Here is a 72,089-nt window from a genome sequence, read left to right as displayed (position 1 = left end):
CTCTGTCTCTGCATTTCTCTCTGACATTTGCTCTTCTTTGGTTTTTCATCCTCTCTCCTTTTCTTCTTCACACAAGCTCTCTGTTTGTTTTTTCTGCTCTCCATCTCTCACCTCTGTTCTCTCTCTCTCTCTCTCTCTCGACCGGTGGGTCAGTCTAATATATCAAAGATCTGCAGGCCACAAGAGTCTAATATTTATGATCTGGACCCTGACAATGAAAGCCCTATCACAGACGAGAGAGAGAGAGAGAGAGAGAGAGAGAGAGAGAGAGAGATATTCCCATCATTGACTCAAGAAAATGAAGCCATTTTTAAAGACTAAAGCATCGTTGAACACTTTTTTAAGACTGACTGTTTGTTAGATGCAAAAACTGCAAACAACCTTTAAGACTGAACATTTGGAGGTGTTGTAAAGGACGCCTGTAGATTTATTTGAGAGAACTCTGATGTCCACTGAGACAAGCACCTTAGTGACAGGGAATGAAATTAATGAGGAGTGGTCTCTGACTTTTGCAGAGTGCTGTATATATTTCAGAACTCAACATGGTCTGTTCAGGAAATGAAACAGGAGTTTAATTGGCAGACCACTGAGTTTTACATAATACCACAGTTTGAAAGGATTTTTAATCTTAAATTTAAAATAATAATAATACAACCCAAAAGCTATAAAACCCTTTCAGTTTAACCTTGGAGAAGCATGGGGATTTTTGCATTCACAGTTGGTGTAGTGCTGAAGTGCCTCCTGTATAAAAGCCCAAATAAATGCAGTGTTAAAGAGCCAATCAGCTGGGCGCTCACCTTGAAGGTGGCGGTGAATTGATGGAAAGCGTCTAATTTCCTCCGCTCCCTCGCTCTGCCTTAATTAACTGCGATCTTGGAGAAGTTTTGCCGGAGAGCTTCCAGGAGTCAACCGCTTCTATTCATCCACTAAGAGTCTCTCAGGCTTCACTTTCTAAAGACACAGAGCAGTTCTGCCTCAGCTTTCACTCAGCAGGAGGTCTCTCTCTCTCTCTCTCTCCCTCTCTCTCTATCTCTATCTCTCTCTCTGACTGTGTCTTTTTCTGCATTTCTCTCGCTCTCCCTCTCGCAGCTGCAACTGTTAACTCATCCTGTTGACACACACTCACACACTCACTCACACAAATGCGTCAGGAGCGGAGAACAGCAGGAGAACGCTGGTGCTGGAGAGTGGGTGGTAGGAGGAACTCAGGGGAGCGTTTTATGAAAAGGCCCCAACAAAAAACCTGCATCGCGGTCGATACGTACAGATGCACTCGACACACAGCTGCCCTCATTCACCGCCGATACAATACCTTCCGAATAAAAAAAAAAAAGGAGGATTATATAATATGCACTCTTACCAATGACATTTGCCATTTTGCAATGAGTAAAGTTCAACTCGCAAAACTCTTCTCCAACAAAACCTAGAAAAGTTCTGTGCCACAAACATGGCCCAATGTACCAAACCTTTTAGAGTCCATTTTGGATGCACCCTGCCGGTGATTTGTACAAAAACCAGAGGCAAAATATGTTGTTTATTTACTGTGAATGTGAAAAACACAAGATGCATTTATTGGAGGATTGTGCAAAATGTTGAAAGATTATAAAATTAGGGTTAAGACCGGGTTTAAGGGGTGTGGCCTGTGGTGAGAAGGGTGTGGCCTGGGTATAGATATTTGGGGGTTGGGGCAGGGAGGCGGGAGAGGCTGTGGGTTTTGCCTACTGTCAGTATGAACTCATACATATCCCCAGCTTTTGCACAATGCATACAAATTATTATATTATTTTTGTGGATATACTTCTGAGGCCACCACAATGTGACATATCAGCCTTATTCCTGCTGCTAACCCTAATTTTAATTCTAGTCCTGTCCCTAACCCTAACAATAAATGTAACCAGAATCCTAACCATGACCTTAACTCTTGAAGATTTTGTCAGTCTCCTGTGTAAGGTTCTCCTGTAAAGCAACTTACGGTATTGAGCAGGCTTAGTATGTATAAAGTAACTATGATCCATAACCTGTCATAATGTAGAAGTGTTATAAATATCTAGGGGGCCTCATTTTTTGCTCATATTTACTCATATCTCAAGATCTTGTCGAAATGCTAGGCCTAAAATTGAACCGGACTCTCCACTGAACATACCATATCTGACAGGAATAAACTTTATTATATGGTATCAGATTCTGTGTAGCATATGGTCAAGTTCAGGGTTTAAGGTGGCGACTACTAATATTTTTTTACATAAAGGAATTAGATATGGGACATGCATTTTAGACAATTCAGATTTTATGCTGAACTGTTAGAACATCTGGTTCTTCAGCTGGTGGCCAACTGGGGCCCATGTAGAACTAGTGTAGAGTATTGTGCCAGGTCAAATGTACAGTTATGTTCTAATTGCAGTATAATTATAATATAAACCAGCTGAAACTTATTGTGCACCTCATTGACACAACACTTTAACACCCCCAGCCCCCCTCACCTGAGGTATGTAGCATATTGACCAATCCTACATCTGCCAATCTATTGTGCTTTTTGTAGTCATTTTAAACAAAATGAATGTTATAACACAACATTATTATATCTATATTTTCTATTCCAAGACAAGACAAATCTACCAAAACAAACAAAATAAAATTGGTCTGTTCAACCCTCAACTCAAATGTATAAATCATTTTGACTACCCGTCTTGTCAAAATGAATGCCAACTGAAAACAGTGATTTTTAATTGACCACAACAATTAAAAAAATTCTAATTGACCACAACACTTATCCAAGGAATGCAGTGGTTCAGATGAAATATCAGAGTTCCTTAGACTTTAGACCATTGCTGTGTACAGTTAATATACCAGCGTTTTATTCTTTTTGGAGCAGCAGGTGATTCTGTTTAGGAATTTGAATTGGTTTTGTTTTAATTCAGCAACACAATACAGGCAAGGCCACAAATGATAGGGGAAGATAGACTTTAACTGATAAAAAATGCAGCCCATGAGAGAGTGAGAGGGAAAGAGAGAGAGTGTGAGAGAGAGAGATTGGCGATTGTTTGATAATGAGGCATGGGAAATGATCTGGATGGACTGGACATCGCACTCCGCCAACTCTCTCGCTTTCTTCATTTGTAATCTCTTTCTCTCTCTCTCTCTCTCTCTCTCTCACTCTCTCTGCTACACTCTGCCACTCTCTCATGTCTAATTGAATACCTCTCCTGATAAATGGGTTGTTGAAGCTACACCTGCAATGCACCATTATGCTCTCTCAGCCCACATCCTCCAACTGTTTGTGTGTGTGTGTGTAAGTGCATGTAAGAGTGTGATGGGGTGTGGAGAATGTGGGGAAGTGTGCTTTCTGTGTGTTGTGTTGCCTACAGTGCCAATATGTTATTAATCACAGACCCATTACACTTCCTGTAACAGCTTACTCAAGATCAGGTGGGTCCAGAGCCCACCCAGAACCACTGACTACAAGCCGGAACATGCAAAAATACAAATTTGTTCTTTTTTCTTTTGTTTTCTTCAATAAAGCTAGCATTAAACATATCTAACTTACCTCTGTGTTATGTTTACAAACATTTTGAGATGACAAAACATTGTAATTGATGATAAATATTACCAGGAAACTGCAGGTTCAAATCCAGATGATGCTTTATCCATCTAAGGCAGGGAGTCCTAGAGCACAACTGGCCTCACTCGCTGGATGGATAAAGCAGCCCTCTCCCTTACGCTAGTTCTGGCATTCCTCAGCTGCTGTTACAGGTCTGAACAGTTTGCTACATTGTTTAGTAGTGTTGCATCAGTGAGTGTTTACTAAAAAAAAAAAAAATGGGAAAATCCCATAAAAAAATATATAATAATTTGCATGCACAATTTGAATGAGAATAAAACCCCTGCTTTTTTTTTGTTTTTTTTTTAAACAAAGACAAATATAGCTTTGACCCAGAACTCATCCAGTCACTCCTGACGACCTGATCTTATAGGTCCGTATTTAATTCAGTTAATTTGGCGACTGACTGAGGAAATACTGAACATTACATGAAAATGGTAACTGGGAGTTTCTAACCATTTTACAGTAATCTCACTGGCCATTAAAGTAAATTTTAATCAACCTGGTTGGCAGCAGCCACGGCTACACTGCTGATTAAAAATGGAAGACTTTTAAACGTACTAATCATTCATTTACGAGTTAAAGATTTCTATACTGACTGATCTCTCTCTCTCTCTCTTTCTCTCTCCTTTGCACCCAGATGATCTATCACTTAAATCACCTCTGACCATCCTGTGGTGAGAAGCATCGCCGCTTGAACATACCGCTCCTGTGATCCCTGACATGGCGAGGAATTTTCAGAAACACACCATGGCTTGATTTAACACAGCTTTCCGAGCCACACGACACCCGGTCTCCGGCCAAAAAAACACCAGAGCCAGGACTGGGCTGAAATGGAGACATATTATCCATAATTGGGAGCACATATTGAGCATATTCACTGGCAAACTTTCTCTAATTAGATCTGGCTCTGGGCCCCGGCAAAAGGTTACTGAAGTGAAGTCAGTGTGTTTTCTTAAGAGGCTTAGGCTGTGCGAGTGGGATATTTAATTCCCCGATTATTTATCCTCCCTGTTATTTAATTGGCCCGCGGCGACAGGAGCCTGGTGTGGTGATCCTGACCGGACCGCTGTGCAGATGTGTTGACATTTCTTTCCTATGACGAGTGTGAAAGGAACGGAATGGAGTTAGCAAAGAAAGTAAACACAAAGAAACCCAAAACAGCTCCAGGAGAGATGTAGCGTTGCCTGTGTGTGTGTGTGTGTGTTGGACGAAGCGGTTTGTGATTGAAACAGTGCTACAAACAGATGTTGATCCTTCAATTTTCCAGCCTGTTGGATAGCTCTGGGGTCGCTTACCTACATTGTATACAGAAGTGGCAAACATTAAGTGGGCTGAGGAATTCCAGGGCTGTAAGTCATATCTCCTTTATGAAAGCTGATGTGGATGTCTGGTTCGTGGGCCTTGTTAACCTGAGCTTTGTGGTAAGAGTAATGTAAGACTATAGGTGGCTAGGCTGTGTTTATTGGCAGGGCTATAGGTAGACTAGCAGGCCTAATTACATCTGTCTCTCAGCACCTGCAGAATGAGGTGTGACTGTGGGACAGTTTTAATGGCAATGAATTGTATATTTTCTGGAGTTGGGGCTCCAGAAGGATTGTTGACAGTGATTTTGACCGTGGTAGTAAGGTAAAATATGTGTAAAACTTGAAGCTAGCTTGTGTTTGAAGGCAGCAGATCTGTGGCTCACCTATGGCAGAGTATGCTAATTGTGGTTACAATGTCTATGAGGCTGTATTTGATGGCAGTAAATACATGTTTAGATCTAGACTAGCGAGACTTGGTGGTGTGATATAGCTTATTTGTATGATTATGTCTTCATTTCTGTACCTAGATTAATACCAAAATAAATGTAAAAGCTAGCCCATGTTTGGTGGTTTTGTTTGCTAGCCTGGGTATAGTATGCTATGTTTAGCAGTAGAGAAGTCCTGTAACATTTTGGCTAAACATTTTAACTAACTTAGCTTGTGTTAGTTGTAAGATGTCTAAACTATCGTATGATTTGTAGCAGTACAGAAAAGGATGTCTCCGGCCTGTGGTACCTGGTTGTGCTAAGGTCCTTTTCAAACAGCAGTAAGGCAGAACAAAAGGTGCAGGTGTGAAAGAGGCATCTGAGTTGAGTGGATGGATGTGTTTTTCATGTTCGCCTCTGAGTCACGTGACTCAGGAGTCACGACCCATGAGTCTCTTTCTGCTGTACGATATGCAAATGCAATTATGGTGTCTTTATCTCTTCAAAGAGCTGAGGATGAGAGGGAGAGAGTGAGAGACAGAGAGAGAGAGAGAGAGTGAGAGACTGAGAGACTGAGAGAAAAGAGAGACTGGCTTGACCTGCAGCAGATCCTCATCGTCTGCTCGAGGCTCGGGAGGAGAATACAAATGTTACTATATTAACCCACTCCCACGGAGAAGTGACAGAGGAGAGAGGAGAAGAAAGGGTCTAGAAGAAAGAGAAGCAGAATGAGGGAGAAACTGCTTGTCTTTGTAGTAAATCATATCGCCAATGAATGCTAATTTGGAGGAGGCGATAGAAGTGGTAATTGTTCTTTTCAGCTGTGGGGCTCCGGCTCTTTCTGCAGCCGTGCCTTTGATGGACTGCAGTGTCAGCGGTGCATTGTGGGAGCCAAATAACCCTCACACACTGTTCTGTGGATGTTTTTTTTTTAAATATATTATTTATTTATTTTTTAGTTTGTGTGCACATGTAGGTGTGTTTTTATCCAACACCTGTAGGAGACACTCTGGTAATTAGCTTCATACATCAAATTTTGTCCACCTCTTTCTCCTTAGCTCGCTTTGGCCGCAAGATGTCATGCAGTTATAAATGAAAATATTTTTTTTCAGCTTTTTCTTTCAGTGTTTTGTTGGTGTAACAACAAGATAATACTTTGTGCTGTGGTTATCCAAAGTCTGTATGAGTAGAGCCTAGTGATTAATATGGTCAGTGACCATGCAGAGATATGGACTCCATCATGATATTTCAACATTAATAAACCCTGCTGCATATAGCAGTAACAGTATTTACAGCAAGAGTTCAGAGGTCAATAATTATGTTACTTAACACACTTTCAATGCATATTTCCACTTCGAAAGCATATATTCATTCATTCCCTGTAACCATTTCATCTTGTACAGTGTCACAAGATGAATTACACCTGGAATCACTGGCCACAAGGCAGGAGCACACTTTGACAGGGTGCATCACTTTAAATATACACACACAAATATGAACAGTGGGTGGGAGGACACTTCAAACTGTATAGACACATCACATATCATCAACATGACATTTTTACCTGAGATTTTAACCTGGAAAACCTATTCTAAATATACTGCCAAAGTAAAAGAAAAAAATAATTATACTGTGTGCTAGCATGGACTAGCCAGCCAGCCACCCATCTATTTATCTATCTATATATTAGCTGTAGCATGTCATGCCTTAATTTTTCAGGTTTCCAACCTTAATAATCACAAACACAATAACTAAAAAGGCATAATATGCTACATGTGTACATTTGAATACATGTTGACCCTCACTGAATACACTGACCCTCACTCTTTGTCGTCAAAGCTCAAAAATACAATTTTGTGTAGGCGTACATGTGTGGATGTGCCTTGACAGAAGGGAAGCACATCTTTCCGCAGGGTCAGTGTGATGATAAAGGGCCTGACTATTGCAACAATGTCCTTCACAAGATTTGATGTGACATCTCAAACAAATAACTGGCACATTTGGTGGCACCTTCACAAATATTGCCTGTACGCATTCACAGTTATTCACAGTATATTCCCTTGTACAGTATGTGTCCAAAAGTAATTCAACGTGTCTTTTTGTTAGTGAATTATGGTCACTTCAAAGGGACACAGGGGTTCAGTTTTGTGTACCTTTGCAAAACGGCATTGAAAATGGTATAGCTGGCCATATAGGAGCCTAAGATAGGTGTCAACTAGAGAAGTATAAAGCCCTCCAGCAATGGAACTGTATTCTCCAGAGTGATTCAGCTCCATCCAATATTTCTGGGATGAGTTGGAATGGCATTTTAGATCTACAAATCACCCAGTATCTGTACCCTACTTCACTGCTTTCTTATCTGGATGCAATCAGATCCTCACTGTTCCAGCTTCTGCTTTCTTCCAGAAAGTACAGGCTGTTATTGCTGAAAAATGGGGACAGACTCTGCACTAATGTAGTTGATTTATGGGTGACCACATGTTAATAAATGTTTGGATACTGTATTGGACACCAAACATGTTTTGGCTGAACTTTGAGTGAGTGATATAAGGGGGCAGTTGTGAGATTAAATTAAATCATTCCCAATAAAAGCTGCTTATTTTGGAATAAAGCATTAGTTTTTTTTTTTCTTTATAAAGAATAGTACGACCATCAAAATGGTCTTCTTGTTTTTCATCTTGGAATTCCCATAATGTGCCAAATGCACATATCTGAATGTGCCAAACCATAATCCAGATACACAAAAGTCTTTCCAAAAGAGCATAATCTGTTACTGGAGCAAATATGAGACAAGCTCCCATCTAATATTTTGGATTTCAGAAAAAAATATCCACAAAATCAGTGCCAACAAACATTTGGCTGAATACTGTACCTGCAGACACTGTGTCTGCACATTTCTAATCGTGTATTTCACCATGTTTCTCTAAAGGTCTTCTGTGGTTGTAGTTCTAGCAGTGCATCCCAAATTGTTTATAAGGTTGTTCCATTTTACAGAGCTGGTCCGAGTTATGGAACATGAACCAAATAGAAGTTTTTGTCAGTGGTGACTCACGTCTAAAAGCAGTAGTTCTTTATGGCATTTGAACACACACTGTGGATACAGACATCATAGGAGGTGAGGTAGAAGGCTTTCCATTCTCTTCTCTCTCTCTGTTCTGAAAATGATAACAGTCTTTATTACTCACTTACTGCATGAGTCAATGCCTGTTTCCTGAACCACTTTGTATGGGCAAAATGCTGCCATTGGAGGCAGCTCCTGGCCAGACTTTTTAGATTTTTAGATTTTTAGGCTTGTGACACTTCATTTTATATATATATTTGAATTTTTATTTGAATATATATTTTTTATATATGTTCCAAAATGAGAAAAGCCATATATTTGCAGATGGGTCAGTGAAATAATAATCCGTGAAATATGCTGATTAAAATATGACAAGGATCAAACACCACAACAGCATTTTCCCTTGTCAATAAAACCCTGTTCAGAATGGCCTGTTCCTTTACATGAGAATGAGCCACTGTATACATAGAGACAAGTGCACAGCTATGAGGAGTGGGTCCAGCACTGTGATTGGAGATATTTGGAAAAGGGAGTGGTGCAATTCTAGCGTCCCTATATCTGAGGGCAGTTTTGGAGCAATATCAGAAGGACTTGTTTTATCCAATTTCCTGACTTAGGCAGCATACAGAACCCTGACTGGGTGTTGTTGCTTTACAGTTTGTGGGTTAGTGGGCTCCAAATCCCCAAATTAACAAGCACATGCACTGAACATGTGATTTTTTCCAAAGTTATGGGGCAATTCCCCCACTATACCAATACAGTTGACAAGACTCCTAACACTACCTCAATCATACATCTCTTACTTTATTTAACCGGAATGAAACATGAGCAGATATTGTTATTAAATTCCAGCAAGGCAAAACTGAATGTACATGTTCCCATACTAAAAGCACATATATATATATATATATTTTTTTTTTTTTTTTTTTCCAGACATGTCCTCTTTTTTAGACTTAAAAAAATATCTGGGCCGAATTTCACAAACATCCGGGATTTTGTTTTTCTAGAGCGTACATAGAACTGTAAGAAGCGTTTCATTCACACACTAGCCCCGCCCTCCCCTACTCCGATTGGTTCGTTTCAGTGAGAAGGGGGCATGGTGAAGTAGCCTAAAATCTTCTGATTGGACGGTCTGACTGTAGAGCTACCGTTATTGGTCGATAACTTTCTCTGTAAACATTTAATTGGTCAGTCTGCACGTCAGTAGTCCTTGTTTACGTCAGGTAAAGCTCATGTACCCACCCTCAGCTCGAGCAGCTATGCCGAAACCTAAATGTAAGTTCTCGGATGAATTAAAAAAGAAATTCTCATATTTTCCCATGTGTAGCAAATAAAGGCATAAAGGACCTAAAAGCACACATAGGTTCAGCTATGCAAACAACGGCAGCGAGGGGCAAGAGCTCATCACCCCCCACCCCCCTGAGGCATGTCCTCTTTTTCACCATCTCAGATCTGGTCACCCTAATATATATATATTCTAAACTCTGGATTTACACTATGCTTTATAATACAATAAACTATAGCAACTATATATTTGTCAGATTTTAGATTTTGATTTATGACTTGTTCAAAATGCAAATTCATCAAGGGATACCACATAAACAAATTAGAACATTCAAAACAACACACTCAAACTGACTCCACTTTATTGGAAATAAGATTCAGGGAAACTTGAAAGCATCTGTCTAGAGTGGACATTGATGTGTGATGACATCCCCCTACAGTGCACTCCAGAGTGTGCTTGGAGATGGATTATGGCACCACTGGAGGGTAAACTGCTCCATCTGTCCTGAGGTGTTGGAGAGTGCCGTTGGGCTGGAATTCAGAGGTGCTTGAAATTTCTTCCGATATCTGTGGGAATGAAACCTGCTAATGGTGTAGGAGGCATCCGTGAGGCCAGCGGTCAGAACTGTTGTTGTCTCACACTCGTCTGAGTAAGAGCTGAAGGGTCGTTGAGGTCAGGGAGGCTCTGAGAATGGCCTGGTGTAAAGTCAGGAAAGAATCCGCCATCAATCCAGCAGTACTCCCCCGGGCTCTGCTTGCTGTCACAATGACACTGAGAACGCAGCCCCAGAAACCTTCGGACAAGCCTCAAACGCGCCTCGGCTCAAAGCAACCCACTCGTTACCCTGGGTTCACCCAGGGAGGCTCACAAGAACCATTTTTTATTGCTCAGCTTAATCCTCCCAGTTTGTTTTCTTTGAAACCAGGCTATGAGAAGACTGATCTGTGCTAGCAAAGCCTCCCTTCTGCTAACAGTCAAACCAGCCCAACATTTGATTCAGCAGACGACCTGCCAAAAACATGACCCACAATCCCATCATGCAACTCACTCACACAGATGGGCTTTTTTAACCAAAGGAATGTTGATGCTGCCATGGGAAAGATATGAAGGCTAGCTCAACTCTTGCCAAATGTTAGCGGCTAAATTGCCCAGGACGTTGTTTTTCAGATGCTCTTCACATTTGTACACCCACATATACATTTGCGCACATACACATACACACACACACACACACGCACACACCTCTCAAGCTCTCTCTTTCCCCCCAAAAAGTCCCTTTCAATTGGAACAGAATTGAGAATGGTTGCTAGGAGACCCCTCGATGAATGGCGTTTAGCTTTAGCGTGGTAGCGGATGTGGCCATAGCCGCTAGGTAGTGAGGGGATTTGAAGAGATTTAAGAGAGAGAGAGAGAGAGAGAGAGAGAGAGAGAGAGAGAGAGAGGCTGCAGGAGTGATAGTGAAAGAGGAAAATGATAAAAAAAAAAACTTGTTTTTTTCACACAGAGAAGAACAAGGAGTGAGCTAAAGCTAAAGCTTGTCTACCCAATTCATCCCCACAAACTAGCACAGACATGTTTGCTTTACACTCAGCGCGCGCGCGTGTGTGTGTGTGTGTGTTTGTGTAGGGCTTGGCCACCTCTTTATTCAAGGCGCATACATCAAACTCTAAAGTCATAAAATAATTAGAGGCAAGCAGGTGGGGGTTTGAGAACCCTTACAGTGGAGCTGACGGAAACTGACCTCTGTTAGTCCACGTTGTAGCTTAGTGACTAATTCATTCGTACCTACAGAGATACAAGGAGGGAAAGCAGCAAAAACAGAGAGAATGGAGAAGAGAGGGAGTTAAGTACAAAGCCAAATCACCTTAATATGCTCCCATTAAACGTACACGGCACTGGCAAGAGCTTTGAATGCCACTTTGTTCTTCTGGCGTGCGATATGAAAGCCCTGTGAAATCACTGTCGATCTAATCACCCTGCAGATTACATTAACATTTGTCCGCTCGTAATTACAGGCAAATTTTATCGCATGAATCAGCAGGTCCATTTGTGCAAAAAGGGAGAGTTTTTTTTTTATTAATATACATCGGAGCCGTGAATGATTGCTGCAGTGCTGATGGTGCATTATGGGACGGATCGGGGAAGAAGTCAGGCACTTATGGATGTTGAGATAAGGCTGGAAATGCCAATGAGTTGCTGAACATGCTTAAAAACCTTTCAAATATACAAAATGGTGAAAATTGAGAATATTGCTGCAAATATCTTTCTCCATTGTTTTATGTTATCTGTATTACATTTTATGTAATGTATGGTCAGTCTAAAGCCTTAATATACAACTGACCACACAATCTCAAGCCTCTCCAGATTTGAAGTGTTGAAAATAAAGTTAAAATTAAGAATCAGGCCTAAAAACACCCTGTAACTGTGGTAAAATGACTGTAATGCATTTATTATTATTATTATTATTATTATTATTATTGTTTTTCATGCAAACAATACTTCATTGACCTTCATTGATTTCAACATGACCTTCATTTCAGTAGCATTGTGATTACTGGCAATGATCAGTTAGCCATCAATCAGTGCATCTTTCAAATTTTATGACCCATAATATACAATGTTTGGCGTAATACTATTCAAAGTAGTGGCATATTTTGGCTTTACATGAGATAATAACAGAGGCCCATTGCAGATATTACCCATATAGTGTGTGTGTGTGTGTGTGTGTGTCCAGTTGTCCAGCTGTGCTCAGTTACTACTTAATGCTGTAATGGTAATGTAGCATTATTTAAGTCTGCCCATCCCCACTTCCTCTTCCTTTCAGTGTGGCATATGACCCCGGAAGATTCCAGTGACAATAGGCTCCTATACTCTGCAACAGACAGTAGACACTACTGAATTTAAAGCAAGTAAAGACTCAGTTACATCATCATGATACAATAAGGAAGCTGTGATGTGGTTTATATATATATATTACTTATTACAATGTACTTCAGTAACAGAGCGAATACTGGGAACGTATTCAACGCAGCATTGCATCATATTACAAGCTCTATGACCCTGAGACACTACTGTTTGGGAAAACAGTGTTTTTGCTAATGAATACACATGGCACATTGTATTTGAACCTGCATGAGGAAATAATGAAGGTCTATTGCAGTCATTATCCAGCTGCGTGAGTGTGTCTGCATGTCCAGCAGCGCTTGTTCAGTCCAGTTAATGTGGACTCGCTCTTAAAGAGGCTGATCCCTTTCCCCAGGTGTTCCAAAGCTCTGACTAATTTGTCAGATGATGAAATACACGTTGCATTAAATATCACTTCAGCCCAATCAATTATGCTTTGATATGTGGGGAGAACAACAGTCTCCTGCTCCGTGTAGCAGCTAATTCCTTATCCAGCCCTAATTGTTTTTACAGAGCCAATCACAGAGGAGCGTGTCACTCACTCCCCGCGCTCAGCTTCTGCAGACGGCTAGACAGATTACTTCATTTACGTCAAATTAACATTTCCCCGCTTAAAATACTTGTTTGGAAGAAAAGTCAGTTTGTAGAGGAAGCACTCGTACATGCTACCAGTTACTAGGACACACACACACACACACACACACAGAGTAATACACAGGAGTAATTAAACAACTTATAACTATGTACGTATTTTTAATTAGAAAATTAAAGTTATAAAGAAGCCTCAACAACTTAGTTTTGGGTGTTTCAATCATCTTTCTGTGGTGTCCTGACAGTTACACATCCTTCCCATCCTCTCACACCCTTAGTGTTGAGTATATAAAATGTAAAATAAAGTTTATTGATTTATTACCAAAATTAATAATGTTTGTCACAATTTGGAACCTATGGTAAGCCATATATTTGTACATGTAGACCGGTGTGTAGGCATGCATTTCTGGGTCTGTATGATTGTGTGTGTGTGTGTGTGAGTGTGTGTGTGTGAGATATCCTGACTTGGGCTGTATGAATGTGCTCATTCTCTCTGTCAGATAATGGGATCCGGGCTGACATGGCGATTGGATCTGCAGCAGTGGGCTCTGCCTGGCCCTTTCAGTTCCACACACACATATCTGCTGTCAGCCTGTCAATCAAACCACCTCCAACCCCACACACAAACACACACACACACTAGTCAGGTCAATTTCCTCCCTCAAAGTTGGAAACCAGCTACTTGTGACAGTATTTCAGCATTCGAGCACATTTGAGTATAAATAAACCAGAGTAATACACTGTTGGTTCTTTTATGTTTTCCAACACCATCAAAACAATATTTATCTCTAGCGTTATGTTCTCATCTCACAGATGGCAGCTGACAGCTACAAGTTAAAAGTGAAAAGTTTAAAATGCGTCAAAGAAGATGATTAACATAGAAGATCACTCTGCAAATATAACTATGGTTTTGATTTAATCAGCTTGTGGAATTAGAGCTTTCTATGTGCTAGCGTGTTGTCTATCACTTTAAAAATAAAGCTTCATGGAGCATTTACTGTTGTCTGTATGCGCACACTTTCATAAAGTGTACAGCTTTGAAAGAGCATGTGATCTACATGTCACAGTAAATGGCATTGAGAAAAGGAGATCAAACTGCAAGTCAGTTATCATTACAGTAGAGCACTGTTGAATCTCCAGCACAGTTCCCACACCTGCAAACATTTTCTCCTTAGCCCAGCGGGAGTTTCTTTTCTCTTCTATAACTCTAACCTGTCTCTGCTGAGCCTGTCCTGTTCCTTTGCTTTTTTTTTTTTTTTTACCTCCATGATGGGAGGAAGCACACAGATATCGAGCGCTGGACCAGCTGACCCTGGCTTCGGCCTCTAAGACTTGCAAATAAAGCTCAGTCGAGGATCGAGGCCATTTGCATTTAGATTTATCTTTCATTTTCATTGATCAACATTTTTTCTCTCTCCTCTGTTTCCTTGACTCTGAGGCGAGACGGTGGGAATCGATGCATGTTAGCTGCCGGTCTCCGTGGAGAGGCAGCTGTGTTTTAGATGTTTTACTGTGGAAAGCTCGGCATGAAGTGCGCCGGTAAATCTGTCGATACGGCCGTGGAAGATTTTATGTTTCCAAAGACCCCCTTTTTCCTCCCACCACTGACACAGGCGCACGCGGCGGCGGGGAGAAGAAAAGCCTTCATGATCTACTGTGTCATTCCAATGATGGACGAGGTGTCCCTCAAGGGACAGAAGGGAAAAAAAAATAAATCTTTTAAAAAAGAAGAAGAAAATGAAAGAACTGACTTTGTGCGTCAGACCAAACTGATACAGAAGCAACTTGTTTGAGGAGCCGTGAATCAAACTGAATATTTAATGCCTTTCACTGAATAAGCCACAGCATTCCAGGGGCTGGAGCCTGAGAGTAAATAGATCCCTGTTCGACATGTCAGTTACAGGGACAGAGCAAAAAGGACACGCTGCCAAGTAAAGCAGCCCTCAAAGGAAGGTCAAAGTCATGCTTTATGTTTCATCGTTATTGTGGGTTTAAAGAAATACTTGGCTGAAAAATCAATGCTATGCAGTGTTTCCCTTTGCTTTAAGTGTACTCAGTCAGTTAAAGCATGTTCGCTGTCTGAAGTTTGCCCCTTTAGTCTTGGAACTTTGATGGTAATGTGGGTAAAAAAAAGTTCTTATAGCAAACAGCATCCTTAAATCAATCCTGTAAACTTGGTGGACTTGATAAGTGACCTCAAACTGACTTGGTTATGGGGTTTTGACGGATTGTTGTCAATAAAAATGGATAGAACTATGCTGCATATAATAGTTTTTGTCAAATGATTGATTTAAAACACAAAGAATTCCCATTTCGTGTTGTTTTGCCAACAACTACAATACCCAGAGTTCTCTTCAGAAGTGGAAAAAAAAGAATAACGTTTGGCTTCAGCTCATTTAACATTCATGTCACAGCTCGTTATTCAGAAGTTCCGATGGAGACTTAGTTCACCTAAAAATAATGCAACCGCATAACGTTGGTGTGCAATCTTCCTCTGGTCGATTGCAATGCGTTTGTCGTGACGAACCATCAAAAACGTAGCCCTGATTGAGCCTGCAGCATTCAACTGCGGAAAAAGTCTGTGCAAAGTAAGTTGGATAATGTTTGAAATGGAATAAAAAACAGGTCTGAATAAAGGGAGTTTGCAATCAGAGCGAAAATCTTTTCAGTGCCAGGATAAGAGCTGAAAACATTCATTTGTTCATTCATGTATTATTGGGCAGGGCCTCAGTGGGTCTGGAGCCTGCACAGAATGGTCGTGTCTGAGGTAGAAACACACATTAGGGCAACTGTCCTTTGCAGGACATCACATACTCATCATTAACCTAAACTGAGTAGATTATGAAATTCAGGATATTACTTATTACAGTTAAAGCTGGCCCTGTATCTTTCACTGAACTTATCATCCCCTTCAAAAAAGACCGTAACGGTAGAACTACCCACACACACTTTAGCCAACGTGCAAATTCTTTTCAAATGTGCAGTGTAAGTATATAGACATAGGCGATCGTTCTGAGGATTTCAGATTAAACCACTAGTATATGGAAGAGAAACCTACACGTGTTTTTGGCCATATGCTTTCTGTTAGAAATCCTGTCTACCTGAAGTGTCTGAGAGTTTGTGAAGCTGTCAAAAACCTCTTACAGAAAAAATAAAATGTGACAAAGACAAAAATAACACAGTAGAAATAAGAAAAGGATCATCTGACATGTGGAATAAGGCTTTATAGATAGATGGGTGTAAACGTGTAAGTGTGATTGTGAAGATTGTGTGAAGCAGAAAAGCCTGAGGTGTGGCAAAGACTAACCTAATTTCATACTGGCACCTACATAGAGCTTGTCTTGCATTTACATTATGTGGTGTGTTAGAGAATCACCTCAAACTTCACCAACATGCAGCATCCACCTGATTGATACAACAGCAGCCAGCGCCTGCCATTACCCTCATCACATATCAGTAGTTCAGTAGAGAGGCACAAGCACAAAACACTCCCTGGACAGGTCACCAGTCCATTTCAGGAAGAATAAACCCACGGAGACACAGAGAGAACATACCAGACTCCTGACAGATAATGACCTGAAGCTAGGATTGATCTCAAGACCCCAGGACCCTATGTGTCTGGCTGTTATGCTGGCTATAGCATCACCATGCCCCCTGTGCAGATATACTGAAAAATAAAAAAGCAGAACCCATGAACTCCTATAAATTTACTTCTTGAGGCCACTGTGTAATTTTCTGTTCAATGTGAAGGTTTTCATATTTCTGCTTTTTTGCTCAAGAGTAAATAACCTATGCTTTGTAGTTGTTTTCAACGAAATAAATTCATGAAAGCAGTTGTCTCCACTCCTGCACAGCACTGCACACAGGAAGTGTGTAGATATGTAGTATTTTACACTTATCGTAGGAATTAATCTACCTTTCCTTTCTACCCATGGTACGATTATCTTTTATTGGCCTGTTGTTTGACGTTGGACTGAACGCCTGAACTGAAAGGGAGTGTTTGTGTGAATAGTGTGTGAATATTCACATTCCTGCTGCTCACTTGCAGCAGCAGCTCCAAGCTCGGTTCTGGCACCGTGTCTTTCTTGGACCTGTTCCGCTATGTGTCTTTGGCATTAAGCACTGTTTCTGCCATTCTAGTAGATGTGGATCATTTTTTCTTAAGTATATGAGGATTTTTCGTCTTATTTTTTCTCACCAAATATTCCCAAGACAAAACCTTGTTTTAACTTTAATTGACTGCCATTTTATTAAAAGGTCCATCCAAGAACTTATAGTCTGACATATAGCTATAAATGTTATGATAAAAGGGCTTAGAGTACTGTATTTGTATTTTGTTATATGTCCAAATTTGATTCATGTTTTCTAATAGATGAATTCAGCTATTCACTAAAATACTGGAGCAGATTTAAAGTGCTATATTTATCTCTTGATTGATCAAAAATAAAATATACTTTCAAAATAAAACAAAAATAACAATAAAGGTAAAAAAAAATGTAGGCATGTATCATCGAAAATTACCCCCCCCCCAAAAAAAAATTTAAAAAATTAAATAAATAAATATATATATATATATAAATAACATAAATGCTTACACGGTTTTGATCTGACAGGAAGAATATTGTCCCTTTAAGGGCAGATCTGGGTTAAATGGAGCACAGCATCTTTTACTTACATTCACACAGAGGAACATGGAGACAGCATACAGACACAGACAGGGAATACACACTAGTGTGTGTGTGTGTGTGTGTGTGTGTGTGTGTGTGTGTGTGTGTGTGCGAGAGAGAGAGAGAGAGAGAGAGTCATTGTCCGCTGGGTTAAATGAGTCTATTATTGCGACTGTGGGGACACTGATAATAGAGACGAGGTCACATCCTGTCCACTGCCTCCTGCTCTGTTAGTATGATGGAGCATCTCAGGAGCGAAGAGCAGAGAGACCGCCCAGCATCCGTTTAACTGACCACACGCACGAGCACGAGCTCACACACACACACACACACACAGAGCTGGGTTCTGTAGTGTCTGACCCTGACCAACAAGCCACAGAAATGTAGTCCACTGTTATGGGTCATTGAGCCTAAAGGCAGGCCACACACACACACACACACACACACACACACTGATAAATTTAGTTGCATCCAAAAATAGCCAAGTCTTCCTCTCTCTCTCTCTCTCTCTCTCTCTCTCTGTGTGTGTGTGTGTGTGTGTGTGTGTGTGTCTCCTGGAATGTTCAGAACATGTTAAATTGAACTGATTCGATTATGGAAGAAGTCATTGTTTAGTTGTGTGTGGTTATAAAGCCACAGTGATCTGCTCAGTGTCTAATGGCACTTTTCCACTGCATGGAACCTACACGGCTTTACTTGGCTCTTTTGCTTTTCCACTGGCCAAATCTGTTCCCTGAATACGGTTTGTTTTCAGTCCCAGCACGCTTCAGGTATTAAATGGTGACATGTAACCCCTGCACAGCACTGATTGGCCCAAGAGACATGTCAATCATCACAAAATGCAGAGCTCATACAAACCCAGCACAAACCGCCGATTGTAAAATATCTAAAGTTACAGCAGCTTTCTCATTTATTTTTATCACAACGTAACTCTACCTCGAGGTGTTTCGAAGAGGTTTATATGCTCCTTGGGCCAATGGCAAAGAAAAATTTGCAGTGAAAGCCCAATGTGCAACAAATAAAACTGATCTGTGAGAACTGGGGCGCGGAGCCGTGTTTAGTCCAAAATAAATAAATAAATAAATAAATAAATAAATAACAGCTGAATACACAATGAGTAAACAGCGCCTAACTTTACCGCCACTGTTGTTGTGGTTTTCAAAGCCAGCAATTTCTGTTAGAGATGGGGTTTTGCGACGTCACTGGCTCCATTTCATGGGGGATCTGTGCCAGTGGAAAAGTGACAAGCTTTAAGCTTGCCAAGCCGAGCTGAGTCGTGCAGAGCCGGACCCATGCTGTGGAAAAGCACCATGAAAGCACTTTAGGCAGCTTTATCTTGATGTAAAATACAAACATATGGTTCCATAAGCCCCCCGTACTGGACTATGAAGCTGAAGCTCCATCATATACCTGTGGAATGAGATGGAGTGACAGAGTTAATTAAACAGAATCACAACTTCACTTACGCACTCAAGACGTGCAGTCAAACATCTAGTGTGAAGTCTTCCTAGAAGAGATGAGGGTTTTAATTTAAACTCCTCATTGACACTCTTGATTTCAGAAAAAAAAATGTTGGCTGAACAGGTGTCCACAAACTTTTAAATACATCATGAAGAGAATGTGTCATTTCTACTTTAATCACATCACGGATAAACACACATCAGGATGTGTGGGAGCTCAATAAGGAACTATCTATTCAGGGCAAGTGCTGTTTTTGCTCTATAGAGTCTGGAGATAACACACACACACACACACACACAGAATAGCCTGTATCATCCCCAAACCCATCTCCTCTCTCCTCACTCCTCTGCCCCGCTCAGCGGTAATGGAGCGGCACTTTATTTTGATAAAGACGTCAAGATGAAACTGACTTAGAGCCCGTCAGCACTCATAATTGCGGGAGGTTCCCCGGGAAGGCCAGAACAGGACCCTGAGGAGAAAACACAATCAGTTTAAGAGTGCTCTCTCTCTCTCTCTCTCTCTCTCTCTCTCTCTCTCTCTCTCTCTCTCTCTCTCTCTGTGAATTGGATCAGCCACTCACCCATCGTTTGTCTCACCGCTTGGCTGTGATTGAGAGTCCCAACAGCACGGCTGCAGCCAAGAGGCCATGGCTAATACACAGACACATGCACACACACACACACACACACATGCATTGGACACTGAAGTGTATAAAGTATAAATAGGTTATTTGGAGCTGAAGCAACCCTTTTTTTATCAAAAAACAATTAATTAACAAAACAAACAAACCCCTGTGATCATGTTTACTTTGCTAGAACCTTTATGGGATTACCATAGTATGTTAGCACTGAGCTAATAACATTTTGCTATTCGATTCTGCACATAAAGCTTGTATATCCTCTATAGGTTAGCATAACATGTAAGAGGAAATTCAAGCTTGAGCCTTAGCTCAACATTTCCAATGCCAAGTGTAGGCCTAAGGAGTATAAATCTCTCCAGTACTAGGCTGTGGAGCAGTGGATATGTATTCCCCTGCGTGATGGAGCTCCATTTAATTCTTTAAGAGATGTGCTATGAACCAGGCCTCATCCGACATCAGGACATGACTTTACTAATGTACCTGTGTATGAATGCCAGCAAGCCCTAATAAAAAAAATATCCCAACATTGCCTATAACTTAAAGCCTTCCCAGGAGGGCAGGAACTGATTCTTTAGCCAGGCTGGGTATTTACAAATCCATCATGAAAGAAGCAAGACTGTTGTAAATGACAAGAAAAAACAGGAATGCTAATTAAAGTTAAAAAAAAAAAAAAAAATAGAAATTATACTAATGAGAGTTAATCAATGGCAACGACAGAAAATTAATGTATTTTTAAAAGTCAAGCTAAAACTTACTTGTTTACTACTTCATTACATGTTAATTGGTTGGGTGAGTGTTTCTTAGCAACAGTCTGGCTTTGTTTTGGTAGCAGTTTGTGTTTTTAAATCATATTCCACCATGACTTGGTTATTTGGAGCTGTGAGGACATGCACTTACAGTTACACTGTGTACTGAGGACCAGAGTTTACATGTTACGCATGCCATTAATTACTGTATAGAAACTGTGAGCTTACAAATAGGTTAAAGTATAACATTTAGAGTCTGTGTGTGAATATTATAGAGCTAAAGAAGAGATAAAGTGAGAGACAGACACACACACACACAGTTATAGTGATATTGGTCATAGCAGGAGGGATCGTATGCAGCCTGCGTACATCCAAGTGCATTTATTATTTAAGGCGGCATGCCAGTGTAATTTATCCTCACTGTGAGCGAGCACACTGTTCAGTGTTCAGTCCTGCTGCTAATGCGCTAATGCTTATCCCACACTCCGTGGCAGCTCCAATAGAGGAAACACACACAATTACACATGTCAGGTGTGTTAGGGAGAATCTCTGATTCTATCTCTAGTCTGGGCTGGGGAAAGGACACACATTTTCACTCCAGAACCCAAGACCAAATGTAATATTTTCTGGAAACAATGGCATGACTTGGGTTAAATATGTTATTAGCCAACCAGGGTGAGGATAATGCACATTCTGTATTTTATTCATTGTTTTTCAGTCAGATATTAAATTAAATGGCCATTAAATGCAAGTTGTTGATTTTATAAGACATGACTCTGAAGAGATTAGTCAAAAGAAGTGGGTGGGGAGCTGGGGGGTGGGTAATATAATAGTAAAATATATATAAAGTGGCTTTCAAAATAGTTCCAAATATTGTAACAAAACGTTTAACGGCCGTGAAAGACCTGACAAACCCTTGGTAAATGTTTGGCCATAATATGAATAGGTATTTGGATGTTTGTGTGGGTGTGTGTGAGAGTAGGATCATGGTGTTTTGCCATATGGTGTGGAGTGGTCAGGATAAGGTTTGACCTACATGTCTCAGAGAGTGTGGCTTAGATGTGTTTCCTTCATTTACTCTTCCCTTCCTCCATGGGAGTTGCTTTCTGTGTCTTTGTGGGTTTCCTCCAGGTGCTCCAGTCTCCTCCCACAGTCCAAAACTACGTCGGTGCATAGGTTCATGGTGTAAAATTGCCCGCAGAGGTTCGTGTTGAGTCGGGGTGGGCTCGAGCCCCACTGCGACCCTGAAGAGTATGTAGCAGCTTCAGGAGATAAATGAATGAATGAAATGTTAAGTAAATCAAAGCATAATTTCATTACATATTCTTTGCATCATTTCTGAAAGAATCATGCATGAATATTATCATGAAGTCAGGGATTTAAATCCCTGCTGGACTCATCTGGGTGGTGCCGAGGTTGAGATGGTGTAAGTGAGATGAAACAGCAGGAAGGCATATGTGTGTGTGTGTGTGTGTGTGTATACCAGTATTTGTGCCAGTTAATGTGCCAAAGCCACAGGCTGGATAACAGGGCTGGACAGTGTTCTTCTGTTCCGGCCTTAACCTTCATCTGCTCAGCATCTGCTTCTCATTAGACTGATGGAGTCAGCTGGAGTGCACATAATCTGTTGTCCACTAAACCTCTGGACGAGAGGGTGGCTTTAATACACACACACACACACAACTTTTCCCATCACTGAATACAGCTTCACATAACTCCCTGCACTTTAAAAAATGAAACAGAACTAAAGTTTTTATCCCCCACACATTTTTTTTAATATTATTATCAGCCTCCAAACATCTACGTGAAATACTCAGGATTGGTTTCTTTGTTGTCTATATCTAAGCTAAATTAACCTTTGTGTTACCATGAGCAGTTTGTAGCGGAGCAGCGCTGAAAGCAAGCTCCCCCAGTAGGGGCACACAGCAGAGAGCAGAGGGATGTCTGGTGAGCATCAGCGCAGGCTGAAGTCAGTGCGCATGGTGGATAGCGGCAGTGAGAGCAGGCAGCCACCCGGTGAGCAGAGCTGAGCAGCAGCAGCGGAGGAAGTTCTCTCTCACTCAGCAAGCATGATGGACATCAGCTTCGAGTATGGAGGGGGTTAACAAGGGAGGAGGACTCAAGATGAACGCAATACTTATGTTTCAAATGTGACAGATGATAAACAGAAATGGGGCAGTCAAACAGAAAGATGGAGGTGTGCTCTCACCAGAAACTAACAGCAAAGTGTGGGTGGTGCAGAGATATTCTGTTTTATAAGAGTAAGAGTTTACTCATTAAGAGGAGTCTGATTATGTATTATATTATTTAACAATGCAAAGACAGACTATTCCACTCTTTTACTCCATTAACTCAAGTTTCCTTTAGCCTTTCCCTTTAAACATCACATTCATGGCCCATAGTTCTTTGTCTTCGTCGTGAGGCCGAAGCTTTTCCTACAAAGAATGCCTTGTTATTTAAAGCTGTGTTAAACCTGACAGTTTTTAAGTAGGAGTTCAGCTCTTACAATGTAGTTGTTGCACTTAATAACAGAACCACTCTAAAGCCTCAGTCCAGGCTTGTGTGAAGTGATCTGAACTTCCTGGCTGTGTCTGCGGTCAGTTCGGGCTACTGAGTGTTTTAACATTCATCAAACAACACCTTCCCTTCACCACACTCATCACTCACAGCCAAATTAATGAAGTCACCACCTCCCTCGTCACAGAAAGGGCTAATCTCTCTATATACACCCCCTCCCTCTCCTTCTCCCTCCATCTCCCTCCCTCTCTCTCCTCATTCTCATATTCATTTGTTTGAGTAGCTCTTTATTGGGTTTCTATTCCTCTTGTCTCTAAGTATATAGTAAAGATGGGTTAATATTTGTGCGCGCGTGTGTGTGTGTGTGTGTGTGTGTTATCTGGGTTTTTTTTCTCTAATTGACACTTCATGGTGCCTGTGTCATCCCACTTTAGCTGGTCGGGATATAAAGGCTGATACAGGCCAGAAATTGAGTTTGTTTCAGATCAGTGATGTGTTCAGCACTGAAGTAAAGATTATTTACTTTATTACTTTACTGCTGTTGACTTTAACTGAGAGGGCGGCACGGTGGCACAGCAGGTAGTGTCACAGTCACACAGCTCCAGGGGCCTGGAGGTTGTGGGTTCAATCCCCGCTCCGGGTGACTGTCTGCGAGAAGTTGGTGTGTTCTCCCCGTGTCTGTGTGGGTTTCCTCCGGGTGCTCCGGTTTCCTCCCACAGTCCAAAAACACTCGTTGGTAGGTGGATTGATGACTCAAAAGTATCCGTAGGTGTGAATGTGTGAGTGAGTGTGTGAATGTGTATGTGTGTGTTGCCCTGTGAAGGACTGGCGCCCCCTCCAGGGTGTATTCCCGCCTTGTGCCCAATGATTCCAGGTAGGCTCTGGACCCACCGCGACCCTGAACTGGATAAGCGGTTACTGATAATGAATGAATGAATGACTTTAACTGAGGGGACTAGGTAAACCTTAGGTAAACATAGATCTTTACATCATTAGCAGCAAGAGCAAACTAGCGAGGGAGCTAATAGATGTGGACACTGACTAATAACATTTTGATCAGTTCAAAAATAACACTGAATTCAGTCCTGTAATTTTTCATCAATCTGACTGCACAGCAATTGTGTGTGTGTGTGTGTGTGTGTGTGTGTGTGTGTGTGTGTGTGTGAGATTGAGAGAGATACTGAAAGTGTGCTTTAAACAGCCACATTTACCAACATCATATCCCACACTCTGATGTGAATGAATGCATACAGAAACATATGAACTTCTCTCACACATTTCCCTCTTTGTTTTTTTTGTTTTTTCTTCTTTCAGCCTCTTGCATATTTTCTTTTCTATTTCACTCTCTGCCCACATTGTCTGGTTTCCTTTCTGTATTTCTCTTCCCCTCTGCCTCACAGCTCAAAAGACTCTTTTTTAACTCATTTACTTTCCATCACTTTTCTTCTCTCTCTCTCTCTCTCTCTCTCTCTCTCTTCTGCCATAACCTCTGACACAGTGCACAGCTTTAATATAGATTAGCTTAGAAATTCATTAGCCCTCCATTATCACGCACCAAACGTCATGCAGTAATGAGTCCATGGGGACCCAGAGTACAAGAAATGCAAAAATCCGAGGAAGATTTCACCAGACAGAGAGAGAGAGAGAGAGAGAGGGAGAGGAATGGATTTGGAAGGGTTCCATTAGCATGTATCTGAATTTGCTTTTCTCTTGTACTCTCTCCTACTTTCTTGCTTCCCCCTCACTCCCCCATTCCTTCTTTAATTCACTCTCTCTCTTTCCATTAACATAAATCTGAATTTTTCTCTTAATTAATCTCTCTCTCTCTCTCTCTCTCTCTTCAATCCCCTCACCCCCTCCCCTCCTATCTGCCGTGTGCACAGTTCTATTAGAGCTAGGAGGTGATAAGGCATCTGGCAGTGTGAGTATAATAACCTGTGGCGTAATTTCAGCACCAGCGCTGAACAGCTCCCTGCAGCACAGTAACTAAATTACAGCGACTGTTGACCACGCGCTGGACCACAGCACAGCAACACCACACTCGTCTATTTCCATGTGATAAAGCCTTTACAAAAAAAAGGTGGCTGGATGAAATATATAAACATTAGTGCAGCCAGGGCTCAAAGCAGACAAACACGGGTGCTTGTAGACAACAAGCGCAGCTTGTAACAACAAGTTACAGCTAGGTTCCAGTACACTGTCTCTCACACACACTCTCACAAATGTGTTCATTCTTGTTTTTCCATGGGGCCAACTTAAGGTCATCTTTAACACCAGCTTTGGCCTTTTTGATTTTATACAAATCAAATATCAATACGCATCCTTATACTGTCAATAACCAACTTGGAAGGACAAGTTGCAGGTATGAAAATGATATAGGAAAATGTTAACAAATAATGGGCTGGCCACCCCCAAGTCTAGACCTGACAGTATTTCAGATATCTGTGATTGCAAAAGGCAAAATAAAATTAAATACAAACTTGTAAAACTGAACTTTGAAAGCATGGGAAGTCAATAACACAGTGAGCTGATGGTGAAAAATGCCAGAGCCTTCAGCCATGGATTTAAAACAGTGCAGTATAAATGTTATAAACTTTGCAAGCTCCGCTTAAGAGATTCAGACTCTCAGATACGTAACCACATTCTCCATCCCCCAAAAAAAATCTGTCACAGCTTGAATTTTGACGACCAGTTCACACATTGAAATATCCTCTCTCTCATTTTCCCTGCTGTTACATGAAACATTCCTTTCTGTTATGGGCCTAGCACTTGCTTAACTATTCATTTGACAGTGTGCATTGATAAATCTGAATTAGCCTAACCTCTGTTTCTCTGATTGATCCTTGGCTTCATCGTCTTTCAGTTTATCTCACTCCTATTTTTTTTTCTTCATTTGCAGAGAACAAGTTCCGCTCAGCGGCCTAGAGCTCGCTTCGCCAAATTAGAGCCAGACAGAAGTGAGATGTAGAAGGGCCACGATATGAAAGTTTGAATTCCTAATCAGTCCCGAAGCTTGGAGACAATTAGAGCAGGGCTCCGACGAAGCTCTGTTTCACATTTCGCATTACTGGAAGATGGAGAACAGATAGGGCGGTGTGGTTTCCTCTAATGACGTGCATTACGCTTTCCCTGCTAACAGCAGCCTGCTGATGAAGTCTTCTACGGTGTCACATAAAGAGTCGCTTCGTACAGAGTCGTTTGCTTCAGTGTTGAGGCATTACCTTCAGCGTTATGGGCAAAAAGATGTAAGCGGAATCAACAGCTCCTGAAGGGCCCAGTTTAGTAAGAGCGCCATTAAAGGCCGCTAATTGGCAGAGAAATAAATGGTACTTGGAATTCATTTCCTGTTTACTGGCAATCTGTTAACAATGACATTTTAAAACAGCGGGCATAAACAATCTCATTTGCATAGCCGATTGCACCTTTACTCATTTTGTGAGTAAGCAGATTTCAGTGATGGAGAGAGAAATCATGTTTAGTGCCTGTGAAGTGGGGAATTTTGATCTAGGAGAATCAGGCTTTACTTAGTCGGGCGAAACAGATGCGGCTGCTTCAAGGTCTTTTTGAAAAGCTGGGAGGGGAAACGTGCAATTCTGCAAAGCCATTTTGAAAAAGAAGCGGTTTGAAATGACCATGCTGATGAAAATATCCAACAAAGAACCACTCACTGCAGCGCTCGGAAAAAGATCTATAGCTTTGATACGAGGATTAAACATCGTACGTATGCCAACATTCACCAGAAAAGGATGGAAAGGTAGCTTTCTCTCTTCCTCTCAACTCCTGACCTTGGCCATTTCACTCAAGTCCACTATTTAACATGTGATTCAATACCGTAACCATGAGAACAGCTTGAATATTTTTACATTACCAGCTTCCATCATTTAATGCTAGGTTCCATACTAGGCCAACAGCCTTAAGCATGTTTTTCACCAGCATCCAACTTTAATACATGCCTTCATACCATGTAAATAGCTTTAAGAGTTTTATTTCGCCAGCATCCACCAGGTCGCCCTGCAGCTGGAATTAGTAATGCTTTAGGAATCGTGTCACCTTGTGGCTGGGGATAAGGAAATGAAAGCCACTCAAAGCTGGTTTGCCACATCAAAAAGCACTCTATAAATCTGCTTTAGAGCAGTGACAAGTTATATATCCAATTTCCACATTCCACATTCCCCATTACATTGAAACAGGTATTAAAATGAACAGACACAATCTCCATTAAAAAAAAAAAAAAAAAAACGTACTGGAGCCACACAACAGGCTAACGTCTAAAGTCACCGTGTGCAATAAGGTGTCAGCTAGAGGGGTTGTAAGCCTCTCAATATTGGTCTGTGGAGCAGTGGAAATATTTCTTGCAGGAATTGAAGTGATAAAGCCACAAGAAAGACCCGAGGGAGGTGTCTTGGTGATCAGTATTGGTATGTGTTAGAACGATGACGCTCTGTCAACTTGGGGATAAACTGAAGTAATGAGAAGACATTGAACACCTCTTTTGACAAATCTAATCAAGTCAAATAATATTAAATTAAAAGGGTTTTTATATTTATTTTCTTTTGTTTACATGCATTGTTACATAAATTGTCACATGTAATACAATTAGCATTGAAATTGATGCTTTTATGACTGCTCCATCCATGAAGACATTAAGTTACAAGAAAAAATAGAAAAAAAATAGAAATTAATTTAATAGAGCTATAAAATAAGAGTAAAACACAAATAGAGTAATATATTAATATAATACAATATACATATAGTATAAGATAATTCATCACCATTTGTTGTAGATGGTCTGAAGGTCAGGGATACTCTGGCAGAATGATGCTCTCCACTCAATGCTCAACCATCTACTTGGTGCTGTTCCCAAACCAGACTGTGGTGTTTCCTGTGAGGATGCTTCCAATGGTTCCACAGTACCATGGAGGGCAGTCTGAAGTCCTTTAGGCATCTGACTCATTATGATTCATAAAGCTTTGTCAACATTTCTGGGATGAACTGATATAAGTCCCATTAAAATGATGAGAAATTATTAAACTTCACTGGAATGAGTTGAGATGATGACAATCCATACAAAATCTCAGGAACAAGTTCAGGATAAGTTAACAAGAAGAACCTGTGCTGAACATCTCTGGGATACTTTAGAACAATGAGGTTCTGTTAGCATCTTCTGGATGAGTTAATATGATAAGAACCCATTGAACACCCATGCCATGTATAAGAACGATGAGGCTTTATCAGTATCTTTGGGTATCTTTTAAGTTATATGAATACACTGAACACCCCTGTGTTGTGTTGGAGTGATACATAATCATGTATCTCTGGGATAAGTCAAAGTGCTGGAGCTCCATTAGACACCTTTGGTGCCACCGGCACTGCTGACCTTACTCATCCTTTCCGTGCTAAATGGAATCCGACAGCACCCGAGCAAGCAATGTCCTAATGTGTGGTGAAAAGCCTTCCCACAAACACAGGCAAAGACATTACAGCAAAAAATGAACAAGCTTCCTATAAAACACCCTTAGATTTCAGACGAACTGTAGGAAAACAGGTGCTCGGAAACAATGTGTGGTCTTACTATAGTTTATTTTGGTAACAATAACTCTACTGCAGATGAAACCACTTAGGCCTTACTCACCATCACTGTAAACCTCACAGTGGGTTCCATAGCCAGGACTAATACTAATGCACAATGGCTTACTGGCATTCACCTGCTTGTCCCAACCCACCAAGTTCATTACAGCTCATTACAGAAGACTTGGAGGATATTGCCAGAATGCATCCTAACCACTGATGGCAAGAAATCCTGCACAACACTGTGGACATAAACACACTAACTGCTTTACCAATTATGCCCAACTTTTCTGCCTAAGCAAATCACAAGTGTGAAAATTGGTCTAGTTACCTAATAGCTACTGATTGTTTTTCCTTGTCTATCCATTATAATGTCACTTTATTATAAGCCAAGACTTGCGCACTGGAAACATGCTCCACCTACACTTCTCAGTTCTTTTTTAAAGTGCTGACAACATACAAGCACCAGCTTATTAGAGAGTGGAACTCACCTGAATACGTACAGACTATATTTAAATACATGCTTTCATATGCTCTTCTGAAGACGTCTAGACATCTCTTTAGTGCTAATATCAAAGGCATACATCTCTAATGGTTCTTGATAGGAGTTGGCTGCTTGTTGGGGTCCGAGTAAAATATCCATGTGGAAACTGATTCACAGGCTTGCCTTATTAGGCTGCTTTAAGGCAGAGTGAAAAAAGGTTTATTCTTTATTGGTGGGAATAAAGTTCTGGCCACTCAGAAATGCCAGCTAGTGGAACACTGATGTATCTGACACTTGTAAAGTGGCAGAGGGTTTTATAAGTGGCAGTAGTGCTGTGAGTTACGCAGTGCACTTAGATGTGGTGGTCAGCTGACCATCCTTCCAATGACCTGCAGGCGTGTCAACACTGCTGCTGTGACAGCATCCGCTAAATTAGATTGTGATGACCTCTGGACAGTTTTACCAGTCTCTTATTGTCAGCATAAACATACAAGAATCCAACTAGAAACAGGGGTCTTTTTGTTGCTTATTGGGCCCTAGTCTAACTTCTTGGAAACCAGGCACCCACATAGGGCCCTATGTCTTTGCTATGATTAGGTGTGTCCAGACTGGTTTTACTTGTTTGAATTTGTACTGGGCACTCTATGAAACAGGCTTTGCACTGAGGGACTTTGACCACTGTTGTGCCCTTGAGAAAGACATTATCTTCAAATTGCTCTGGAGGTGCTACAACGCAGTATGCTTGTTCCAGGTCCCTCTCCACAATCACAGCAATTTTCAAAATGTGAAGTTGTGTATTTTTTTCCCCCCTCACCTCAGTGGCTCTACACTTCCACAGTATATAAAGCCCTTTGATTTCTTCTTTTCTTTACCTTTCTTCTTTTTAAATGGCATTTTCTCTGCCTTAAATAATTGACATGAAAAGGTGTGAGACAAAAGAACACTTAAACAAGAAACCATTATAAGAGCAAAATATTAGAAACCATTAACCACTACTTCAGTAGGAACAACTCGATTCTCTGCTGATAGAAGCCATCAGCTCCTTCTAATGCATTTCTCCAAGCAGCCGTTTGGATTTGCTTGATGTCAGAGACCTCATTAACTTCATTCCCTCGTTCTCCCATTGTGCGTGATTCTTAATTGCTATCCCCATTTAGTCATTAAATGACACTTCTTAAGTCCTGATGCATAACCCCCGTTGAAATCCATTTCATTTTATCTGTGCACCTTTCTTTGACTGGGTCAGTGTGATCAACGCTGAATAGAAGGGCACTTCTGGAACAAAGCAGAGGTTATTCATGGGAAGGGAAGGAAGAGGTAGAAACAGGTGTACAGTAATTGGATGTGGAGTCTGGGGTTAGAACATACGCACCTGAGTGAGAACAAAGAGAATGACCTTTGTGAGAACTATGGTGCTTGCTTAATGAAGTTCATTGTTAATTATAGCTTTATGTAATTTATAGATTTATTCTCAGAACGTATAGTTTTGCAGTAGTTATCACTGCTCTCTAACTGAAGCCTGTAGGATGTTAACCCTTGAATCTTAAATAGAGTTATTCAGACTAATATGTAATCACTGTTGAATAGGTCTATAGTATTACAATGAAATTGTAATCAATTAAATAAACACTAAATTCATATTTTCAGATAAAATTCCCCACATCTGAGATGTTTCTGTTTAGATTTCAGTTAAAGTCAATAAAAATAATACATTTCGCATCAACTCTATCTCTGAAAACTCATTGGTGACACGGACGAGAAAATGCAGAGTCTGCACTTTGCCCGAGAATTCTCGACTCGTTTCTATGAGCCACGAGCAAGAAATGGTTCATGTCAAATTAAATTATGCTCTTGAAAATGCTGGCGATTTCTCTGGAGTTCAGTGTTGGAGGTTACGGCCGAAAGCTCAGATGTCCAGTGCTGTTGTTGACCACAGCCTCAGAGAAAACGCTGTGTAGATACTAAATCTGGCCTCAAACATATTTCAGCCTTTACCAGCTGGAGGGGGATGAGTGAAATGAAAAAAAAATAAGATTCAAAAATATACAAACACACAAGCATATTCAACAGAAATGGTGAGGGACAAACATCTGCCCTTCATTGAGTAGTTCTCAAGGCCTAGGAGTGTGTTAGGGCTGAAAAAGTACATCGGCATGAGATACACTGATTTCAGAAATAATGAAGAACGACAACAACATCATCAGTTTCATCACTTTCATTATCATCAATATTCAATAGAAATAAATAGCCAAAAATATCACATTTACTTAAATGAAGGAAGAATTTGATTTTATTCAGTAATCTCTCTCTCCTGAGGATCTCAGCACAGCCCGTGAGAATGGCCTTTTTTCTTGCTCACACAAAGAACATTTCACACAGCTTTAGATGAAGATAATGGTACTTCTCATCAGCAGGGAAATCTCTAAGGCAAGAAAAGATTGAGGGAGAAAGACTGTGTGAAAGAGAGAGATGGACAGAGGGAGGGGGAGAGAGAGAGAGGCGACCTGATGATGCAGAAAACATTTCCCTGTTATCCGCTATAGCTCCCGTCTCTGTAGTCCTCGCTCCGTAATTGTAGCTGTAAAGTAAGTCAGCATGTTTGGAGCGGATTCTCCCGGCCGGGACCGAATGCTATAATAAGAGCATTATAAGCCATGTTTATTCCTTATGCATAATTCATGCCCTGGTCTTAACTTCTCCAGGGGTGCTTTTAGCCCTGGTTAAAAAAGGAAGAAAAAAAAAGAAAGGCATGGCATGTTTGAGTAATGCAGGATGAGCTATCAGAGTACAGAGAGCTCAACATTAACACAGCCAAACAGAATAAGGCAAATACACACAGTCAGAGACGTGTCAGTGGACACATATGGGCGAAGATAAAAGGGATGTTTCAAGAATGTGTGTCTCTGAAGAAGCATAAAAGAGAGAGAGAGAAAAGAAACAGACAGAGAGAATATACCCTAGTATTTAGCCAGGTGGCACACCATATTGTGTGGATAAGAACTGAAATTACTGGGCAACCAAATATCTACAAAACCAAACAAAATTATAACAATCAACTGGTCAAATATAGAAACCAACTGTTGATCATTTTAGATCATTCCTGGAATTTTGACATAAGTTGATTTGTTTTATTTTCAATAAGTTCCCTCACTGCATTTTGTCTGCCAACACAATAACTATTTTCACATGATTCTTAACCATGCAAACGAGTCCAACTCTGACTCCTAGCCCTCCAACTACTGCTGTCTGCCATTGCTTCAGTCAAGATTTCGGTTCCTTTACAGCTAATGTTTACCATGACTGTATTTTGTATTTTGAGTGTGTTTGAAAAGGGTGTGCTTTTTGGGAAATTTTTTAAATGCACCAAATTTTCGATTAAATAGATATAAACAAATAAAATCGTTCTTGACAACTGGAAAAAAGAAAAAAAACTGCAACACTTAACAGGAAAAGTCTACAATTGTAACTAAGCGCAGTTCTCTCGTTGTTTACATTTTGATGCTAAGCATATTTTAAGGGGCAATGGCTTCTTTGGGGGGGGGGGGGGTGATTGTTATTTGTATGTGGATGAAGTTTAGCTTATCTGTAAGTTTTAATTTAATGTTTGAATTACCACAAACTCATTTGTAACTCTGGTTCATTCTTTTTGTAGCACCTACGGTAATGTGGTTAGCCTGAAGACATTTCCAAGTCAATATTACCCACCTAAGGAGCAGTTTTGGGCAATATCCTCATTTTGGTTCATGCTTTTCAACATTTGGAGTTTTCTCTGTCTAAAAATGCTCCAGATACCAATGTTATGAGCAGAGAGAGAGAGAGAGAGAGAGAGAGACTTGCACACTGGACAAAAGCCAGACTGTCTTTTCTATCATTTACAGACACTGAGGCTTCGTAAACACAACAGACTGGTTTTCAGCACACAAAAAGACTGGAGAGTTAGGAAACGGTGAGAAAATATCTTATAAATTTTATAAATAGAGTTTTTTTTTATTACAATTGTGAACTATCCCTTTAAACAGCGCATCACAATAGCTTCATGATGCTCATAGGCCCATCAAGTCATTAGCTGATAATGAAGTGGCTAGTAGTGTTATAAAGTATCCTAGTGACATGGTCAAATAGATATACTTTCACTTGCTCTCTCTCTTTCTCACTCTTTTTTTTTTCTTCATAGAGTCCTTCACCTTGTTTAGCTCAAAATTGGACTGTTACACAATTCACATGCCATGGATGGGGCAGACGGACCACACACACACACACACACCCACACACACAGAGAACTGGGGCATGCAGGGACAGACTGGGGCCAGTTCAGAGGGTGTGAGTGTGACAGTGTGTGACAGACTGTGACAGAGATCCACCACTTCAGTGCAAAAAGCAGAGAGAGAGAGCTGGAGATGAGCTGAGCTGTGACAGTCAAGACACACACATGCATATACACACTACTGCGTACACACACACCACTCTCCTGTCTTACTGAATATAATAAGACTTGTAACATCTTAATGTACACGTCTTTATATTTCCATCTTTAAAACAAACCAACATCTTCCAACTGGTCAACCATGTGACCACAGGCCTTGGTCTGTGTTCAGTCTTAGCAATAGCCTGTTAGCTTTGTTGTGCTCATCATTAGATTGTAGCCATCATATTGGCCTTAGGTTTAGCCTGTTAACAGACATAACTTTAGGCTTTTTTTAACTGTAGTCTTAGCTGGCATCATTGTCAATTTTCTTTCTCTATTTTTAATGAATGGTAGGATATTTATTCAAATGTAAACGTTAATCACCCCGATAATTTAAACTAAAACTGACAGAATACAGCCAAAGGACAAGACTAAGGCTGGAAGAAAGGATTTTGACAGACCAGAAGATGCTTCATTTTGTAGATGCCAGGTTTTCATTTGAGAGTACACATTGGAAAATGTCACTCTAAGATCAAACTCAGAATGGGTGACATACTCAGAACTCAGAAATTATGTGACATAATTTCAGCTTTTTTAATGACTCAGCATTGTTTGAAACTGTGTGTACATCTTTGGCTTTTCTACAAATATAGGGTGTGCACAATATTTACAGAGACCAGTGCGGACAATGACACACACACGCACACACACACTCAAGCCAGTGGTGTTGGAGATGTTGACTTTGAGAGCCAGGCTGGGAGAAGATGAGCCCACGGTGCGGATCGCCCTTTGTGCAAGAACTTGTGCTGATGTATTGCTGGAGACGTCTCTTGGATTTGCCTGGAGTTTAGTCCGCTGCATATTTTACCGCCCTAGAAATTCTCTCCTTCTCATTTTCTCCACGGCATTTATCCAGCGCTCAGCTTTGGGAACAGGAGACGTTATTGTGGATGTCATCAGAGGACTGTTCACAGTCATCATGGTGTCAGGCTACAACGAATGAGAGAGAGAGAGAGAGATCACGCAGGACAGAGTGACATCTGTGTCAGTGTGTGTGTACAGGCCTCTTAGCAGGGAAGATTTTGCTAATCCGTGTTACCAAATCTCAGACTAGATCACGCATCAGAAATTAATAACTTTGATCTAGGTCTCTATGGCAACACCAGCCCTGATTTGGGCCTTAATCTCTTTTAATGTGAAGTAAAACATTTCTTATCACCAGCCCTGCCCCTACAAACATAAAAAAACACTCACACACACAATTTTAAAGAAGTCAAGAGCTTAAATGATATTTTAATGTTTTTGTCTCTGGAAAATCACAGCTGATTGATACAGAGGACACTCTACAGCAGACTCTGATCACCATGCCCAGTGCCAAATGATGGCTATAATAATAACACTCCCCAGCCTTGTACTGTGGACTCCAGACTGATGGAGCTCCATATCATTCTTCTGGGATGAGTTTCCATTGTGTTTCTGGTCCAGTTCTGCTGATCTAAATGTAAGTAAATGACATTACTAGGGCTAAATGCAATCAAATCCTCACAGCAAATTTTCAAACATTAATCATAAGCTTTTCCAGAAGAATAGAAGCTGTTGATACAAAACCTGGGACAAACTATTAGTGACACAGATTTGAAAATTAATCTTGGATAGATACAAATATATGGACATACTGAATTCCTGTCTTGCACTTTTTAATTGCAGTTTATATTTCTATCAACCCAGGTATTCCATCCAAACAATCTGTCTTTTGTTTTCAGCAACATTAAACATTTATGATGGCAATCTTTAATTTACAGAGGCTGTTGTGGTTTTCGTGGCTGGAGCAAAACAAACTATATTTTCTGCCAATGAAGAACTTCAAACATTTTGACTCTTTGGCCAATATCTTGTTTTTTAATTTTTTTTTTATTTTATTTTTCTTCATTACACACTGAATGCACTGTTACTACTACAGAGATTAAATGATAATCTCATTTCTTAAGCAGATGGGGGTCTCCCTGCTGGTGGACATGGAGTTTTCAGACACTATGCATGTTCCTCATTAAAAGGATTGATGTTAGTCCCGAGATCAAAAAATACAGAATGGGACAGTGCTTGAGAAAATAAATACCATTTCTATTGATGTTTAAATGAATTGATAACACAAACTATAACTAGAATTCCCAGAGTGTGTAAAATTACAAATTATTAAACAACAAAAAATAAACAATGCAGACAAAGTGCAGACACATCATATTTAATTTCTCTTGGCCTCATGTTTACTCTCCTATAGAAAGACAACGGTGGACTTTCGCAATTAGATTCTGAACACTTCCTTCAACTTTGATTGAAAGCGGCCTTTTAAAAGTTTGTTCCCTCTGAGAGCCAAGGCCAAAGACAAACAGACCTAAACTAACTGCTTTGTAAACATGTGCTCGGCTGATCATATAAATATTTGGCTTCTTCATTGAGGCTTTAGCAGCATGGGAAACAGACAAATAAATAAAAACGTTAAAAAAAAGGGCTCTGTGCTGAATACATGGCCTAATTAATTACCTGCAAATTAAATATCTCAGCTGAACCAATGCCAGTTTGATGTTTTGAACGATATTTGAAGTAATTATGGCCTGATATTTGCAGAGCCAGACAGAAAGAGTGGATGGTGTGTGTGACGATGCATTTAGTCCATTTGAATGAACACATGGGGTCTCTCCTGTCTTTGATGCTGGTACTATTACTCCATTACATTGCCAGAAGTGTGTCCAATAATGTCATCCAATAACTGCAACAGCTTTAGACTCTATATTTTGGAACATTACTTTAAAGATTTGATGACATTTTGGTATAACAGTTTGGTTCCAGCTTTCTTTCTCCAGAGGGGACAGTTCAAATGCTCCACAGTCCAGTGCTGGGGCCTTTACATCCATCTAGTGGACTCTTGATATTGAGCGTCAGAGATGTTGCTAGAGATTTATGAATTGGGGGCTAAGGGCAGTTACACTGGCAGCAACAAAGAGGGGAGGGAGTATCAACAGACAAACCAATACTAGCTATATATCCTGGTATTACACTGTTTCTAAATTACATGATATTTTATTTACATAAATGACATAGCCCCTCTAAAACAGGTCTAATGACACCACTGGTCAACAAGCTTCAAGTGTTCCTGTGACTGGGTGTAAGTAGCTAACATCACTAAGTAGCAGCTGAAAATAAAACTGTGGTCAGTAACTTACCTAGAGTCATCGTTGTCTACAATATTATTTTTACTTTACGTGAGGTTCCTGGCAACTCCTTGGCTGGAGCTTTCCTATTCCCATGTCCAGCCAAGCAGAAGGGATGAGTGGTGTGGAATGTAGAAAAAAAAAAAAAGAAAAAAATGGGGGCAGACTGATTTATTTATGGGGTAATTTCAAACCTGCTGTGATTACAGACGCAGCAAAGCTCACAGAAATGATTCATCACCGGCAAACACACAGCAGCAACAGCACTGGGCGGCGTTCAGCCCCATTTACACGGGGTGGAACTTTCCCTTTTCTGAAATCTGTGAGAAACAGAGAACACTGGAAATGCGCAGAGAGTCTACTGAGTCCACAACACACACACACACACACACACACACACACACACAGAGACAGATGGAGTGTGCTGTTGTGAAATATGAATCTTTAAAAAGCCCAACATGCTCCATTTGGAGCGGGCGATGAAAGTTTGATCAAAGTTCAGGAGCCGTCTGCTGGATATCACAGTCGGTTGTCACGGTGATTAGATCAGATCAAAAGAAACAGGGCGAGAATTGGACCAAAACAAGACAGGATTGGGACAAGAATTGAGCAACAGAGGGGCTGAACATTTACAGACACTCAGACACACTGTGAAAGTCTATTGACCGGGTCAGTCACAACAAAAAGTTTTTTTTGTTTTTTTGTGGCCTGTATTTCACGTCTGGACAACTTTTGGCAATAAGCTACACTGAATCTAATTTTAAGGTCAATTTCAAAAGTCATAAACTAGTAACATACAGTACTGTGCAAATGTCTTAGGCTCCCAAAATGTGATGTGATGCTTGTATAAAAGTTTATGAATATAATACAGACAAAAACCTTTTGATGGGTTGTGATTAAGCGTGAAGAACAAAAGTTTGTTTCCAGATATTTTCAATGTTCATATGGATTTGTTAAAGCTAGTATTTAACCGGTAAAAGTAAGTATTGGATGTTAACTTTAAATAATACTGGACTGCCATGAGGAAAAATTTCACATGCCGCCATTTATGCTCGAGTTTTTAGAAGGAGTAGAAGCTAATACTTCAGTAAAAAGAGGGACAAAGTCCTGAAAACCCTTGGTTTTAGAAGAACTTGTGGATGAGCAGGTGTGCACTAAATGTGGCTATACAGTGTACATTATCTTCCATTGCTTCTCTTGTATACGCTTTGTGTGGGTTGCATGTTTAATTGGGGGTTCACTGATTTTGTGAACTTTAAAATAATTTTCCACTAGACTCCCCTAGTAGACAATGCTCTGTACAGATTTATTATATATATATATTTAACCTTGGCTGAAATCCATCTAAAATGTAAGACACTAACACACACACACACACTTTCACAGGTTTGTGGTGGTGCTCTGCTTGGCCGGTGGATGTGTCCTCTCCTCTGCTTGTCAGCACTAACTGATATCGTCAGCTGGTCCTAATGGCATTTAGAAGCTAAAAGCTCTGCATGCAAATCTACACTAGTCAGGCCTCCTGCAGCAGGGGCTTCATCAAGCACAATTTGCATAATAATTAGGTTACTGCCATTGTTGAAAACGTTGCAAAACAAAAGACGTTTCTGATGTGTCAGACGACTGGCCCTGTGCTTTGCTCATATGCATATGCACACCCCTAAAAACACACACACCCACACATGCTGAGGGTCTCCAGACTGAAATGCATTGGAGCATTGCTCCCTGTAATGATACTCACTTGAATGTACACAACCAATCATACGTCCATGAGATCGTTTTAGAAAGTGATTTGGCTATTATTATTATTATATACATATTGTAGCAAGTTTGTTTTACTTGGATGTGTTTTTGTTGAAGTGCCGGACATGTGACATATTCATCTGTGACTGGCCAATTTGTGAGCTCATCAATTCAGTCCTGTCAAAGCAAACAGTTCTTGAGCACATTATGGGATGAAAGTCACCAGACGGTCTGACGAAGCGTGTTTCACGAGACTGTTGCCCAGTGTGTCTCTACTCTATGGGGGGGAGGCTGAGTGCATCTCTTGCGGAAAAGTGACAACTAACTCCCATCCTGAGAGCTCTTGGAAGGAGCTTGAACTGCAGCACTGCCACTCTCCAGGGCCAGGATCACATCTGTCTGTCTAGCTGGAACCAAACCACACAAATGTAAGCCCAAACAAACACATACACCCTCTCAAAAGTGTTTTGTGCATGTGTGTGTGTCTTGAAGGAGTTTGTTTCTACACATCCAACTGGCTAACACTTTGTGGCCTTTCTGGTCCGCCTCTTAGTTTTGAATCAGAAATACTGGACTGCCAGCAGGACATTAGCATATGCTTAAGGGCAAAATATGCATTTGCAACCAGTCGTCGGGGACTGGGACCTCCGGACCCTCATCTCTCTCTCTCTCCTATTCTTTTTTCTTTTTCTCATTGTCACTTCTAATGTCTACATTTCAAAAGGTCATTCTTGTATAGCGACTCAGTTGAAGGGCAAATCCCTGGAGTGGCTATGGAATTTTTGAAGTTTCATTTATTTTATTTTTCCTTCAGAGAGGAAATGCATGGCCTATCTGCAATCAAATCAGCTCTCCCTGCATCTCCCGACGGAATTAAGATTTGATTATTTCTTTATTTATACCCCCCCCCCCCCTTGCTGTGCGCATAACACATTAAGCAGTGCTACGGGGCTATTTAGATTTTATGATCTTTTTTATGTGCAGAATTAATTCCTAAATTGAATAACTTGCGGCCATCCACAAAGGTTTGCTCTCATAATTAAACAGCATTTCCTAAAATAATCCCACTCTGGCTCGGGGCCCTCCTCTGATCTTCCCTCATTTACACAAGACTTGCCCTCGAATAAATCCTGTTATCTGATTGGATATTAAATTACTCCAGTCTCGCTCTGACATCAAAGAGGGCCAGTCACATCGAGGTCGACACCACGGGTAACCGTGACAACCCCGTCGCCAAGGTGATTTGTACCTGTTAATGACCCATAGTGTTAAATGAAGCATGGGTGGACGATGGGAAAATGAAAGTGTCATCGTCGGAGGACTCGCTGTTCGGACTAATTTGCTGAGGGAGAACGGCAGCATGTAAATTCTTGATTTTATTTTAAACGGTTCCGGCGGTGATCAATGTCACATTAGTCATATTGATGAGTGCATTGACTCGGCCGAATGATGGAGCGCGGACGGCTCGGCAGCCTTCGCCTTGTACTGGTATCAATTAAAATCAGATCACCTTCACTAAATGTTTTATTACAAGGCCTACATTAAGCTGCTGACATTAATACGGCCACTCGCATGGAATCTAAGTGCTATAGGCAGCACTGGAGGTGACAGGATGACAGTGAGTGGATGATTGCACTTTATTCAAAACCACTACCTTGTGGCTTCACTTTAGCTAGAGACTAGAGTTCACTCTATGTACCATGCCACATTCTTCAGAAAAAGGGCCTTTCCCACATCCCCTTTCCTGTAGGCTGTGCAGACGTGCACTTTAGCTTAATGCCATGTGCATTTTGTGTAATTATATTCACTTACATAATCTGATAACATATATTCATTCCTGGAAGTGGAAACAGGTATATTTTAAAGTGGCGAGTGAGTAGAAGTACAACATAGGTGTTTCAAATAAAGTGGCCAGAGCGCGGAGGTAGGAATTCCTAATATTTTTCTATTCCCAGCCACAGATGCTCCGCCCACAAATTGACTAACCCCACCTCACTGTCGGGGTTCTGCTAGTTGAATTCTGATTAGCTCCTTGTACATCCATGTATACGCACTTTTGTGTATCGTTAAGTACTTGCTTCTTTTCTTTTCCCTGCAGCAGAAAACAGTTCTTGGCCATATACATTGGCAAAAAGGTACCAGGCTCATCCTAGAGAGTCTGGGAAAGTGAGACTACTAATGTAGTGACCGCTAAGGAGGTATAAAGCATATTTCTAATTTATTAGCTAGTGAACAGACAAATAAGGCATATGTTTCTAATGCAGTGGTCAGCAAGTGGGGGTATTGAAAGGAGATGTTTCTAAAAGTGACATGAGTGAATGTGTAAGGAACAAGTTTCTAATTTAGTGGCCAGTGAACAGCTGAATAAGGCAGATTTGTGTAATATAATGGCTCATGAGTGGACATAAAGGTAAGTATTTTTAATATATTGGCTGGTAAGTGGCGGCCTAACATCAGTGTTTTAAACATACTTCCACTACCTGGCCACTATAAAGGTAGATGTTTATAAGAAAAGGGGACAGTGAATAAACAGTGACTGAGCCAGCTTTGAAAGGAATCTAAGGACGAAGAAACTGGGGTGAATATCTTTCTAAACAATTTTCATTTCTTCTTCATGTTAGTGGGGACTCCTTGAGCTAAGACTCCAAGGCCAGGCTAACTGGAGGAGATTAAACCCTCAAAGCAGGGGAGATTTAAAACGAGAGGAAAAAAAAATGTTGAAAATGAGAGTAAACCCAGGCCTGCTTATTCCCATAATAGTCTCATTGGCTGTAATTAATTCTTCTGTGTTTTTAATTGCAGCTGTCTAAAATCTCTCCCTGCTGGTCATGGTGGTGCAGCTCGGTGTTGGTCTCTCTCACTATGCCGCCATAACACTTTCTAAGCTCTCTGGTAACATCTACATGCAAATCACCCCAGCACACCTTTGATGTGTGCTGCCTTTCTCCCAGTTTTGGCAATTAAAAAAAAAAAAGCCAAAAAATGTTTTTCTTTTTTTATCTCCCGGATAATAAAGGAAAGCTTTTCATATTCTAATGGGAGCTTACTGTTCTCAGCACAGCCAGGCTCTTTCCTGCCTCTGAAGACTGAGAGCAATCTTTCAGTAAGGTCAGCAGCCTCATGCTGGCTTCCAAAGCCGCAGCTAAATGGCCTACTTTAAAAAAAGCTTTGAGCCCAGAGCCGCTCCAATCACGGCAGAGCCGGGGAATGTTAGCGCGACTCTCGTGCCGCACCCTAAACGCCGGGGCTCTGTGATTGGAGAGCTTAGCGGATGGCCGGGCTCTAATCCGCTGCGGTGATTGAGATCTCGGACAGATCCCTGCTAAAGTGTGAGGTTTACTCCATGAAAAGTAGGACGGTGGCTCAAAGACTTTCAGGGCCAAAAAGGAATCATTTGGAAGTGATTTTGAATTACAGCTCGAGCTGTGGCGCTGGTCTGATTGTTTTTCTATATTTGAGTAGAAGTATTCTCATCTGAATATCAGTATCAGGCCTGTTTTGATGCAGAAGGATCAGAAATACTCATTCAGATCAAGTACTAATCTATCTGTGAGGAGATTTTATCCCATCATTCCTTACTCTCATAGGCCTGATGTCATAAAGCAGTGGTTTGCTGTCAAAATGTGACAAGCCGGTAAAGCTATTTAAGAAAATGAAATATCAGTGTTTCATCGTCATCAAAGACATGGTGCGATGAGCCCTAACTGATTTCAGTTTATGGTTAATATATCATTGTAGTGTGGGAGGTTTCATGGCTAAATTGGAGCAGCCCGGTGGACAATCTTCATTAATTGCACATTGCACCAGTAAGACCATGTGCATCCAATGGTTCAAACATTGTATCCTGAAGGCGGTGCCGTGTATCAGGACGACAATGCACACAGCAAGACTGGTGAAAGATTGGTTTGATGAACATGAAAGTGAAGTTGAACATCTCCCATGGCCTGCACAGTCACCAGATCTGAATATTATTGAGCCACTTTGGGGTGTTTTGGAGGAGCGAGTCAGGAAACGTTTTCCTCCACCAGCATCACGTAGTGACCTGGCCACTATCCTGCAAGAAGAATGGCTTAAAATCCCTCTGACCACTGTGTAGGACTTGTATATGTCATTCCCAAGATAAATAGATGCTGTATTGGCCGCAAAAGGAGGCCCTACATCATACTAATAAATAATTGTGCTCTAAACCAGGTGTTTCAGTTTCATTGTCAAACCCCTGTATATATACACAAGTGTTTGTTTGAGTAGATATTTTGTTGATTGTAGGGTGGCCTCGGTGGCGCTGTAGTGCTCAGTGATATAACCACAAATCAATATCACAATTAATTGAACATTTTACATCAGTTGTGATTAATAAGCTATTTTGTTTTTGGTTTCTGCCTTCATCAGTTCACTGACAAGGCTTCTACTGTAAATATGCTCAAGTATTAAAGCTGGGACTTTTTCCCTAATATTTCCTGAAGCTTTTCCATCCCGAGACATGCACTGGTCATACTTCATGTGTTTGTGCTTCAAGTGTTGAAGCAGAATTGTGGGACTAACTTGTTCTCTGAAACCGTGTTTACATTTAACTTCACAATATCAGCCCTAAATTCAAACCACGTGCAAATGACAGACAACAGCTTTCTTTGATACAAGCTGCTTGAGTCACTCGCTTGTCCTCAGTGTTTAGGTTCTCCTCCATTTTGCTTCCATGAGCAGATTGGATGGGGCAGAAAATGTCACTACAAGGGCTTGTTAATAACATAAACAAATGTTATTAATACAGGCAAGATTATGTTGATTAGAAGTTCAAGATGTCAATTTTGATAACCAATGAGATACTAGGTCGCAAGGTCCTTAGTTAGCTCTTAACCATTGGTCATTGCCTGTCAAGAGTGTTCTGCTATATCTGTGTGTGTCCTCATTTTTAAACTTAAACTAGGTTATTTTTGTTTAATAAAATTGACGTGTTGAAAATGACAAAATGTGTGGGATAGTTATTGAATAGTGTTACAATTATACATTTCAAAAACCACCCATAAAAACAAAAACATTAAAAAAGGAGATTCAAAAAGGTTAAAGAACTATTAAATTCCACCAAAGCATGACTAGGAAGAAGATACTGGAATGTGAGTGAGACCTGTACATTATAAATCTCACTTTTTTAAGTCCCAATAAGTGAAGTCTCCTCTCAGGATCTTGCCATACCTCCCAATGATGTCATTTTGAGTTATTGTCCTGACAGGACATTAACAAATCTTTTTTCATTGTCTGTTGAGACACTGTGTGTGTGTGTGTGTGTGTGTGTGTGTGTGAGAGAGAGAGAGAGAGAGAGAGACCCTTCTAACCCATGCAGTAGTGATGGATGTGAGGTTATGCTTTATCACCACACTAGATCTGACCAAGTCATGTAGCCTGCTGGACACAGCTACAAAGCATCCGGTCCATCACTGTCCCCCTGTCCATGTGTGATGGACAGGAGCAGCATGAGGAATAGCCTCTTATGTCTCTGAAGTCAAGAGTTATTACTGTCATTTTGCAGACAGTTGAGTGAATGTTGTGGTACCCTGTTAAAAGAACATGTTTTGTAAATGTGAGTTGCCTAAAATCAGGCAACTTGAACTTCACTTGCTCAAATTCAGTCTCATTAAATTAGTCACTTCATATGAAACAAATTTAACCAGAGTGGAGAGGAAAGAACAGAGCAAAAACAGCAAAAAATCAAGAGCAGAGAAGAAAGAGAACAAAGCTAAAACAGTGACAAGAGACCAGTTGTTCTGAACACAGCTGTTTAGAAAGGGGGGATATGGTGCTGTGCTGTTTGATCTTTGTGGTATTTTGACCAAAGCATATATTACAGACATTTTGTAAACAGCCCATGTGCCCACAAAATGCAAATTATGTACCATTTGCACATGACACTTGTTTTCCAATAAGCAACAGTAAATGTTTTTTAAATGTACAGAAATGGCTCATGTAATTTAAGCCAGTGCTTTTCCACATTGCCGTGAATGTAGATACATTTAGCATGTTCGAGCCCTTGACTTTTTCCCCTCCATTTACTTTGATGTCAGTCAAGGTTAAAAACCTGGAAAAAACACTTCCTTTTTTTCCCATAAGAGAGACTTTTTCTCTGGTCTTGTTTTCATTAAATTCAAATCGTAACAGTGTGTCCTCTTTCACAGCACAAACACAGTCTGAATTGCAGGTTAAGAATCTGCACTTTCAACAAAATGCCGTCCACTCTTTCAATAAACTATGAATAAATAGTAATTAATATAAAATTCTAAGACCTGTGTTAAGCGTGACTGAACAAGTGACAGGGTTAAAGGAGTCAGCTACCTGCACATAAAAATGACACAAAGATCTGAATCATGGAAAGCATCTTTTGTATTTGCGGGCTTGTAAAAGGGAATTAGAGTCTACACTGAGGAGATTGCAAGTGTTCAGTCCAAGGTTAAGCTTCTGTCACGGCCATTCTGCTGACCACCTGTCTCCTCTCTGCTACACACAGCTTACAGTCTTAGATATTATCCACTAAAGAAAAACAGCTTTCTCTAGCCTTTTTCTGATGGAAGAATAATGACACAATCAAAAAAGAGCAAAGCACATGAGTTCAGGAAAGCCTGACTCTCTTCGGCCTTTACGCCTCTAATAATGACACAAAGCAGCTGTTTACAGCTTGAATCTCTGACTTTTATATAATAATGACATTACTTAATACTCCTTTTGCATTCATTTTAATGAATATCAATTCATTCATTTGCTTGTAGTTTTTTTTTTTGTTTTCCATAAATGACACTTTCAAACAAACAAGCACAAACAGGAATACATTTCTCACTTCTGTTGCATTTAACACCCCTAATTGATTTGTTTCATAGCGATGTGCATTGACTTTGTATTGAGCCTTTCAGAACTCATGCATTCAATTTACAAACCGACTGAAAGAACACCCTTTTAGTGACTTATTTTTCTGAATTGTTAGTGTAATATTAGTGGCATTTGCAGTCTTTCATTTTCTCAGTAATACACTGACACATCCACATCCTTTCTGACCGACGGTGCCATGTTTTCATTTCATTGTGGAATGACAAATACCTGTGGAAGTTTTCAAATCTGAAACGCAAAGTTTAAAGCTTTGAGGACTGTTTATCTGAAGGAGACAGTAAGCTACAACATATGCCACTAAGTTTTAAAGTCATTTGTTCTTGTTTCTTATTATTACAAAATATAAATAAATACATAAATCAATTCTAATATGAAAAGTCCCTTTTTAGACAAAAAACTTTTACTAAAAACCTATTCATTTCACTTTTTAGCTCACCCTACTCTCTTTTGTTTTAACCATTTCAACACTTTACATTTTGTGTGTTTTTTTTTTTCCTCTCCTGACAGCGCAGCAACAGATAAATTACCATACCAGCCACACTGCTACAAAGGTGTGAGGTTAGGACTCTGTTTGGAGGAACTCATAATCAGAGAACACAGGTGTGCCCAGTCATTCCTGATTAGATCTGAGGAGTCTGGGAATTGGAGTTCTAAGAGCTGGTGGGGCCTGCCCTCCTATTGCACTCTATAGACCCCCTACTGGAAAATGGCAGTGCAGCCTGACACCTTTCAAGTTATTTATTTTACATTTTGAGTAAGAAAAATCTCCTAAAAATAGGTTAAATTAAACATCACTGGTAATGATCTTAGCCTTTATCCACAGTAATGCAGTAACTGACAATAACATGAGGATGAATCCTACCGACCAGTGGAACAATGCATTGATTTATGCTGTGTTTGGATTGTAATTGAATTTCCCTTCAAACAACTGAATGTTGAACTAAAATTACTGTTCATGGCATGGTTATAAATAAATAAATAAAACCTACATCAAAAGTTCAAACTCTCAGCTTTAAATGTCCCCTATTTCGTGTTCCTTGTCTTTTTCCATTTCTTTGGTACAACTGGCCACTGGGGTGCCGTGGGGTTTGTGGTCAGTTCTCTGCTTCTATAAAGGTCATGGCGATAGCACTGAACAGGGTGATCATACATTCTGATCAGTGGGGTCACTCCCCCATGGCCTTGCTGAGAAAAGTGCCACTGCTCTGCTAGACTTTACGTCCCTGAGAGAGAGAGAGAGAGATGGCACTCTGGTAAGAGAGGGATAGCACTCTATGGGGCGATCAATGGACCTGTGGCCTCAGACAGGGCCAGGCTCTCTCTGGAGAGAAAGTAAAACGAAGCCATGGAGCACTGACACATACACACACACACACACACACACTTCTCATTCTGTCTCCTCGAGCACTCATATCAGCTCTGCTCACTTCTTTAGGCTGCGGTTAATGGTAATAGACCACTCTGGCAGAAAGCCTTGACTGATGTCATTACCAGGACATGTCATTACAATCAGACTCTCTCTAACACACACCTCCAGTGTGTGTGTGTGTGTGGGTGGGTGGGTAGGTTGGTGCATAGACCCCTGCTTACTTGCATTCGCACTTTAGGCTGTGATACCTTAGACTGAACGTTTAAAGTGGAATTGTACAATTATTTTTTAAAACCTCTGCATAATTATAGGGTTAATAAGGACACCAAGGATGGTGTGAATGATTCAGTGCACTAGATTGATTTCATTTAACCACATAAACATGAGCTCCAGGCTTAACACGTGATGGTTGGCATTTCAGCTCTTCTCAGATGTGTTGGACAGTGCTGCATCTGTCCAGAGAATAAAGGTCTATGTCTCAAAAGTCCATTGCTGGGGCTTAATATCACTAGCTGGGCATGTTTGACACTGAGCATGAAGACTCTAGGGATAAGTGTGGATGCTCCAGAGTACAGCTGAAGCTGAAATGGCAGAAATCATTCATTAAAAGAAGTGTCAAATTTGTTTTAATCATCAACATCAATTTATAAGTTTTTTACATGTTTTGTACATTTTGAAATGTACATAAATACTGTAAGAGCTATCAAAGGCCTCCAGCATGTCTAAGTAACTTCATGGTTAAATAATATTCCCTGACTGGCTGGAGTAGGCATGAAGTGTTGTAAACATCATGATATTCATTGTGATCGTCTGCTGGACGTAAGGGGGAGGAGTGGCTGAAGGGAAGGATGTGGCTGAATACAATTAGTTTGTTTTGGTCTGAGATGCTGGTACTCAAGTGTGACTTCTAACTCAGAATGTCGAATAAACCACATTTAATGCACCCTTCCAGATCAAACAACTCTGAATGACATTGTTTACATCACTGTTATTAAATTATTCACATATTTTTTTGGGGAAAAAATGCTGCATATCTTCTTTAAATTGGCTAACTTCAGGTTTGACCCCTCTCAGGCACTTAGCCATATGTGTGATCTTTATATTTAAAAGTTGCAAAAATATGTTAAATCTGTTTGAGTTTTATTTATTTAATTAATTTTTTGTATGCTCCTCTGCCTCAGCAAGATTTCCAGCTGTGCATGACAGCTTTTTCAACTGGCTAAAGCGACAACATGAAACAGTGTGTGTGATGTTTGGATTCCTCAACTTCTCTGCTACAGCTCCTGGTTTCAAGCAGCTAAAAAAAGTTACACAAGTTGATGGCAATAATTAGCCTGCTAGCATCAACCCTGAGCCATCACAGCATAGCATAAAAAAGTTTGTGTTCCTTGGATTTTAAGTTTTTAAATCATCTTAGACCAACATAAAGCTCTTAGCTTTTCAAGTGGCTAAAGGGAGTAGTTTCACTAGGTGTTAGTTTTCATTAGCCTGCTAGCACAAACCCCAGCCATCGCAACATGAAACAGAGTCTGTGGTCTTTGGGTTATAAGAGGCATTTTAGAGTTAACGTATGTTCTATTTATCTGCTATCACTCCAGCTCCTGGTCTCAATCAAATACTGTTAGCTATTGAGGTGGCTAAAGAAAACTGTTAAACATTGTTTTAGCAGTGGTTAGCATGTTAGCCTGGCCATTCCAACATGAAACAAGTCCCACTGACGATAAATGGTCTGATTAAATCCTCCTTGCTGACCATAATCTTTTCCTGTAGACATTGAGAGATGTGTGTGTGTGTGTGTGTGTGTATGTGTATACCAGGTAAATGTTGCACTGTGGGGTCTTCCTTGTGTGGAACACCAGCTGGTCCCCACAATATAAATCATTACTTTTAAAGGTGAGGATGTGTTTCAAATTTAGGTTATGGTTAGGGTTCAACTTTTTTGAAAAGTTAATAAAAGTCTGTGTAATGTCCCCACAATTCACAGATACACACACACACACACACACACACACATATATATATATATATATATATATATATATATATATATATATATATATATATATATATATATATAAGAAACATCTCTCTCTCTCTCTCTCTAGTAAATTAAAATGATGCTTTGGACCAATTGACAAATGAGAATGATTATTTTTAAAACAACATGTGAAAATCTCCCTACAACTAGCCACTTGTTCAGAACAAATTGCCATTTCCCTTTCTATTATGCAAATTACAAATGTTTTAGTAGGTCTATGCAAATGAGTAAGCACAATTGTACCCAATTATCCCACTTACCAGATACATATCTTGTTTGAGCTGCTTTTTTATTGATTAGTTGTATTCCCTAAACACATAGGATTGTCTTCGTTTTGGAAACCAAATGTGATGACTTTAAACAGGCGAAGGCTTTAATGTTATGGCTGAACGCTGTAAAAACAGCTTGACTCATAGAATCACTGCAGTTTCTGAACATGACGGAACCAAGCCAGGTTTACAAAAGATGTGCAGTTTCACTTAACCCACACAAATTGTTTCTTATGAACTTGTTTCTTACATTTTGGAGCTTATATTTAGGATTCTGTTTATAGTTCGGCTTTGGGTTTTGGATAGGATTGATCTTAAGGTTGGGCCTAGGGCTATAGTTAAGATTAGGGGCGACAGAAGTCAGAAATTCATGTGTACTTCCATGAAGGATAAACTAAATGTTGTATACATTGTAGGAATTTTAATTCAGGCAATGGTCTTATGTAGAAATTACTTCAGACAAACTGACAGAAGGGGCTGTGACACCAGTACGTTCACATAAAACAGTAACATACTACACAGTAGTGTACTGTAAGTAGCATTTTCTACATTACATGTAGAAAGCAGATCACTTGTAATGTTCTGTAACTTTATTCAAAAGTTAAACCAGTTTAGTGTTGTTGATATGTTTCAAGAAAATAAAGGACAGAAGAGAAGACCTTCACACTCTTGTATTTGTGTATGAGGCTGGTTTCAATTTGGCTGAAGGCGGAAGACGTGGCTGAAATATAATTGGTCGCCGAGCTATGGTGCACATCCCAGGACAATGTGAGGGCAATATAACAATGTGTACTCCAATATCTGAGAATGGAGTGAGTACACATATCCCCAATATTGGCCCACAGTGTACCCAACATCTCCTGACAGATGTGGAGACCCTCTGCAGAGATTGAATCCCTGACATTGAGAGAGGTTTGATAAGAAGTGACTTGACAAATCTTGTATTTGTGTGTGATAATGTAAGTTTGGGACCATGTGAATGTCATCAGGGAATGGTTTGCTGTCCATCGGTGGACACTGATGGAGTTCCATCCAACACCTTCCTCATTCCTGCTGTTGATAATGTCAAAGTTAATTGTTGCAGGAGACAATTATGGAATGTTTGAATTTAGAGGATTCCTTTCCTTTATTCCTCCATTTTCTGCTTTTTACTGCTCTTCATTCCTAATGTTTCCTGTACTCTGCTGCTTTATTTTGCAGCTCTATTTTTTCTTGTTCTACTTCTCCTTTTCTTCTTTTTCTGTCTATCTCTGTATCTCCTCTAGAGCTGCTGGATTGATCCCTGCATTGTGTGGGGCGGTTATGGAGCTGTTAAGGTTATTTTACGAGACAGGAACGGTAGTGAACACGTCTAAAGCTCTATTGCACTCTATTCTCACTCTTGGGGGGGGGGGGGGGGGGGTAAAAAGTAGAGTAAAAGAAAACAAGTAAGACATGGAGAGAAAGGAAGAGAGAAAAGTTTCAAAGTGAGTGGAAAAAAGGAGAAAGAATGAAAGAGGAAAGGAATATAGCAAATGAAGAAATACAGAGATTGAGAGAGAGAGAGAGAGAGAGATTGCTGGTGAATATTGTAAAGACATGAAGAATGGAGGGCTCTGTGGAACCACATCAATTCCTGTTGCTCTCATGAATGTGTGTGTTTTTTCTTCCCCGTGTTTATAATGTATTCCTATTGATCCCCAGACACAGCGAGCAAAGAGCTCTCCATCCACCCTGCATATTTCTCCTTTAACAGCAAGGATGTCTTCTGCTTATGCTCGACCACTCTCCCCCTCCACCACACACACACACACACACACACACAGGGGCCCTATGAGAGGATATCTTTGGCGTGTCATCCACCAGGGAGTTCCCCGTCTGACACAAATCAAAATAATGGGATGCTTTACTTGATTTCTTTCAACATTTGCACAAGGAAAATGTGTAAATATGTCAGACGCTTTGTCCAATGGAGCAGAAAATTATAGAAAAGGGAGGAAAAGCAGAGCAGCTCCAGTGGGATGGGGAGGAGGTGAGAGGGGAGGAGATGTGGGGGGTACGTCTCTTTTGAAGAAAAACAGCCAGCGTTTACCTGCTGAACACCCTCCAGGGAGGCGGAGTTTAGTGTTTGGAACACACACCTGCCCTGGCCTGGCATGATCAGTCACACAAAACAACACACCCACACAAACTCACACACACACAAACACCTGGACCTAGCCCAACAAAGACTGAAGCATACAGTGCAAGTACATATATAAGTGTGTGTGTGTGTGTGTGTGTGTGTGTGTGTGCTTGTTTACAACATAAATAGCAATAAATATATAAATACATGCATCCACAGACATAAACTTATGTAAACAAACAAGGACCCGTCCAAAACGCATTAGTCATAAAAGTAGCTTTACATTCATTCATTATCTGTAAACGCTTATCCAGTTCAGGGTCGTGGTAAGTTGTTTTTGACATAAGCCTATGTTTCAGTTATGTTTCGGTCGGCACGGTGGTGCAGCAGTTAGTGTCGCAATCCCACAGCTCCAGGGTCCTACACAAAAGTGTCCACCCTGGTTTGTGAGTGAATGTGTGTGTGTTGCCCTGCGATGGCCTGGCGGCCCCTCCAGGATGTGCTCACGTCTTGCGCCCTGTGATTCCGGGTGGGCTCCGGACACACCGTGACCCTGAACTGGATATAAGCAGTTACAGACAATGAATGAATGAATATTATGGTCAGAGAATCTTAAAAACAACAGGTTTTATGGGTTTTCCTGGTACACATATAATAGACAATCACTGAACCGGAGACCGGGTCATTGGTGCCCAGTACAGATTGATGAATGTGGGCAGGGAATCCAGTCCCTCGGCCCTGTCCTCCTGAGGTCGACGTTCAATAATATTATTACATATTAATAGATGAAGATTTGTTTTTTTCTGATTTTCCAAAAATGTTAGGAATTTTCTGTGTTGCAGATGTGCACTCACAATCTGACGTTTCTCCATGCTGGACCACACACACACGCACACACACACACTGAACGATGTGCATACTGTTGATCAGCTTTCAAACAAGGACGAGACATACGAGGTTGTTTTTTTTCTCTCTCTTTCGTTATCAGTGAGTTATGAGGCCATGCATCGAGTGTGTTGTATAACAGCAGTGAGATTCCATGTATGCCTGTGTGTGTGTGTGTGTGTGTGTGTTTGTGCACCAGGTTTTTGTACTTTTTATGAGGAATCTGTTTACTCTCTCACATTAACATTTAATGTGGCATTTTATTAAGGTACATATTTAGAGAGAGAGAGATAGAGAGAGAGAGAGAAAGAGAGAGAGATACATCTGAAAGAGTGCAGATATTGTGCAGTTTTACACCGTTTTACCTCCCACAGACCCTGGAGTCTGTTGGTTTATACACAGAGACATAGACAGAGTGAAAACCCCTCACTGACCAGAGGGAAAAGATTGGTGAGGTCACTGTAACAGACGGAGATACACATTCTTCTTAATTGTACCAAACTGGTCTTTAACTCTTCGTGTGCATTTACCTGACCAGGACCTTTTTTAGTGATTTACCTCACTCTAATAAAAATTAAATGGAGGTTATACCCATGCTGGACTACATCAATCACGAATGACAAACCTGGCAGACCACTGAACTGGTAAATAGTAATTATTTACAAATGTTCTCTCCTTGTTCTTAACTATGGTTATTATTGTTGCTCTGGACAATGACAGCTATTAACTCCTACAGAAACAATAAACAACATTCTCGCTTTGGTAACAGGGTACTCAATAGGGACTTGTCAATAAAGCTATAGTTACTTGCACTCATCGTAACAGAATTACATTAAAATAGATATCGTAGGCGAAAGTGGGACAGAGAGAGAGAGAGAGAGAGAGAGAGAGAGAGAGAAAGAGAAAGAGAGAGATTGAAGGAAGCTAGTAAGGTGAAACAATCGCCATGAACAATAGAGAATTACAGCATTTTCTATTAACTAGGGACAAAGGGAGAGGAGAGTGAGGAGTTTGTGTGTGTGTGAGTGTGTGTGTGTGTGTGAGAGAGAGAGAGAGAGAGAGAGAGAGAGAGGGAGGAAAGCATCGACCCTGAGTTTTAGACATCCTCTTCACAGGCTATAACCATGATGGATGGCCTCACTGCATGACCAGATTGCTTACCCAGACATGAAGGAAAAAGGAGGAGTAAAAACAGCCGATCTCTCTCTCTCTCTTTCTCTCTCTCTCTCTTTCCTTTTTCTCCTATCTCTTTTGCGTTTTCTTTCCCACTGTCCTCTAACCCTCTTTTCCTTTTTCTGTCCTGTCCTCTGTCTCTAACTTTTTCTGACTTTTTCTCTGTCCTTTATTCCCTTGCTCTATTTCCCCTCATTTCACTTTTTTTTTAGGGTAGCCTAGGTCTCGTCATAATTAGATGAGTATTAAAAGCCCACCCTTCTGAATAGCTGCTGTGTTTAAAGAGTAATTAAACTCTCTTACAATTTGTTTTTGCATGTCTAGTTTACACACAAGAGTTTTACAGACTGCTACCACACCTTCCTCACACACACACACACACACACACACACTTTATATCAGTGACTTGTAGAAAACATAAAAAAGAGAGAGCATTCCAAAGACTTTTGTTTTCTATTCAGCTCTCTCCAGCTGCGGGACTGCGGGGGTCAGTCAGGTGAATGGAGCCTCACACATTCAGACAGCAAACCTGCTGCTGACCCCATTCCAAACCAACTAACAGCTAAAGGCCACACACACACACACTTTTTTAACTATCCGAATTCTTTGGGTCGCTCAGTTAAACCCCTGCAGTGTGATTCGCTCCCAGCTTGTCTCTAAAGTTCAGCCATGGCAGTGAAATTAAGATTAATTAAACAACACTAATCGCCCTGTGAAGGGCTGGCGCCCCCTCCAGGGTGTGTTCCTGCCCTACACTCGGTGATTCTGGGTAGGCTTTGGACACACCGCGACCCTAAACTGGATAAGAATGAATGAATAAATAAACAACACTTAATTAATTCAATATTTTATTCGTAATAGAACATATATGACAGATCAAAAGTTTAATCTGAGTAAATGTAACATTTTAAAGGAAAAATATGTTGATTCAAAATTTCAGTGTCAACAAATCCCAAAAAAGTTGGAACAAGTAGCAATAAGTGGATGGAAAAAGGAAATTGAGCATATAACGAACAGCTGGAAGACCAATTAGCACTAATTAGCTCAATTGACAACATGATTGGGAATAAAAAGAGCTTCTCAGAGTGTCAGTGTCTCTCTGAAGCCAAGATGGTAAGAGGATCACCAATTCCACCATTGTTGTGCAGAAAGATAGTGCAGCAATACCAGAATGGTGTTACCCAGCGTAAAATAGCAAAGACTTTTAAGTTATCATCATCAACCGTGCATAGCATCATCAAAAGATTCAGAGAATCTGGAACAATTGCCGTGTGTAAGGGTCAAGGCTGTAAAACTCTACTGGATGCTCGTGATCTCCGGGCCCTTAAACGTCACTGCACCTCAAACAGGAATGCCACTGTCAAGGAAATAACAGAATGGGCTCAGGAATACTTCCAGAAAGCTTGTCAGTGAACACAATCCACTGTGCCATCCGCCGTTGCCAGCTGAAACTCTACAGTGCAAAGAGGAAGCCATTTCTAAGCAAGCTCCACAAGCTCAGACCTTTGCACTGGGCCAGGGGTCTTTTAAAATGGAGTGTGGCAAAATGGAAGACTGTGGTCACGATTTGAGGTTCTTTATGGAACACTGGGACACCATGTCATCCGGACCAGAGAGGACAAGGATAACCCAAGTTGTTATCAACGGTTCGTTCAGAAGCCTGCATCACTGATGTTATGGGGTTGCATGAGTGCATGTGGCATGGGCAGCTTGCATGTCTGGAAAGGCACCATTAATGCAGAGGACTATCTTCAGGTATCTTCAGGCTCCCATCTAGACGTCATCTCTTTCAGGGAAGACCCTGCATTTTTCAATAAGATAATGCTAGACCACATTCTGCAGAAATCACAACATCATGGCTACGTAGGAGAAGGATCCAGGTACTGAAATGGCCAGCCTGCAGTCCAGATCTTTCACCTTGGGATTTGTTGGCACCATGAATTTTGAAACAATTTATTTTTTCCCTTAAAATGATACATTCTCTCAGTTTAAACTTTTGATCTGTGATTTGTGTTCTATTCTGAATAAAATATTAGATGTTGGCACCTCCACATCATTGCATTCAGTTTTTATTCACAATTTGTTTATTGTCCCAAATTTTTTGGAATCCGGTTTGTAATTAAATCCTGCTATATTTATTTATTTATATTTAATTGAATAAAATCCAGTTTATTGTCTTCTGGAAATTGCTGTAATAATAAACATAAGTAACTTGGTTTACTTGGGGGTGGCACGGTGGCGCAGCCACAAAGCTCCAGAGTCCTGAAGGTTGTGGGTTCAAGTCCTGCCCTGGGTGGCTGTTTGTGAGGGGTTGTTGTGTTCTCCCTGTGTCTGCGTGGGTTTCCTTCCATGGTCTGAAAACACATATTGGTAGGTGTGTGTGTGTGTGTGTGTGTGCTGCCCTGTGAAGGACTGGCGCCCCCTCCAGGATGTGTTCCTGCGTTGTGCCCAGTGATTCCAGGTTGGCTCCAGACCCACTCCGACCCTGAACTGGATAAGCGCTTACAGATACTTAATTAATCCATTCTAAATTAAAACCTATTATACGTTAAATATCTTCTAATAACTTAATTTATACAATATCTACCAAACACTTAGCAGGTTAAGTTATTAACCACTACAAGGTGCTTGTGGGCCAACTAAATTGTGTAATTATAATTATACACTGGATAAGACGTAAAAATCCTGTGCCAATCCATTAGAGCTTCACACCACACTCTCTTTCTACCTGCAGCCACAAAATTGTTCCTACAACTGTATATATATATATATATATATATATATATATATATATATATATATATATATATATATACATACACTGGTAGATGGACTAACAACTCAAACGTGTCCATAGGTGTGACTGGTGCCCCCTTCCGGGTGTGTTCCCGACTTGCACCGAGTGATTCTGTAATGGATAAGCGATTGCAGACAATGAATTAATGAATGGATAAATTAATGTTTTTTTTTTTTTTTCCAATTTATGTTCTTGTATTTCAGCCCTTTTGTTTTAGTGTACATACAAGCTTGATTTATTTTTTAAGGTTTAGTCAATAAATTTCCAATTGCACTTTTACAGTGGATGTGAGTCTGTCTGTCAGCGACTAAGTAAGAGTCAGCGATTCTAGTAGGCTGAGCGCACTGAGTGTTCTACCAATAAACAGACAATGACTTTACCACCCAGAGAAAAGTTAGAAAAGCCTTACCTTCTTAAGATGTCACTTCTAGTCCTAACTGATGGAAATCATGAGGCAAAGTGACAACGACAGTCGCCCCAACGGAGGCGGACCACTTCCAATAACAGCAGTGTGGAAATTTACTTAACTACAGCAGTTATGGTTGCATTAACTGCTGTCATAAAAGCACACTTAAGGTGATGGCTGTGGGCTTGTACCTGGAGAGATGTTTTTTACTGTAGCAGCAGCAGTTACATCACTCATTAGTTTTTATGGAGGTTAGCCGGCTTCGCTTTCCCTCTGTTCTGCTGTGGTGTAATGTGAAGCCTGGGGCGCATAAAGAGGGCTTCAGCACAAAGCTACAGAACCCGGTGTGCCTGGGTGTGTTTTCTAAAACTCAAGGACAGTGGCAGAAGGCTCTTCGTACACACTACACACACTCTAACACACAATGCTCTGTGGCACTTTTAAATGGATATTTTTTTTTAAACCAGGCTGCACAGGAGGGCAAATAACACACAACAGAACGTCAGCAACTATACAGCAACAACACACCTGAAATTTAGAGTAACAATGCACTCGCCCACACAGAGAGGTGAACATAAATTATAAATATCCAATGTAAAACTCATGAAATGCTCAAGTATATGCTTTCTGTTCAAGCTGCTGTGGATTATTTGTGTGTGTGTGTGTACATTCACAATGACATGAAGAGCCATGCTATTACAATATATTATTATTATTATTATTATTATTAGTTATTTTTCTTCATTTTTCATTTTTTTAGCTGTGGAATAATCACTTCCCCACATTAAAACTGAATATGTTTATCACTATTAAGAACATGATTGACACTTTAATGGACACACTGACATCAGTGACACCATTGACTGTAGGGTATATATATATATATATATATATATATATGTCTATCTAGTGAGTAATCATCCACTCATTTATCTACTATAACTGCTTTATCATATTTAGAGTCACTGTGGGTCAAGAGACTACCCCTGGGGTAAGGTAGGAATACACCCTGGAAAGGGAGCCAGTCCATCAGAGCCATCACACACTCACTCACATATTTACTCCTGGGGACAGTTGTGCAGTTTCTGCACTGTGGGAGGAAACCAGAGCATCTTAAGGAAACCCATGCAGACACAGGGAGAACACACCAAACTCCTCACAAAGGAGATTGAAGCCACAAGCCCAGGAGCTATGAGACAGTGAAACTTCTTGTAGTGTTACTGTGTAGCTGAGTTAAGGACCACTCTACAGTAAAAAGTCACAAAATACATCGGATTAAAACCTTGTATGATCATGGTTTATTATTTTACTTTGATAGATTTAATGTGAAAATAAATGCTTCTACTTGGGCTCAGTAGAATCCATTAATGATGATGCTGTTCAAATTCCTCAAGAGAAATAGCATCAGACAAAATGGAGGCATGAAACACTTGTTATTTACTGCATCAAAAGTCTATAGCTGCAGATAAACAATGTTATTAACTCAGCAGTGAGCCGAGTGTGAGACATCAATGAGATCTCCACTCCCACTCCATTGGAAATTCCCGGATTCTGGGTTATTTTCAGGAGAAATAACTGAGCAGCAGAAGACTCAAGGTAAAGCCTTTCACTGTCTCTCCATCTTTTCTCAATATTGTCTTAGATAAATTACAGAGATGTATAGGAACATTCTTCCTAAGGTTTATTTTCCTGTAGCATGGCGTGTTCATATTTTCATAAATGTTTTGCATTGGAAGGTCTAGGTGTGGGCACACACTCTGTGATATATTCGCTCACACATTTGCCTAATTACACCATCAAGGTTATGATTATATTATCAGGGTTAGCTTTGTGTGTCTCCACATTCAGATTATCGTTAACATTTAAATGCTCTGTATAGAAGCAGTGATCTTCTAAAGGGAGCAGTCACAGAAAGATCACAAAATAAAAACAGGGCTGGTCATGTTAGTTTAGTTGAGTTTATTAATGGTAAGGAATTTTGATTTCAAATACTTTATTATTAGTTCTTCAAGGAAAGATGCTTCGCATTGTGGACATCATATTTGCTTTTACTGAAGGAAGCCAGGTGCAGGCTGCATGATTTAGTTTAATCAATCCCTTGTAAAAGTCATTGTTGTATAGGATTTCCAGAACTTGATTTGGGTACTCAAGATTGAATCTGTGAAAGCTTTTATTAATGAAAAATAAACATTTGTCCTTATTTAGGAAAGACGGAATGATCACTGGCTCCTGTTTTACACCTAAAGTAGCATGTCACATGGAGCAAGCTACACATTCTCGGTCATGATCCAGTTCAGTTAATTCCTCAGCAGTCCATTAGTCATTTATAAATTAGCCCAATGAAGTCTAAACTTTCTTGAGGTTTTATTGAAGCTGCTGGGTAAAAAGAACAGAGCTGTGGGTAACAACTGAATGATATAGTGAGGATACTCAAATCCGTACTGTTTTTCTACCTAGCAACTACTAGTAATCTAAATACAGGAAGCATCAGAAATAGAACAAAGGTGTTTACACTTGATGCATGGAATACGGATGTGGCTGGTGTAAAAGGTTACACTGGTGCCATGAAATGTAACATGATGCAGACATGGTTACCACATCCATATACAAAATGGAGGTAATATTATAAACCGTGTCTGAGAAAATCTGATATATTTTCCTTTGATTCATACCCAGATAGCAATGAATGTTTAAAAGTGGCACATCTGCAGTTGTCTTTGGCCCACATTTGTTCTCAAATGACATTTTTCATTCTGGTTAAGTCTGACTGCCTCAACTCAGCCACATGTCCACCTTATATGGACCAGATTGTAGGTGTGTTGTGCAGAAAACCTGGACCAAATTGATATTTGGCCCATGTCTGTAACCCAAGTCAAGCCTGGCTTGTGACATCTGGTCCATGCCTGGCATACACAACACTCGCCAGTGCAGCAACAGAGCCTTAAGTGGCAAAGGTGAGACCGATTTTGTCAAAATGTGTCTGCTATCTGTATGTTTACTTACTAATCTCGCCTAAACCCCAAGTAAAAAATAAATATTACTATTAAAATCTATTAAAAATGAATTAATGTAATATTATAGGTCAAACAAATGCAGCATCTTTGCATCATTATATATATATATATATATATATATATATATATATATATATATATATATATATATATATAATATAATATTGTATTTTCCCAGGGATCTTTACTGAAAAACTCACTGTAACTCTCCTACTAAGGCAACATACAATCTTCAATAAAACTACCTTCAAATATAATGTATGAAATGTCTATTATAAAATATAAAAATAACCACTAAAATATGATATTTACATTAGTGTAAGGTTAGCACTAACATTCCGTTGGAAATTACATAGAACATTAGCATTGGGGTTCAGACAATCAGGAACTGACTTTTATTTGTTTGGTATATTTTTTTTTTCTGTAGATAAATGAAAAAGGTTATTTTTCTTATGCTACATTTGGATATTCATTTGTTGAAAGTGTGGATAATTTCTTAGACATTCTAGGAAGTGAGATGTAAGACTAGCTGTTCATAAATACTGCTAAGCTTTGCTAAATCCTACAGTGGCAACGTGAAGTCACGGGGGAAGGAAAGTATTGTAGAAGCACTTTGAATAAGTAACTTGTTGAGTAAGTGCGTAATTACTCTGCTGAATACCCTGGAAAGCACATAATCGGCATTCAGACACCGAGCGCAACTGTACGCCATTCATTACACCACTGATTGTAATGAATGTGGGGAAACAGCAAGACTTATAGAGATCTTTAAATGGACAAGGACACTAAATTCCCTCCTGTCACTCGGAGCCTAAAACACAAGCCCCTTATCTGCTGCTGGACACAGAGGAACCAAAGCTCAGAAGCTCTTTCCCTTCCCATAACTCCCCTCTCTCTCCCCCTAGCTGCACTGGGCCTGTCTCTAATACCCCTCCATTCATCAAGCACAGACACTCCAGCATTATTACTGTAGGAGAAGCGTTCAATCTCCCCAGCAGAGGCCCTCGCCGCCAGACACCTGGGAAGCAAGGCTAAGCCAGCAGCATTTGCATGTAATTACCTTCCTTAGAACTAATGCTAGCTATCCCTCTCCATGCTTTGGCTAAATGAAGATAAAAAATGCAGGCTATAAGGCTAAATCCCCGTGCCTCATTAGATGCCCAGATCATTACCGCTGGCTATGAACATGCACGGTCTGAGTTAACTCTGGACCTTGAGGTGATCTGGAGACATGCTGGAGGCGGCTCCTGACTTGGATGAGTTTGATTTTGCTTGTTTTGCACCGGTTTCTTCTGGTTCCATGATTCTTTTCATTATAATTTACAGGCAGGGATGGAAAATTTAAAAATGTTCATAACTTGTGAGATTTGGTCTAAATCACTGGCTCCTATCATCTTGAGATTTCCAAGAGTTTCCCCAATTACTCAGTGACATATTAAATGGTTGTTAGCTAGCATAACAGAACTGGCAATTAATATTCTTCTCCAAACATTTTGAGTCATGCATCCATCAGTTTATTTATTTATTGCAGCATTTCAAAGGCACTGGATGCTAAAAGGATAATGGGAAATTATTTGTTTGATGCTTGTGTGCATTAATTTGGGAATCTGGAGCCTACCAACCCATACCCTATGAAAATTAAATGCAATTTTTGATATGAATTTATTTGTAAATTTGTATTTTTTTATGAACTCTTCAACTTGAATTAAATTGAGTTATCACTACACAAACTGATGGGTTACTAAAGAAAAATCTGTCTGCCTCTACTCATATAATCTAATATTCCTGCAGCTTCTGTGGTCTGGAAATGTATGGTTATTTGTTCACGTTTAATGCTTTATTGCTTTGTGAAGTGACCTTTAGTGTAGAGTATGTGCTATATAAATAATACATTATTAGGGAACTGCTCACACTTTTTCTAAGACACACATGGTTTAAAATGGTTTATAGGAGAACAATAATTACATTTAAAAGCTCTGTTTGGAGAAAAGATGGTTATCAGAATATTCATAAGCTGTGCGGGGGCATCATTAGTGTGAAACAATGCCAAAGTCACATGAAAATTGGCCTCAAACTCACAAATAGTTTGGACACAGGGTCAAAGGAAGAGCACTTTCTAGCAGAAAAGAAGTAGCTGGCTGATGTGGAATAATAAAGCTACAATGAAAGCAAATACCTTATGACAGGGACTGGACTTCATTAAGCGAGATGTGTCAGTCATGCTACTGGTCATCAACATCTGAATAGCAAAACAGTATTTAAATGCACAAATCTGACACATGCATCAGAGTGGGGGACTAAATTTGCTCTGACAGCTCTAATGTACTCAAGCACAGGATTGGATTTGGTTCTTAATAAAGCAGTGGACATGGGCGTCCAGTGCAAAACTGCAAATCTAAACAGAGAAAATCTATCAGTGTCAGTCACTCATGCCTCCCACCATTACTGAACAGATTATAACACAAACAAATATGAACTCTCAGTTAAATCTAACCTAATGTAGGTCATTGTCATGTCTTTATTAAATATCACTGTGCCCTCTGCCTAGATGTGGAGCACAGCACATTTTGTCCACTATACTTAAATATACTCCGTACATAATAAACCAAGGGACACCATGACTGCAAATAATGCCATTTCATTCACTATTTAAAACCACCAGTGAACCTCCATGGCTTTTCTTTGTTTTGAGCCCAGTGCCAGGGGTCAGCTAGAGGGGTTTAAAGCCCCACGGCATTGGGCTCGGGAGCTGTGGGAATGCTTGTTCTGGTGTGAACACCACTAAAAGTTAAATAATATTCATTACCACACTAATGCAATCAATTACACACAACAATGTGCTACTCTGAAAAGAAGGGGCTGCTGCTGCAGTAAAAAACAAGAGCAAAGAAAAATCTAGTTTTGCCGGACCACCATTAGCCATAAAGACATTATCACAAAGATGTTTCTGGCATTTCAAAAACAGAAAAGCCCAAAATGCATATTCTTGTCTTTGGAAGGTCTTTAGAAGCTTTGGTGCTTCATATCAATGTCTTTGTTTATATGTGGTTTTTATTCTGTGATTGTGCTGTAGAGAAATTATGGAGGGCAGGACTAGTAAATGTTGAATTGAAAAAAGCAGCACATAGTTTTGTTCATAAAATATAATACTGGAATCATTGTTTTTCTTATTCATTTTATTTCAAATGAACTTTAATTCGTTTAATGAATTGCTTCATCCATTTCAGGGATGTGGTGCACAGCTATATGGAGCTCTATAAACACACTAACGCCACAAAATGTCTCCCCACCATAAAGACACGCACTCACATGAAATAAGATCAAATCAGCAGTCCTCTCTCTCTGTGAGATATAATACTGTGTAAATGTTGCCGAGTTCTGAGCCGTCCTGCTGAGCTTGTGAACTAACCAATGCCGAGCCGAGGCTCTGGCCAACGTGAATGGTTTTGTGCCAAACACAGCCCCAGAAACACACACAAATGAAACGTGTTCCTGCCTTATTTCCTATTATTCGGCCACGGTTTGTTCTGAAGAACCTATTGTTCTTTGGTTCCAGCTGGGAACAAATTTTTCTGGTTGGCAAACCAGTTTATGTCGGTGGAAATGTGCAGAACGATTCCAAATTTAGTTCATGAACTGGAATGTGAAATATAGCCTAACTTACAACAGATGGTGTAGTAGCACCACCTTAAGGTATCTTTGTGAAATAAGGCTGAACTAACAGTTCCTACTCATGCATGTGCATTTCAACAGTCAGTCAGTCAGTCAGTCAGTAAGTGAAAATGTGGACCGAGAGAGAGAGAGAGAGAGCCTGCAGTGATGTAACTTGCAACAGCCTGTGACCTTTTGATTTTCCCATATGTGATTCATTCTGTATTTGGCCAGAAGAGCAGACTATTACCCTAATACTCTCTCTCTCTCTCTCTCTCTCTCTCACACACACACACACACACACACACACACACACACACACTATGTAACCTATCTAGAGAGGACGTGGGAGAGACAGAGGGAGAGAGAGAAGGAGCAGATCTGTTAGAAAAGCAGAGGTAGGCCACTATATTTGAATGCAGCTGTCTGATAGAGATGACATAAGGAAGGAAAAGGAGAAGTGTGTGTGTGTGTGTGTTTGTGTGTGTGTGTGTGTGTGTGTGTGAGAGAGAGAGAGAGAGAGAGAGAGAGAGAGAGACAGAGAAAGAAAGAGAGAGAGGGAGGGAGAGGGAAAGAAATGGATTTCTTCAAGTAATATCTCCCTCTTTTTTATGCACATTATTATTATTTACAGTCTTCTGCGATGTTAGGTAGTACATAAACTATTCATATATTTCTTTTCTCTCTTTTTAATGAGATATTTATCTCACAGATATCTGATATTTCTGCTGGAGGAAGAGCAGCCGCACTGTTATTTTGTTGAAAAATGGCCCTTTTTTTGCGCTCTACAAACATATTCAGCTCAGATTAATGCACTGAGTGCTGATCCGCTCAAAGGGCTCGACGAGAGAAAAGACTCAGAAGTGTGTGTGTGTGTGTGTGTGTGTGTGTGTAAGTAATGTTCTAGACATTGATACGACCTTCTCTGTGAAGAATAGCTGATGCTTTTGATGAAGGAAACAGTTTTAGTAGTATTCCCGGTCTTAATGATGTATTGCTACTGAAACTGGCTAAGGTCCAGCACATGGAAATATGAAAATAATACAAAAAAAGGACTGTACAACTAATGCTGTTTCATTATACCAAATACATCAATACATTCTGGTTAGATTAGTTTATTTTACTGGAGTGGTGGCAGATTGCCATCACAGGAATACCCCTCCCTCACCCCTCCCTTTCAAACTGCTGCCTCATTGCTAAAGGCAGTGTCTTCAGAGTGGGAGTCAAAATGAAAAAGGGAAACATTCAGCAAGAGTTATAAAGAGGGAAGGAGGGCTAGAGAGAGTCAGTGTCTGGTTTGTTATATCATGGGGACTCTGTAGGAAGGGGAAATGCTTACTATGTAAGTGTGATGATATGTAGATGAAGATATTCTAAGCTAACAGAAATAGTTAATTCACTAATGAACACAGGACTTTTTCAGCCATATTCCATTTCTTCCAGTACATCTTTTTACATATTGACACACTGCACTTTATCACTGCTATACTACTATTCAAACAAAATCGCATAATTACTCTACTGACACAATACAACTCTAATGACATTAAACTTATGGAAGACAAATTTTAGCCTCAATTTTTAAAGCTATGTTGCTATTTTTTTAAGAGCCAGAGAGTTGTTTCTGTGCTTACCCATTTCTTTTTGCCATTTATAAGCAAAAGCAAACAAATAAAGTTTGGTGTAGAGACGTTGTGAGAGAAAAATGAGATATTGCTGCAGGCTTAATATATATTGCTCTTTCGTAGACACACACACAGAGAGACACACACAGAGATAAAGCAGGCTGGAGCTGTGGGAGTGTGTTAGTGCATGATTGATGGAGTGATAATGAGGTGGCTTGTTGACGACCAAACACTTTCAGTTACTTAAAACTGCGGTCACGCCTCCGTGTGTGTTTGTGTGTGTGTATGTGTGTGTTCGTGTGTATGTGTGTGTCTTTCCAGAAATCTAAAAAGCTTTGTGCATTTAAATAAATAGATAAAAATAAATAAAAATAAATTTAACACCATTTGAATACTATAAACACTATATAATTATTCTCTGGTCAAAACCAGCTTTTAAAGTTTAATTTTTTTGTCAGTGCTGTTTATCTAATGGGGAAAGTGTTGATGCTCAACCAGATCTTGCATCAGTGGTATTATAATTAGAAATATAATATTCAGCCTTTTAATTCACATGTGCAATACAGTAATTTGTCTGTGTATCTGCTTATGTTTTATTGCTTTAGAAATTGTGTTTCATTTTAATATAATGTTTTTTTTTAATACATTATATATCTCATGTCTTATATATTAAATACTGCTATTATATTTAGAAGATACATGAGACTAGTTGGTAACTTAAGGATAGAAGAGTTAAAGTCACTGACACATTCCCACAGGTTTCTCAAATACAAACAAACAATCCACCTACCACCATGTGTTTTTGGGAGGGAACTGGACCACCCTGAGAAAACCCACGCAGCAGTCTGAGGAGAGCACAATAAACTCCTCACAGACAGTGACTTGAGATGAGGAGCAAACCCAGGGCCTCAGACCCTGAGCTCTGTGGCAGTGACTCTACCTTTTACACCAACTCACTCACTGTGACAATTTTCTAATACAGATATAGATACTGCATTATTTCTGGCACTAGAAAATAAATACATTGCTACTGTATGAGTTTTGAGTGGGATGTACATTTCATATGTGTGCTAACATGAGACTGCACACATACCAATATATACACATTCATTATATACATTTACATACCCACCCACGCCTATGAGTGCAGGTGTGTATCTATTTTATGCACTTTCCCCCTTTTCTTAAAACCAAATCTAAAAACAAATGAATCCAAAGCGTAAGCATCTAGTTACACACATTTCTGTTTACAGTGTTCACGCATGAAAGCCTTTAAGAACTCCACACGAACCACATGCAAAATGTTTCCGTACAATCAAAATTAATAGGTCAGATTATAATGCGACCTATTTTGCCTGTCTTATCTGCAGATGAGATTATGAAGCAGTTCATTAGAATTCACGAGAATGAGTCGATTGTTTGACTTTATCCTCAGAAAGATAATTATGCACATTTATGTATATCAGTGTTTGTGTTAAAATCGATCTCCCTGGCTAGAGATAAAGCCCTGAGAAATCTTTGTCTCTTTCTGCCCTACCCCCCCCCCCTCCCCTTTCTCTCTCTCTCTTCTCTCTCCTTTTTCTTCCATCGTCTCTGACCCCCTCTTCACATGCATATTTTATCTGTCTGAGATTTGAAATGGCTGTGCAGCCCCCTACCATGCGTTTGCAGCATATTTAACACATTACTCTACTTAGCATCTTCACCAGACCAGACTGGTCTATAGTCACTTGAGGTCATTATATTTTGTTTTTATTTGCTATGTATTTTGCCCTTTTGGCCTTATTTGTCCACTCAGAAAGTAACATATTTCATATTTAACTGCTCAGCTGCTTCTTTATTCAGATCATTAAGAAATGTCCTCTGTCATGACCTATTTAACTGTTTTATTATTATTATTATTATTATTATGATAGACATATTCCAGTTGAAGTCCAAGAAAGCTTTATGGTCATATTCAATGGCTGTATTGCGAATCATATACATTTTTAGGCACCACCATCATATGCCTTCTTAGGTACCACCAGCCTCCATTTACATACTGTAAACACACAGAGTTCCCATCCACATTTCACTGAGTATCCAGCTTTCGAAAGCTTAATACAGTATACTGCACGCTAATATAATACAGAGAGGAACCCTCAGGGCTCCTTTTGGTGAAATTCAAAACTAATCCTTGAATTTGTAGTGTATTTAAATCTAATGCAATCATCATATCCTGTAAGTACTGTTGTGCTGCTTTTATTTCATTGGCAAGTGTTGGTTAGAAACACAGCTCAAAATCTCAGTAGGGAATTACTTAATCAATATAATATAATTAATGAAAAACATTGTGTTACACAATTAAAAAGTGACAGATAAATCAGCCAGTGTTGTTTTGATATGATTTAATTTGTTCATTCATTCATTCATTGTCTGTAAGCACGTATCCAGTTCAGTGTCATGGTGAGTCTGGAGTCTACACGGACTGGGCGCATGGTGGGAACACACCCTGGAGGGTGCTAGTCCTGCCCAGGGTAACACACACTCACACTTTTTGGACATTAGGAGAAAACCCACACGGACACAAGGAGATCAAGGAGACCACACGGACACATCAATACATATTAGCACAGCACAAGAAAGTAGAAAGAGAGAGAGAGAGAGAGAGAGAGAGAGAGAGAGAGAGGTGGGGGTGGGGAGAGGTTAAGATAATGTGACGAGAGAAAATGTGGTCTTGATATAAAGGAGAAGCAATGGGTGACAGAAAGGTAAGAGACAGACAGGTGGGTGTGTGGAGAGTGAAGAGATTAAAAATAGAGAGTGAGAGTTGAGCAAGAAAAGGAGAAAGAAAGAGGGTGAAATGTGAGTAGGGTTGAGAGAGAGAGAGAGAGAGAGAGAGACTGAGATGGAGAAGAGGAGGCTAATATAAATTGATGACGCTTTTATGGTGCATTTCATTAAACGTATGGACAGATTAAAGATGCATGATTGTAAATAACACACTGGTAGAGAGCAGAAGTGGATCTGAGCAAAAGAAAATGGGAGGGGTTTAGGATCTGGAGTCTAGGGCTTTTCGTATGTTGGGAATAACCCACTGTGCTATCGTTCCTCAGATCTAAATTAGCAGAGTAAAAAACATGTCATGGACTCATGGTTTTTACTGCTCCTAGATTCAGTGATCCTCCACCATGTAATCTGCTCTACTTTGTAGTCTCTTCCTTGAATCACTATCTGAACAATATGGACATATCAGAGCTGCGGTCATATCCAGAGCTTGTTTATCTCTTTTGCAAGTTTACAGAACAGCATGGACATAATGGTTTGTTGAGGAAAAAAATATATAAATAAAAATAAATGTAAATGCGATTATGTTGGGAGGGATTTCAGGTGTGAACCACAGATGGTTGGAAAATGAAGCAGTGGAACTAAAGTAAATAAGATTCTAGGATTACTTAGTTAATGAAAAGACCTTTTTCTTTTCATTTTCTGAAATCTAAATCAAATCATTCATACCAAACTAACATTTCTCTGATTCCCTTTTCCACGGTATGTCATACATTTTCAACAGACAACAGATTTGTACTCCACAATGGTTAGTCAGATTCTGCACTGTCAATAAGCCATGCCGTTGTAGCACATGTAGAATGACTACAGACATCGTCTTGCTGAAATAACCATGTGCTTCCCTGTAAAGGATGTCATATTGATGCCAACATGCAGTATATATCTCTCTAAAATTTCAGTATACACTTCCACATCATTGGTGCCTTCACCTATAAACAAGTCACCCATGCCCTGGTAACTGACCCCTGCCCACTCCACCCCATGCCATAACAGAGGTTGGCTTCTGCAGCTTTTGCTAATGAAAAGATAATTATAAATTGTGTCTTTAGCACAGAGAACTCAATATTCTACAACAAACAACCTGAAAGGTGGACTCATATGATCATAGCACCGCACACATTTACAATGTCTTTAGACCTGATCTGAGTTGAGCTTGGGCCCAGAGAACTTGCCAGCATTTCTGAATAGAATTCATGTTTTGCTTTCTCCTTACATAACAGAGTTTACGCTATGGACTGTGTAAAGTGACAGTGGTTTCCCGAAGTACTACCAAGCAAATGTGGCTATATTTCTCACATCAGCATGACAGTTTCTGATGTGATCCTGTCTTAGACATTTTAGATAACTATAGGCAATAATATAACCAGTTTTAAATATAATGTAAACTAGATTTTAAAAAGCTCAAACATGCAATAAGCTGACAATATTTAGATGATATCAGGATAAAAAAAACAATGTTAAATACAAATAGATACAATCTAACACATTCATAAATGCACCCCAGCGTCTTCAGAATTAGAGCTACAGTGTTTCATGACAAAATATTCGTTCATGCATTACCTGTAACCGCTTATCTGGAGCTGTTCAAACTGTCAGAGTGGTGTTGATGAAATGGTGTACATCCCTCTGATGAAGAAGAGCTTCATAGTTAGCTCATGTTTTCTTATTTCATGAAGAAAACAACAGCATCTCACTAACTCCATACATTCAGAAGTGGTGGATTGCCTCCTAAACTGATGTTCTGAGAAGGATGAGGTGCAGGAGTTTGTTCCATTTATCGATTCATACAAAGTCAATCCAATGGAGTCTATATCTGCTCTAAGTGTACATCTCAGGGCAGCTCAGGGTGGCTGGATGGTCCTGCTGAGCAGGTGTTACATTGACAAAAGAAATGACTAAATTGCCATTATTTGGATCAGCCCATGATGGAGCTCCAGTGACGTTCCTGCTTACGGCGAAGGTGGCAGCGATTTGCCTAAGTGATATTGTCAGGATATTAGCGATGGATGGAAAAAGGCAGACGGAAAATCGTTGAGCAGCGTGGATGGATGACTGAGGGAAGCCGTGCCTTCTTCTCCCAACGTAAATGCTTTAAATTCCAGCCGCTCCCTAAAGCAAGCCATGCAGAACACGGATCCATTAGCATAACAGCCTTCTCCCCGAGTCAACACCTGGCAAAGGCTTAAATATGCACAGTGTATGATGAATATAAAGTGCAGAGGATTTTCTGCTAGCATGACTACCACTTATAAAAAAAAGAAATAAAAAAAAAAGAAAAAGAAATTACCATAAGTGATTGCATTGTGTCAGGAGAAAGTCTGTGTTGGAAACAGACAGGTGGGGGACATCGAGAGAGAGAGATGAAGAAGAAAGTGAAGTGAAAGTGTCATCACAAGAATTGAGGACAAAACCATTACCCGTTTTCAATGATCAGCACAGATTTGATGGAGACAGCCTTGGAGATGTTCTCTAACTTTTCTATTAAGAGAGTTTAGAGAGTATATTCAGTATTAATCAATGCTCCATGGTCCTTCAGCTCATCCCTCTATTGTTAATAAAGAGCCTGAGCTCTGGGCTTTTTTGGCCTCTCTTTTAGACCAATACATTTTTAGATTCTTAGATTTGTTTTCACAGACATTCCAAACCTCATCAGAGTGTCAGATTTTGTATTTAATCAAATCTATTGCACCAAATATCTAAAAAAAAAACAAATTAGCTGAGAATATTAGGTCCCGTGTTGCTTCAGAAAATAATCAACATGTTTCTGTCCAGTGTTTCACTGTGAGAAGGCTATTGCATGATGTGGGTCCAAAGGCAGTAAGCTAAATAAAACTAAATAATTATATAGATGACATAAAGTGTCAATGATACAAAAAACAGCACCTCTAAAATGTATAATTCACAAATTTATTTGAGAGAAATAGTGCCCCTTATGCTTCGATTCCAAATTGTGAGTGAATGAGTGAGTGAACCATGGAGTCAGAGGGTGAGTCTGAATATATATTTGAGTTAGTGATTATACACTTCAGTGAGTGAATGTATGCACACGTGACTGAGGGCTTGAGTACGTTTGTATGTATTTGAGTGAGTGAGTATGTATGTGAATGTGCGTGAGTAAGTTTGTATGTATTTATATGATTACAGATATGAATACATGAGTGCCTATTTACTTATATGAATGAGTGACGATGTGTGTAAATCAGTGAGTGAGTAGATGTAAGCAAGGGTTTAAGAGTGTGAATGTGAAAGTGAGTTATAAGCCAGCACCATGAGGTACACTGCATTTAAAAAAAAAAAAAAAGTGTTTCTGCTAGAATAACCAGCACTTTGGACTGAAGGTGTGGAAAACATCCCACACGAATTCTTTGAAAAAGTGGACAGTGAGTCACTCAAAATGATCGGACGCTGCAGTAAAAGTAAAAGGTAGAATAATCTGATATCATATTTAGCTGTTGAGGCTTCTGGGTAATTTTCTGTTTAATATATTTTTTCCTACATTTTGTTTCCTTGACACTGGCAAACCTTCAAGGCTGTTTGGATTAGATAAAACTACCTCTGAATACTGCATAGCTTAATAGGTATGCACATATTATAATGCATGTGACATATAGTAACATTTTTCAAACAGCAAATAATGTATCAGATGTTTCTATGGCCCATAAAGCCAGGGATTTTTTAAGTTAAAGCAAGCAATGGATCTGTGTTGACTAACACTGGTTTCCGATTCACTGTGGACATCCTGATCGAGGGACATACACACAACCTTCACATACATGCATACATAGACTCATATATGCACATACACTCATGTACTTTCTTTACAGCTCTCATTGTAATTTTCTCCGAGGCCTCTCGGAAGGAAAAGGTCTTTCCGAAATGTCATGGTTTTGATCAAATGCTCCTTTAGATTACTATACCTCACCCAAAGTAGCTGCATTGTATTCAGCTCAGAGCTTCATAGGCATAGCATTCCTTAAGAATAACTTTAAATAAACAAGTCAAGCCACATAACTCTTTGGGGCTTGGCCTTGACCTGCTTTATCACACCCTGCATAACAGCAGCTTTAGCCAACATCATCATCATCACCTTCTTTGCTGCTTAATCCAGTTCAGGGTCGTGGGACAACTTCAGGAATGCAATCAATTTATGATTCGTGGAATTTTTTTCATGGTTTCTCCGTGTCCGTTCAGAGAGAGATTTTCAAAGTGATGGGAAAAGGACACACATAGTTCTGAAGAAGAAAAAAAGAAATAAAAATGTAAAATTATATATATATATATATATATGAAAATGAATAAATACACATATATAAGGGAAAAAACCCTGCTAGCACTGTTCCTCCTGTTTACAATACAATACACTCAGGGGAAGCTAGTGCTGCTGGCTGATAGACTTTTATTTTGCTCTCCTTGCTGTCACCCCAGAGATAGCCGTCCACATATTGAGAGAG

Source organism: Hoplias malabaricus, chromosome 17 (assembly GCF_029633855.1).
Source record: "Hoplias malabaricus isolate fHopMal1 chromosome 17, fHopMal1.hap1, whole genome shotgun sequence".
Lineage (NCBI taxonomy): Eukaryota > Metazoa > Chordata > Actinopteri > Characiformes > Erythrinidae > Hoplias > Hoplias malabaricus.
The sequence above is the reverse complement of the archived record's forward strand: the minus strand, read 5'-3'. Positions refer to the sequence as shown.